This window comes from Eptesicus fuscus, chromosome 9 (assembly GCF_027574615.1).
Source record: "Eptesicus fuscus isolate TK198812 chromosome 9, DD_ASM_mEF_20220401, whole genome shotgun sequence".
Taxonomy (NCBI): domain Eukaryota; kingdom Metazoa; phylum Chordata; class Mammalia; order Chiroptera; family Vespertilionidae; genus Eptesicus; species Eptesicus fuscus.
Window position 1 is genome coordinate 71,480,620 of NC_072481.1, and position 72,089 is coordinate 71,552,708.

General features: G+C 47.4%; 1 long non-coding RNA gene and 1 pseudogene across 1 annotated transcript; both read right to left on the bottom strand.

Moving 5' to 3' along the window:
• Positions 1-18,384: 18,384 nt before the first annotated feature.
• On the bottom strand, positions 18,385-40,645 carry LOC103298028 (protein PRRC2A-like; annotated as a pseudogene).
• Positions 40,646-47,038: 6,393 nt separating this feature from the next.
• On the bottom strand, positions 47,039-57,232 carry LOC129150351 (uncharacterized). The gene is made up of 2 exons (XR_008557075.1): positions 57,180-57,232; positions 47,039-47,351 (listed from the first exon to the last, which is right to left on the bottom strand). It is a non-coding gene; the product is annotated as an uncharacterized LOC129150351 (long non-coding RNA).
• Between the last annotated feature and the right edge of the window lie 14,857 nt (positions 57,233-72,089).

Sequence of the window (72,089 nt, forward strand, 5' to 3'; positions counted from 1 at the left end):
TGGTGTCCATACTAGCCAGAAGCCTCTCTTTAATTCTACACACAAAGGAGCAGTGGTTTGATTCTGTGTCATACAAAAGGGAAGCTGGGTGATGACACCCATGTAATTATACTTTGCCCATATACTTCCTTGTCCCACCCATGGTCCTCCTGGATGACCAAGGTGTTTGGTGTTATTGGTGACTACATTAGGCAGGGGATCAGCCCACATAATGTAGTGAACCCCTTTCACGTCCCACGTGGTTCAGGGTTCAGGTTCAGGGTTCGGGCTCTGGAGGAGGCCACACACAAATGAAAGAGATTAGAAAATATTAATTTGGAAATATTGGGGGCCAGGCGGAAGCCCAACTCAAGGGGAAGGACTCCACCCTGCTCTGGCTTTGCTATCCCTTTTATTAAGACTATGGAATACACCCATAGCCTTTAGGCAGGCAATTCCAATAATAGCCAATCAGCAAGAATTTACATAAAACTAAAAGGTGGATGTTGCTTTAGCTACCATTGTCTCAACTAAACAGTGGGTGGTTGGCTCTGATCTTTCAGAGCTTCAAGGTTGACCATCCTTCCGGGTTCCTTGTCCACACCTCTCTGCTAGTGAAGGCCATGGGCGGCTTCCAACACATAAGGGGTCTTACCCATGGTGGGTCAGGAACATAAGTCCAACATGCTTCCTCATTTGCCCCTGGTAGTATTACTGCACAGCTGATGACTGCTAGCAGGGAAAGAAAGACATTCTCAGGCATTCTTGGGGTTCTGGTCTCCTCACAAATTTGCTCAGCTTTCTCGACCATCTTCTTCACCATCCCCCAGGGCTGTTTGATGTCCGCCTCATCTGCCTCGTCCTTTTCCTACTCTTTATCTTCAGTGGGATGCTTGGGGCTGCTGCTATCTGTGGCTGGGGTAGTCAATTGTCTGCAGCTGCAAGGCATGGCTCCAAGGTCCTCATTAACCTGGTGCAAGGTCCTCATTAACCTGGCCAGTTCCTCCCTCGGATCTATGTTCAAGTTTAATATTTCTTGTTGGAATCTATACGGGCTTGGAGAAGTTTTCTGGAAATACACAAGTGTACCCTTGACCAAATGTTAATAGGGGATTGGGGTCCTTCCATAAACCAGACTTGGGATCTTTCCATTTAACCAGACCATTTTCCTTTGGCTTATTCTGACACCAGTGTATTTCCACGGGTGTCTTGCCATCGGCATTACAAGTGAAAAAATTTAAAGTAATTAAGGCTTGGTGTAGTCTACTTACAGGTGATTTCTCCATAATCCCCCCTTTTTTGTTTTGAATAATATTAAGAAGCTTTTGGAAATCTTGCAGTGTGCTGAATTTTCAACTTTTGTGGCTCTTCCACAAAATTCTTTTGTATTTCTACTTTTTAAAGCCTAATATATTGACTTTTAATTACAGTTTCTAAATATCTGAAGGGCATTTCCCTTTATTTCCTCCCAGAGTGATCTTTGAGCTACATTTAGGGAGCTACTTTTAAAAACATTTTTCTTTTAAACCAAGCAGCAAACTTGGTTGCTGGCCAATGCTGCAATGCATACATTCCAAGTAAAAGTAACTCTCTTTTTACTTATGGTGTCTTATTAATGGTGAGATTTAATGCTTGAACAATAATTTTTAGTTTACTTTGTAAATAGTAGCGGAAGAGATTTTAAAATTTCTCCTTTTTATTAATCTTAAAATTTACTTTTAAACAGCATTCTTCTTTGCATACATAACTTTATAAGGGTGGTGATCTAGCATTTGTTTAAACTTCCCTGAAATTTTATTACCCTTTTACAATTTTTGCAAATAGTTAACTTTAGAATTTATTTCTCTCTTTCAACACTTTTTTTCTTTCATTATACTGTATACATAACATTCACAAATTTTATACTTTTAAATTAGCCTTCAAACCTTCTTTTTATGTCCTTCAAAAAGGTATTTTTACTTTAATAGTTTTTCTTTCTGTTATTAATTTGTATATTCCTTCAGCTATTTGTATAGAGAATATTCCTCCTTTCCCTTTAAAATGTATATCCTGAAAAAAGTACAGGAAAATGGCGACGGAATAGAGTCGGGTTTGGAGTCTGTTCCTGGGGCGGAGAGTCGGAGCAGCAGAGGCTCGCAGAGGGAGTGTATGTGGGCAAGCCAAGGGACAGCTAAACTCCAGGAGAAGGCGGGGGAGTGCTGGGCAGTGTTCCTCTGACCGCGCAGCACCCACAGGGGCTGGGTCCCCTCCTGGAGCTGCGGGCTCGCCGGGCACCTCGCCATCTTGCAAGGAAAGGAGGATTTAAGTGGAAACCTGACTTTCCGCGACAACTGCTAACACTGAACTGCTGGGAGCACCAGACCACCGGTCCCCTATCAGCGCAAACATTTGGATTCAAAGAAACTCTTCACTGCACCACGGAAAGGTCAGATTTTGTCTGAAATAAGCTGCGGTTTCTAATCCCCGCGGTGGGTGAGGGAGGCGCTGGGTGAGGGAAGCGCGGCAGCCGCAGGACCGGCAGGAGCCGGGAGGTCTGTGCCTAAGAAAAATCAGCGGCAGTTGGAACTGCCGTGATCCGTGAATGAGGAGGGGGGTCTTCTGAGCTGCTAACAGAAGTGACCTCTTGAAAGCAACTCATTTTAATCTGACGAGGAGGGTCAGACTAAGAATTTTCAAAGAAGTGCAGGCTCCTTAGTCTGGGGCACAGACCCACGGTCCGCACACCTGGGCTCTTTCCGACTCTGATTGCTAAGCCCAATACAGAGGTAAACCCAGGTGGAAACCCTGAAAGACTGCAGGGGGAAGGTGTTTTTTCGGAACCTGGGGCCAGAGCTGCGTGTGACCATCAGAGAGGCAGCTCTGAGGCGCACATCTCCACAAACCGGTAGTGAGTGCCATAGAAGGGGAAAAAAAAAAAAGAAAAAAGAGCTAGAGAGGCCCGGAAGTCAATTCAGAAACACTGCCACCCAGGGGCTGAAACGCTAATTGTCTCTGGTGTAATCAAAAATAAATACGAGAAATTAAGATAGGGCTGGCTTAAAAAGCAGGACTGGCTTCCAACACTGAGGAGCCCTGGAATGAAGCTGAACTGAAATACCGCCCAGACTGGGAAAAAGGCGTACCAAACAGAATAATAGAGGAAGTGAATGACAGCCGCTACTGCACATTTTAGTCTTCCTATTTTTTAATTTTCAATTCTTTTTTCAATTTTTTAAATTTTTATTCTCATATTTTTTATTTTCATTTTTTGCATCTTTTACTTAAGAAACTAATATTTTTTTTCTTTTTCCTCACTTGATTTTCACCTTTTTAATTATTACATTTTTATTTTCAATCAGCACTATTATTACTATTATTTTACTTTTTTTTTTTAATGTCATTTGATTTTCTCTTTCTTTTATTTTTGGATTAGTGTCCTACATTCGATTTGCATCTTTCCCTTACAATCGCTTTACCCTATCTCAAAGCTAACATTATGCCATCACTCTCCTAACCTTTCCCCTTTTGCTCCCAGTTTATCTTAACCCTTTCTGGCTTTAGATTTTCCCTACTTTTTCAGTTTACTCCCTGCTAAAACTTCACCCTACTTATATATCTAATTCCCAACCCCCTGCTCCAAATCCATACAAACCTCTCTCTACGCTACCTTTAAAAAATTATTTTTCTCTCGGGCCTTTTGTTGTTGTTTGCTTGAATGTTGATTAGATTGAATTTTTATGCTTTTTTATGAGATTGTTTAGATTATTCTTTTTGTTGGTTTGGTTGGTTCTTTTGTTTGCTTTGTTTTTGTTTGTTTTTTACTTTTGTTTTCCCTTGCCTCACTTGATATTAGCTGCTGTTGCAGTTTGTATTAATCTCCAGGCTCGTGTTGCTGGAATTTGCTGGGAATAGTGGTTGTTCTAGTGGAGTTTACTCCCCATATATATAGTTTGTTCTCCTTTTCTCTCTTAGTATCATTCTTGTCTCTCTTACTTTTTTTTTTCTTTTCTTTTTCTTTTCTGTTATTTCTTTTCTTTCTTTCTGCTCTTTTCCCAAGTTCAGATTCACACACTTTGTTGTTGTTTTTTTCTTCGTTGTTGTTCTTTCTTTTTACTCTCCCTCTTCCACTCCTATTCCCTAATTTGTCTTTCTCTGGTGGTTACCTCTATTGGAGGTTATTAATATCATGAATACAATTCTGTTCAGTGCCTTGTCTGTTGTGCCTGGTTGTGTTGTATTTTATACCTTTAAATCAACGCCAGAGAGAGAAATCTATATAACCAGACATCCGGAGAAGAGAGACCATGGGGAGACAAAGAAACAGCCCCCACAGGAAAGAGAAGCAGGTATCACCAGAAAAGGAAGTAAACGATTTAGAGGCAAACAACCTATCAGAGAAAGAATTCAGAGAAATGGTCATAAAGTGGCTGAAAAGGATGGAAGACAAATTCGACAATATGAGTAAGAACCAAGAAGAAATGAAGAAGAACCAAGAAGAAATGAAAAGTGACATCGCTGCTGTAAAGAACTCAATAGAAAGCATCAAGAGTAGACTAGATGAAGCAGAGGACCGCATAAGTGAGCTAGAAGACAAGATGGAAAAAAATACCCAATTACAACAGCTTCTAGAAACAAAAATTAGAAAGATTGAGGAGAGCGTAAGGGAACTTCAGGACAATACAAAACAAAACAACATCAGGATAATAGGGGTGCCAGAAGGAAAGGAAACTGAGCAAGGAATAGAAAACCTGTTTGAAGAAATAATAACAGAAAACTTCCCTGATATAGGGAAGAAAAAACCCACACAAATCCAAGAAGCTCACAGAGTTCCAAGCAAAATGAACCCCAAAAGACCGACGCCAAGGCACATTATAGTTAAGTTGGCAAACACCAACGACAAAGTAAGAATCTTACAAGCGGCCAGAGAGAGACAGACAGTTACATACAAAGGAACCCCCATCAGACTAGCAACTGATTTCTCAACAGAAACTCATCAGGCCAGAAGGGAATGGAATGAAATATACCAAGTCATGCAAAGGAAGGGTCTAAATCCAAGAATACTGTACCCAGCAAGGCTATCAATCAAAATTGAAGGTGAAATCAGGAGCTTCAGAGACAAAAAAGGACTAAGGGAGTTTATCACCACCAAACCAGCAATGAAAGAAATGCTAAAGGGTCTGCTGTAAAAAAAAGAAAGAAATAGGAAGCAAAGAAGGTACACAGGGGTATAGAATAAAAATGGCGTCAAATAAGTACCTATCAATAATAACTTTAAATGTAAATGGATTGAATGCCCCAATCAAAAGACACAGGGTAACAGACTGGATAAGAAAACAAAACCCAGATATCTGCTGTCTACAGGAAACCCACCTCAAAAAAAAGGATGCATACAGACTGAGAGTAAAGGGATGGAAAAAGGTTTTCCAGGCAAATGGAAATGAAAAAAAAGCTGGGGTTGCAATACTTATATCTGACAAATTAGATCTCAAAGTGAAGGACATAACAAGAGATAATGAAGGCCACTTCATAATACTAAAGGGAGAAATCCAACAAGAAGAAATAACTCTGGTAAACATATATGCACCCAATACAGGAGCACCAAGATACATTAAAAAACTCCTGGAAGATATCAAAGGAGAGATGGACAGTAATACAATCATAGTAGGAGACTTCAATACCCCACTATCACCATTGGACAAATCCTCTAAACAAAAAATCAGCAAAGAAACATCAATCCTAAATGACTCACTAGAACAGATGGAATTAATCGACATCTTCAGAACATTTCACCCCAAAGCCACAGAATATACATTCTTCTCAAGTGCACATGGGTCATTTTCAAAGATAGACCATATGTTAGGACATAGGCAAAGTCTCTCCAAATTCAAGAAGATAGAAATCATATCAAGTATCTTCTCAGATCACAGTGGCATAAAACTGGAAATCAACTACAATAAAAACAACCCAAAGAAATCAAACACTTGGAGACTAAACAGCATGTTATTAAACCATGACTGGGTTACCAAAGACATCAAGGAAGAAATAAAAAACATCATGGCAACAAACGACAATGAAAACACAACAATCCAAAATCTATGGGACACAATGAAAGCAGTCCTGAGAGGGAAGTTCATAGCTCTACAAGCCTACTTCAAAAAACAAGAAACAATGGTAATAAATTACCTAACCCAACAACTCAAAGAGTTAGAGAGAGAGCAACAAGATAAGCCCAGTGTAAGCAGAAGGAAAGAAATAATAAAGATCAGAGCGGAGATAAACGACATAGAGACCAAAGAAACAATACAAAAGATCAACAAAACCAAGAGCTGGTTCTTTGAAAGGATAAACAAGATTGATGGACCTCTAGCCAGGCTCACCAAGAAGCAAAGAGAGAGGACCCAAATAAACAAAATCAGAAATGAAAGAGGTGAAATAACAACAGACCCCGACGAAATACAAAGGATTGTTACAAAATACTACGAACAACTCTATTCCAACAAACTGGACAACCTAGAGGAAATCGACATATTCCTAGAAAAATACAACCTTCCAAAACTCAATCAGGAAGATTCTAAACAGCTCAACATGCCAGTAACTATGGAAGAAATTGAAGCAGTCATCAAAAAGCTTCCGGCAAACAAAAGCCCGGGGCCAGATGGCTTCACAGGAGAGTTTTATCAAACTTTCAAGGAAGAACTAAAACCTATCCTCCTCAGACTATTCCAAAAAATTCAAGAGGAAGGAACACTTCCAGGCTCCTTCTATGAAGCCAGCATCACCCTAATACCAAAACCAGATAAAGACAACTCAATGAAAGAGAATTACAGGCCAATATCCCTCATGAACATTGATGCCAAAATCCTCAACAAAATTCTAGCAAATCGGCTCCAGCAGTACATCAGAAAGATCATACACCATGACCAAGTAGGATTTATTCCAGGAATGCAAGGATGGTACAATATCCGCAAATCAATAAACGTGATACATCACATAAACAAATTGAGAGATAAAAATCACATAGTCATATCAATAGATGCAGAAAAAGCATTTGACAAAATCCAACACCCTTTCTTGATAAAAACTCTCAACAAGGTGGGAATAGAAGGCTCATACCTCAACATAATAAAAGCTATTTATGATAAACCCACAGCAAACATCATACTCAATGGGCAAAAACTAAAACCATTTCCCCTAAGAACAGGAACAAGACAGGGATGCCCACTCTCACCACTTCTATTTGACATAGTACTGGAAGTATTAGCTATCGCAATTAGGCAAGAAGAAGAAATAAGAGGCATCCAAATTGGAAAAGAAGAAGTGAAGCTGTCCTTATTTGCAGATGACATGATATTGTACATAAAAAACCCAAAAGATTCCATCAAAAAACTAATAGACTTAATAAATGAATTCGGCAATGTAGCGGGATACAAAATTAACGCCAAGAAATCTATGGCTTTTCTATACACCAATAATGAACTTACAGAAAGAGAGACTAAAAAAGCAATCCCATTTACCATCGCACCAAAAAAATTAAGATACCTAGGAATAAACTTAACTAAGGAGGTAAAAGACCTATACGCAGAAAACTACAGGACACTGAAAAAAGAGATAGAGGAAGACGTAAACAGATGGAAGAACATACCATGTTCCTGGATTGGTAGAATCAACATCATTAAAATGTCCATACTACCCAAAGCAATCTACAGATTCAATGCACTCCCCATCAAAATACCAACAGCATATTTCACAGACCTAGAAAGAACTCTCCAAAAATTCATCTGGAATAAAAAAAGACCCCGACTAGCCTCAGCAATCCTCAGAAAGAAGAATAAAGTAGGTGGGATCTCAATACCAGATTTCAAGCTGTATTACAAAGCCACTGTTCTCAAAACAGCCTGGTACTGGCACAAGAACAGACATATTGATCAATGGAACAGAATAGAGAACCCAGATATCGACCCAAACCACTATGCTCAATTAATATTTGACAAAGGAGGCATGAACATACAATGGAGTCAAGACAGTCTCTTCAATAAATGGTGTTGGGAAAACTGGACAGATACATGCAAAAAAATGAAACTAGATCACCAACTTACACCATACACAAAAATAAACTCAAAATGGATACAGGACTTAAACATAAGACGGGAAACCATAAAAATACTAGAGGAATCCACAGGCAATAAAATATCAGACATATGCCACAAGAACTTCTTCACTGACACTGCCCCTAGGGCAATGGAAGCTAAAGAGAAAATTAACAAATGGGACTACATCAAAATAAAAAGCTTTTTTACAGCAAAAGAAACCATCAACAAAACAACAAGAAAGCCCACTGCATGGGAAAACATATTTGCAAATGCTATCACTGATAAAGGTTTAATCTCCAACATCTACAGGCAGCTTATGCAACTCAATAAGAGGAAGATAAATGATCCAATAAAAAAATGGGCAACAGACCTAAACAGAATATTTTCAAAAGAAGACAGAAGGAAGGCCAAGAGACACATGAAAACATGTTCAAAGTCACTTATTATCCGAGAGATGCAAATCAAAACAACAATGAGGTACCATCTCACACCTGTCAGAATGGCTATCATCAACAAATCAACAAACAACAAGTGTTGGCGAGGATGTGGAGAAAAAGGAACCCTCGTGCACTGCTGGTGGGAATGCAGACTGGTGCAGCCACTGTGGAGAACAGTATGGAGTTTCCTCAAAAAACTGAAAATGGAACTCCCATTTGACCCAGTAATCCCACTCCTGGGAATATATCCGAAGAAACTAGAAACACCAATCAGAAAGGATATATGCACCACTATGTTCATAGCAGCACAATTTACAATAGCTAAGATTTGGAAACAGCCTAGGTGCCCATCAGCGGATGACTGGATCGGAAAACTGTGGTACATCTACACAATGGAATACTATGCTGCCATAAAAAAGAAGGAACTCTCATCATTTGCAGCAACCTGGATGGAATTGGAGAACATTATGCTAAGTGAAATAAGCCAGTCAATGAAAGAAAAATACCACATGATCTCACTCATTTTGGGATAGTAAAGAACATTATAAAGTGGTGAACAAAAAGATAGATACAGAGACAGTAAAGCATCAAACAGACTTTCAAAGTACAGGGGGAAAGTTTGGGAAAGGTGGGGGAGTTATGAAATCAAACGAAGGACTTGTATGCATGCATATAAGCATAAACAATGGACGCAAAACTCTGGGGGGGGGAGGGCATGTGTGGGTGTGGGGTGGGGGGGGGTAATAGTAAGATATGTACACATATAATACCTCAATAAAAATATTAAAAAAAAAAATAAAATAAAATCAGGGCTATAAATTCATCTGACGAATTGAGAGCTATGTACTGTTATGGACTGCATGCTTGTATCCTCCCAAAATTCATGTGTTGAAACCTAATCTCCAATAAAAAAAAAAAAAAAAATAAAAAAATAAAAAAATAAAGTACAACCTTTTTACAACAACAAAAAAAAATAAAATAAAATGTATATCCTGCCTTCTATTTTAAAATTATATATTTCAACCTTAATTTTCCAGTGATAATTAAAAGTAAACAGCCAGCATTTTTTAGATTGACATTTATCAACATACCTTTTGTAATATTCTAAAAGACATCGATTAAATTTGAGCTGGTTTTTATATTAAAAATTTGGTTCAGACTATAGAATTAATCCTCTTTTTTAATTAGACTATATTAAATGTTATATCTTAGATTGAAATTTTACCACACAGACTACAATATATTTTGAACTACTAATTTCTCTAGAGAAAATATAAGAATTATTTTTCTCAAAAATGAATTTCTAAACTTAATGCATTCTATATAATTTCTTCTAACTTAATTTGAACTTTAAACTTTTAGAAGCCTCAAATTTTAGGTGGCAAGTTAAATACTTAGCATTTCTCAAATTAGTAATATTTTTACATTTTAAGGATAATATTTCAAATAAAATACAAGGCATATTTAATTAATAGATTCAAGTCTATCCTCTAGATTTTTTATATGAGGCAAACTCAGATTAATATTTCAGTATTTTTGTCATTTTAAAATACCTAGATATTTATCCTAACCTAGCCATTTGAATTTTAAAACCACCACATTCTTTCTAAGAGATAATCATCTAAGGTTGCTGTTACCACCAGCTTCTCTGCTTTTACAGGGAAAAGAGCGACTGGCCCTTTATCATTAATATATTATTACTGAAAAGCTTCACCACAATTTTTTTATTTTAGTTATTTATTTATGTTTTAACAACTTCGAGATTTTAAAACCAATTACTATCTAAGGCATTTTCTTTTGGCAAATTTTGTAACAGAGTTAACTTATTGACTTTAGTGGCTTTAATGTTAAAGTATTTTATTTTTATTTTATGAAAGTAGGAGTGCCTCCAAGATTTGGGAGGCAACCTTGGAATGCAGTACATTATTATTCAAAAATTACCATTATTATGAAACATTAATCCTATTGCCTAACTACAGTCTGTATATTTTCTTGTGTCATTTTTGCCATCTTTTAAAGAAAAAACAGTCGAGTTTATTCTATAGCATCTGTGAAGAGATTGGGGCTCCCAAGAGCCACCCAAAATCGGGTGGGGTGCCTTTCTCTTAAGCTAGCCTTTCTCTTCACGGGTACAGAAATTCCAGATGTATCCCCAGATTCTGAGAAATGTCTTATTTGTCTAAATTTCAAATGATGGACTGGGAAATAAAGACATGGTGAAAATGCGACTTTTAATAATGCTCTTGGGAGTGGGTGTCCATTTTACAGGATTGCCAAAAGACTTAGTAATTTTTTTAATTACTTCCCTTTGTCTAGGGCCATGGTCGGCAAACTACGGCTCGCGAGCCACATGTGGCTCTTTGGTCCCTTGAGTGTGGCTCTTCCACAAAATACCATGGCCTGGGCGAGTCTATTTTGAAGAAGTGGCATTAGAAGAAGTTTAAATTAAAAAAAATTTGGCTCTCAAAAGAAATTTCAATCATTGTACTGTTGATATTTCACTCTGTTGACTAATGAGTTTGCCGACCACTGGTCTAGGGGATTTTCTTAAAACCTGTATTATTGGCCATGTGTACCTCTCATATTCTCTCTCTCCCCATCCCAACATTTTGTTTGGGAAATCCAGTGATGGCCTGGCCATCTACTGTTTCTTTTCTATTAAATTAAATTAAAGGCATGCTTAATAGACTAACAATAAACAACAAAGATAGATAAAACAATAATTAATAGATAAGCACCCAATAATTTCCTTTTTAATATCTAGGATATAAAAGAGGTTGAATCTGTGTTGATTGAATCGGGAGGTGGAATGCTCGCACCTTTCCATGAGCACCACCTTGTGTCCTTTTTGGTTGCCTACATTCTTTTTCTTTCTTTCCTTTTTTTAAAAAAATGTTCTGTTTTTCCAGGAAGTCTAATTTACTTATAAGCTTTTTGCACATAATTTAGCTGATTCTGCACATCACTGCTTGTTATTTGATTTGGGAAATGTGGGTCAGCCACCTGCATAATAGGAAAAGCAAGTCTCTCCTCCACCATCATGTCCTTTAATCCTTTTCAGATAGCTCTTTGCATAGGTGATTCTATTAATGGTGAATTAAATGTTTCAGGATTAGGACATGGAGGTGGAGGGGGCCATGAAGGCCATTTCTCCAATTTTTCTTTTTGCTCCTCTTTAGGAGTGGAGAGTGCAAGGGGAGGAGGTTTATCCTATTTTGTCTCTCTAAAAGGCTCTAGCAAATGCAATACAGTGTTCCACAAGGAGAAACAATTTGGAGGCAAATTTTTCCCCTGCAGCTGAGCTTTTTTCAAGTTCTGACCCATTCTTTCACAACATTCAACATCTAATGTATCTTCTTCAGGAAACCAAGGATTATGTTCTATAATAACATGCAAAAACTGTAAGAGAATATCTTCTGACACTTTAATTCCTTTATTCTTGAGCATGCAAGTCAAAAGTCTACAATAAAGTTTTTCCCTTTTTAACCGAATTCTGCCCCATTAGCCTGGCTAAAAAAGACATTCCCACCTACTTAGAGATCGCAACTTCTGCAGCTGGCCATGGGCTTTCCACGCAGTGAATTTCCCTACCTATCTGGTGAATTCTTTTTTCCCACCTTGCTGGTGAAGCTTCGTTTTTCTGCTCTAGGTAAATCTTCTTCTCCAGATGTCCCTTGTTAAGGTGCCAGATGTGAGAAGCAACGTCCCATGTGGTTTAGGATTTGGGATATGGAGAAGGGCCAAGGGCAAATGATAAGAGTAGACAAGCAATAATAATTTGGAAATTGGGGGCCAGGCAGAGAGTCCAACTCTAGGGGAAGGACTTCGCTGGTGCCCAGGCCCTGACAACCTTTTATTCAATTTTGGATACACATATTGCCCTTAGACAGGCAATTCTGGTAACAGACAAACTATCTTAAAGGTCAGTAAATATTAGTAAAGATTTACTTTGAGACTATTCGGTCAGGAAATTGCTTGAGCCACCATTGTCTCAACTAAACAATCAGTGCATAGCTTTGGCCCTTGCCAGAGCTTAAGATTCACCAGCATTCTGAGCTCCAGTTTACACTTTTCTGATAGTGAAGACAATGGGTAGCTTCCGAGAGTCTGAGTCAGGTGAGGTGCTGACAGCCAGAAGCACCTGGAGGGTGTGTGTGTGTGTGTGTGTGTGTGTGTGTGTGTGTGTGTGTGTATTGGTGGGGAGCGGGGAGCTCTTCAGCCAGGAGGGAGGACAGAGACTGAAATTATATTTGTGGGGAAAGGGGTCTGTGGCTGTTAGAGTGAGAACAGAACCTGTTGGGGAAGGAGGGGTGGGTGTGTGGGTGGAGTCGACCTTCCAGATGGGCCCAGGACAGAGCATGGATGGGTGTGTGGGGGAGCCCTTTAGCCAGGATGGGGAAGGCAGAGCCTGAAGTGGGGGTTCCGTGGCCAGCTGCAAAGGAACCTCAGCAGTGAGGCTGGAAGTGCCTGCAGGCCACCCGCCCCCATGGAGGCTGAGCTTCTCTACAGCCTGAGGAGACCTCCTCTGGGAGGGGTCCTGGAGGGCGAGAGACCGTGTACCCCAATCCCAGCACTCAGGCTGGCCCAGAACCTTCTGATGAACCACCTCTGGCTGAAGGCTGACACAGCTCCTCCCCACTGCAGAGCAGGCCAGGTGGGAAGAAGCAGCAGGTGTCCCCAAGGAAAGGAAAGGAAAGGAAAGGAAAGGAAAGGAAAGGAAAGGAAAGGAAAGGAAAGGAAAGGAAAGAGGAGAACTAGGACAAGGCTTTCAGGATGGCAGTTTCCACACAGGCACCTTGGAGGCCCACTTCATCCAGGGGAAGGAGGGCCTGGAGCTGGAGTGGAGCTTGAGGGGTGTGTGCACCGCCAGTCCCAGGGAAGGCGGCCCAGCTGTGCACGGGCCTGCTGCCCAGCATGGACCTGCTTCCCTGCCTCAGCGCTCTCCACAGATGCTTGCTGCACCCCCACCACTGTCCTCAAACTCCCAGGCCGTGGCCCCACTCCCTGCTCCCCTCTGGCAAACCTACTGTGGGGTTCAAGCACCCTGCCACTCTGATTTCCCTCCTGACCCAAGCATCTCCTTAGAGAGGCCTGTTTTCCTGGCTGCCCCACCTGGAAAGGCACCTGTGTGTGCCAGTTCATCTTCTCTCAACTGCCCTCCTTGTCCATCTTCATGTGGTGGAAGTGATAAGAGTGGACTAGCCCAGGTATCGGTCCAGAAGGCCATCTGTAGCTACAGACACCGTCCCATGGAATTTCCAAGGCCCTGAGCATAGAGCCATGGTCTTGGGGTTTGTGCCTAGATGCCTTGTAAGGCATGAGGGATCAGACCAGCCTCCATGAACCCTGCCTGCTCCCTTAGCAGGAAATAGCTGGGGGCTAGGTCAGATGACCAAAGGCCAGCACTGGGCAGGGGGCAGGGCCAGGGGCAGTTGGGAAACTAAACTTGTTAGGAAGTGTTAGTCTTGCTTTTACACCTGTCTTTAACCTCCTTTCAAGTATGTTTAAAGGATTAGGGATGTACAGTCAAGTAAACACAGGAATTTGACTGTATATCCCTAATATGATATACTCTACACAACCAATTTTAGGAATAACATGGGTGGTGCTACTATTCTGAGACTCTTACATACTTGTTATGGGATAATTCAAATAAGTTTGTAATATTGTTTTATTATCCTGTGTTATCTTAGTGGTGGGTAAAATATACAAATGTAAAAGAGGTTCAATTAAAAACCCTGTAATCATACATTTAACTGAAAAACCTGAAAAATCTGAAAAATATGTTCAAAAAAAGAAAATCTCAGAGTTCCACTTCCCTGAAATAATTACTTTCAACATTTTCATGAACATCCTTCCAAAGTTTCTATATACATACATACATACATACATACATATATACATATGCACACACATTACAAAAGTGAAGATGAAAATACTATTTGGAAATATTTCTTCACCCAACAATGTTGTCGTATTAGAGACATTTTAATCAAGTATTAAACATCATCTCTTTAATGGTCATATAGCTCTTTAGTGGATGGCTGTACCACAACTGATCTAACCAATCTCCTTCTGCTGTGCATGTAGATGGTCTTTTTATTTTTTATTTCAACCTTAAAAATAAAACCATGAACATCCCTGTGCTTGTAACTTGACCTACTTTCTCTGAGCTTTAAGCTTATCCTATAATCTGCTCTGAGATCCCAGAGTGTAAATCTGTAAATTACATTTCCCAGACTCCCTCAAGAGGTGGCTTCCTGTTAGGCTCTTCCAATTACAGACACTAGCACTTCTTTAGGATTCTGTGCAATAGCTGCACTGCTCCCACCCCACCGCCATCCCCACCCCCCAACAGCCAGGCCACTCCTGCTAAGGTTGGTGGATGTTGACAGGGCTCTCCCACCGACTGGGCAGTCCTAACCACCTGCACTCTTCCCAGGTGTTCCTTCCAACATCTGCATTAACGTATTTATGTTGAAAGTACCTAGTATGGTTTCTGTTTTTCTGACTGGATCCTGAACCATATAATGATCATGCAGACATCTTTTCTAATTATCTCTGAATTCCTAACAGTGTTCTATCCAGGGGGCTCCATCAAAGAAGAAAATATGTATGTAAATATATTAGAGGTAGGTAGAGCCAGCCTATCAGGGAAGGTAGTTAAAAAGATGGAATGGCAGAAAATTAAAGTGAATCCTGTGTTGTTGCACTAGAATTGGTGGTATCAGCGTGAACTCAGGATTGTCAGTACATACATTGACATATATAGAAATAAATACAATCTATCTATCTATCTATCTATCTATCTATCTATCTATCTATCTGACTATCTATCTATCTCCCAGGGCTCCTTGGGAAATGGCTGATTTCAGCTTGGGAAATGACAAGATGAACCTGAAACATCTTGTTGTGCCAGAAAACAAGGAAGTGCTCGAACAATGATGTGAAATGTGTTAAAAGGACACAGGAGCCAGCTTGTTGGATTTCCATTGGCTAAATCAGGGACAAATGGAGCATCAAAATAATAGAGTAAATAATTAAATCCATTGCATAAAGTAGGAAACCATGAATTCATGAAGATGTAAATAAATGATCATATTAAGTATTTGAAGAAGAATGGCATAATTTATATAGTCTCAAAAACACAACTCTACAAATTATTCATTCATTACAAAGGGAAAAGTAACTTTACAGAGGAGAAGTCTGACAGACACCTGTATAATCATGTAACCACAGTTAGCATTATGAGGATGGTCAAGTACAGATCCTGTGCCATCCAATGGTGCAGAGCCAGTTGTCTCCTGCTCGCCCCTCTTTTCGTCCCTCCTGTAGTTTTCCAAGGGCCTCACGGGCCGAGTGTAGACGTGAGCCTGTGTGATCAAGGTCCACCTTTACCCATGGGAGCGGCCCACAGAGGCCCGGAAAGCAGGCTGTACGGTTTGGGTAGGGAGCTCCAGAGTTCTGGTTCTGGTGGGCATTTCCCTTTGGTCTTGGGAGTGAAGCAGTTGGGGAGGACCAGCCTGGGGCCGGCAGGGAAGGCTGGGTGGCCAGCCAAGGAAATTAATCTTTCTGAGACTCGGGTTCCTTTTTATTAAAACAAATGTATACGGGCTCAGTTTTTAAAAATTGGGATGTTTTCTCGCCCTACAAGCCTGTGGTTCTGTGAACCTGGACATTCTAGTAGCTAAGCTTTCCCGAACTTGAAAACCACGTGAAACAAAAGGTGGTAGCAAGTCTGCTCTGTGAACACAGGTAGACAAGCTGTTCATCTCCGGGACCTCCTGAGGCCTTGAGTCCCCGCACTGAGGAGAGCAGCGAGTACCCGGGGCCGGTGGGCTGAGGCCTGCAGGTGCCTGAAGCAGCTATCCCTGAGGGTGACGCTGCCGGGTTTTGAGGGGACAACCTTCTTTGCTCCGTTAGCCCCCAAGGCCTGCTGGTGCAGAACTTCCTCCTCATTGGGGGCCCCGGGGCAAGTACCCAGGAGCCGCTGAGACCCTTTCTTCCAAGCCCAGAGCTTTGCTGCCCTGTTGTCCGGCCCACCTTCCCCTCCCCTCTTCCCTAGGCCGCCGCAGCAGCACCACCGAAGCGCTGCGGGAGCGCTCACGCACAGTGACAGGTTCTCTTTGGGCCCCAGCTCTTCCAGAGTCTAGAGCTCCCCAGAGCACAAGGAGCAGCTGAGCAAACCTGGCAGCCAGCCATGCTCTGGAGCAGCCCCTGCGTGTTGAGTGTTTTCTGTGTGACAGGAGCTGGGGAAAATGACAAAAAAAGAAAAAGACACAGACTTTGCTATTTGGGAGCTCAGGTGGAGTGGAGACAGACAGCTAAACTGAACTTTCCTCGCGAAGGGTGAGGTATTGCCTATACCTGAGCCTTTCCAGTCCATGAAGCCGCTCTAAAAGCCTCACAGCCCACCACACCAGGAAGGATAGCTCGCCCCACTCCCTGCTCTGTCCGTGTCCCTGTGATGTTGCAGTTGCTCATTTAAATCCCAAACCAGCCCGGATGCCATAGTGTGATGCTGAGTGTTCACAGCACTCTCCTGGGCTTTCCTAAACTCTGACCCCAGGTAAATGGTTTTATGGTTGTGACCATTGGTAGATTTAAAAAAAAAAGTCAAAACCCGGTTAAGCTCTGAGGCTACCAGTGTTGTAAAGTCTATAATTATTTGGAAAGTGGCCAGCTGGGAGCCGGGAAGGGTTAAAGTTGTGTCTGCCTCTGGAGAACCAGAGGACTCTGCATCCTCAGGAAACTGTCAACCGCTTGTGTTCACTGTCCTCCACGTCCCAGCATCCTTCTCCTCCTCTTCTGTCTCCTGCCCTTGGCCCTGCCTGGATTCTGGAGTGTGGCCATGGACAATGTGCTTAGAGAGGCACTGCCCCATACCTGTTAGAACTAGAAGCCCCTCTGAGGGCGTGCAGAGGAGCCTGCCTTGACAAGAAGTCCGTTTGTTCTTCTTGCCCACAACTCATTTGAAATGGTTTGGCTGAAAACTATTATTCCTGAATCTTGGTCGGTTTTTACAGGAACAATGAGGTGTCCTGTGACCACTGCCTCCTATCGTCACTGCAGAAGAGCACACGTGAGCTCTGGAAATGGCCGGGCACTGTGCGAATGAGGCCTTGCCATCTTAACCAGCTACAAAGACATGTGGGATCTCACATCCAACCCAAGATCCACTCTCACCTGCCCTTGCCTCGTCTTCTCCTGTCTGAATTGCACCCATGAGGTAGGCACTCAAATGAGCTGAGCAAACAGATGTGAAACCGAGATTCAAATAATACCCAGGTAACAATGGCTAATGCTCACATGCATCGCCACTGGGTGTTTCCTTCAAACCCTACAGAGCAGACTTGGCATGAACATCAAGATGAGTCCATTCACTTCCCCCCAGTTTGAGAATCCTGCCATGACGGGCACTCCTGCGGCAATGACCCTCACAGAAGCTCACGCAACAACAGGAAGCTGCTCAGCCCAAATTATGCCTAAAACCATGCCAGATGGTGCACACCAGGGGTCAGTAAACGTAGAGAGTGTGTGATAAATGCGTTTGCATTTTATTTTCTCCTTAAAAATAAAACAGACACACATACCAATACAGAAAAGCAGATCCACTTGACGTGAGAGTGATGTCCAGATCAAAGCTCCCAGTAGGATGCAGTGGGCTTCTACCTCTGTGGTGTGGATGAGGAGGGTCACTTTCACCATGAGGTGTCCCATTCGGCTTCCTTCTGAGAAAGCCCCTTTGGGGATCTGTGTGTGCCCATGTGTTCGTTCCTGCTGCCGAGGCCTTACTGAGGCTGGCTGGTCGGCTCGGGCGGCCACGTGGCAGAGGCTCCTGCACTTCCCGCTGCCCAGAGCTCCTTTCCTGCTGCAGAGAACGGCAGTGTGGGAGGAGGTCAGACCTGCGGACAGAGACCAGATAGACTTTTGTCATCTCGCCTTTCTGAAGAGATGGTACAACAGCGTTTAGATTTTAAAAGTTAACTAGCCATCAATTAATCCTTGGAGGAAGCTCAGCCAAGGGCACTGTGATTCTGTCCGATGCCCAAGGTTAGGGCTGTGCTGTTTCCGTGTCTGTGAACAGTGTGGGCCAGCTGACCCCTCAGGTCTGTCTGGCTCTAAGGTGCAGACGTCATGAGGCTCACGCCCTCTGGGTGGTACATGCTCACATCTCAGAGGAAGTTCCACCTCTGGGTGGTTTCCAAAGGCTGCCATGGTGTCTTAGGTTTGCTTTTTAGTCCAAGAAAGTGACCAGGCTCTTCCTGTCTTAAAAGCCAAGAAGGCAGGTTGGACATGAATTGCTATGGGTCACAGACCATCAGCTCCTCTCACTTGGCCCAGAGATGGCTTGGTAGTGAGTAGCACCATTACAGAGGGACTGGGCATGGACCAGGCATGCCTGCCCGAGGCCAAGGGGCAGCCTTGGGTTCCCAGGGTCACAGCAGAGAAGGGGGAGGGGATGAGTTGGAGAAACTGAGTCCAAAACTTGAAAGGAAGTGGGAGGCAGAGAAGGGTGGAGGGTGACAGTTGCACAGGGACCTAGAAAAGCTGCTGGGTTGATGCAGCCCAGAGCCCGGTGCCTCACCCACGGGACAGACTCCACGTCCCTCCCTTCTCTTCCCCATGACCTGTCACCCGAGGCCCTGCCTGGGCTCGCCCTGCACAGCCCTGCCCCACACAGCCTTTGGGGAGCTCCATTCCTGGAGGAGAAAGGGGGAGGCTGCAGACAGGAAGTCTCAGGAGGAGGAGGCAGAGCAGGGCCCACCAAGTTAAATGGAGGGAAGAGAGGGAGAGACCCCCAGGACTGGGAACAGAGATGGGCGGGTAAGGAGGTCCATGTGGAAGTGTCACCATTGGTTGAAGTAGAAATCCTGACCCCATTTTACAGATCCCAGCAGAGTGTGTGTGTGTGGGAGGGGGAGGGGGGGGGGGGGAGGGGGACGGGGCGAAGACAAAAGAGGGTGTGAGGGGACTCGATAGATGGAGAGCAGTGACATTTGATTCATGGCTTTTTTATTTTTATTTTTGTTAATATATTTTTATTGATTTCAGAGAGGAAGAGAGAGATGGAAACATCAATGATGAGAATCGATCTGCTTCTTCCCGCATGCCCCCTACTGGGGATTGAGCCTGCAACCCAGGAATGTGCCCTTGACCGGAATTGAACTCAGGACCCTTCATTCTGCAGGCCGTGGCTCTATCCACTGAACCAAACCATCTAGGGTGACCTATGGCCTATTTAAAACTGCTGCAGTAGGCTGAGCAGGGGTCTTACCACGATGGTGTTACCTGATAATGAGGCTGTCTCTCCTTATGTTGGGGTAATCGGAACTGCAGTGAAGTAAAGACACACCCATGGAGCCTGCAAAGGGTTTCCATGCACACGATGCAATTTACTTTGTGTGGCAGCTGAAGAGGGTGAGCAGAGCCTTGGAAGGACATGAGGTCTCTAAGACCAGGGGCTGGAGGGAACGTGCATGCCGAGCATTCCGCACCCTCAGTTACAATCTCTATATATAAAGTGTCCAATTGAGGGGTTGACTGACCAGTCGCTATGATGGGCACTGACCAGCAGGGGGCAGAAGCTCCAACTGGTAGGTTAGCTTGCTGCTGGAGTCCAGCCAATCAGGACTGGGCAAGATGGGGATGGGCACGCCCTGGAGCCCTCCTACAGTCCTTCCCTGCCACCGGCCTCAATTGGCCCTGACCTGGACTGGGTGAGATGGCCCTGATTGGCCCTGATCCACGGCCAGGCAGAGGGACCCTACCCATGCACGAATTTCATGCACCGGGCCTCTAGTGTTATATATATTTTATCACAGTAAAAAGTGATTACATTTAGAAACCCTGACACATGGCATAAAAATGTATCAAAAATCACCAAATTGTACAGCTTAAATGGGTGCATTTTTTTTGTACATAAGTTAAGCCACAATAAAGTTGATTTGAAAAGAAAAAAAAGCCACCACCACAAACCAGGAAGGTTGAAATAAAGTCATAGTGTAGGGGGAAGGATGAAGCAAACTCAATGAAATTTGCTGATGACTAAAATAGTGTTAGACAACAATTTCTGACAGACTGAGTTTTAGCCTAATGGACAGATGCCCAGAGGTTAAACCTCAGGCATGTCCTGCCTCCCTGTGGTGGGGATTCCAGCCCTGGTTGGGCTGTCCAGTCGGGACTTTGCATGGCCCTGCTCTGCACCCGGCTCCCTTCGGGGACTTGCCTGGTCCAGCGTGGTCTGTGTGACCGAGTACTCCTCGATGAGCAGGCTGTCCTTGTGGGAGATGAGCAGCCGGAAGATCCTGGCCAGGGAGGAGGAGGGGACCTGGAACTGGAGCAGGTTGTGGTGCCTCTCCCTCTGCACGCTGCCCGGGAAGTTCCCCTGGAAGAACTGCTCCACGGGGTTCAGGTCGGGAAGCAAGTCGTCCTTTGGAGATTTGATCTTCATTGTGACGATGTAGCCATCTCCGAACCTATGGACGCCCACCACAGCGTGGTACAGGCCCGTTAGTAGTTGGGTCTAAGGCAGTCTCAGAATCAGGAATAGACTCATCAAAAGTATTGGGGATTAAGGTCACCCTATAAACCTTTTGTGCATGTTTAGAACTAGGAGGAAAAGACCCATGATAGTTCCTGGGGGAAAAGTGTGATATTAGTTTTAAAGGTCTAAATGTCTGTGTGTGATGCAGTGGGTCACCAGACCTATGTCACAGCTTCCTGGGTCCAACTCCTGTAGTGAACTTTCCTCTCGGGACTGCTTTCACTGTGTCCCATAGATTTTGGGTTGTTGTGTGTTCATTTTCTTTTGTTTCCAGGATGTTTTTTATTTCTTCTTTGATCTCATTGTTAGCCCATTCATTGTTTAATAGCATGCTGTTTAGCCTTCATATATTTGAATGTTTTTGAGTGTTTTTACTGTAGTTGATTTCTAATTTCATGCCATTGTGACCTGAGAAGATGCTTGATATTATTTCAATCTTCTTGAACTTTTAGAGACTGTGTGGTAGGCTAAATCACTTAGGGCGGGTTTTTTTCTTTACCTGCCCTCTGGCTGTGGGGAGTGGCTAGCTTCTCTCAGGAAAAATGGCCTTTGGTTTGGGGGTCTAGGACCAAATGCTCCTGGCTGCTGTTCTTTCAGGTTGCCCCACAATGCTTCCCAGGCCAGCCTCTCTTTAGGCACCTAGAGTCCACGTCTCCCTCCCTGCACCAACCCTCAGGTGAGTAGTTGCAAATGAAAACTCTGGGTTTAGAGAAAAGAAAGAAAACAAACAAACAAAACTGTGGCTTTCTCTCCAACTGGCTCTGCTCTATGGGCTTCAGGCTCTACTGTGGCCAGCAGCCATGCATCCTTTCACAGGTGGATTTTATGGGGGCTGTTGGTTTTGGCACAGGTGCTTGGGGCTGTGGAGCCTAGCCTGGGTTCTGGGCTTCTGTCTTCTGAGGGGACACACTCTCTCATAGCCAGGATTTCCCTCCTCCCTCCCAGCCCGCTGGCCTACTGCCCCTGGTAGCTGGGTCAGCTTCTCTCTCGATCTTGCCTTTCCTATCAGCCTCCAGGTGTTTTCTGTCCTCTTTTGATATAAGTCTCTTCTTTAGCTGGACCTCAGCTGGTAATTCCAGGTGAAATTTCTCCAATTTAGTGGTATTTCCAGTCTGGCCCTTGCATGAGGTACATGACTGGCTGCCTATTCAGCCACCATTTCCCCCTCTCCGATTTAGTCTATTCTTAAATCCCTAGGATTTTCAGAATAGTAAATGAACAATGGCTTCAACTTCAAGTCACTGGCTGCATTAGCCCCTAACAAGAGAGTCAGCCTGTCCTTTGTTGCTTTGAAGCCAGGCATTGACTTCTCTCCAGCTATATTGCATCTTCTTCCAATATAGAGCCCCTTTGCCTGCATTGAAAATCTGCTGTTTAGTGTAGTCACCTTCATTCATTATCATAGCTAGATCTTCTGGATAACTTACTACAGCTTCAGGCTCAGCTCTTGCTGCTTCCCCTTGCCCGGTTATGGTATGGAGGTGGCTTCTGTTCTTAAACCTCATGAACCAGCCTCTGCTGGCTTCTGCTTATCTTCTGAAGCTTCCTCACCTCTTTCAGCCTTCCCAGAACTGAGGTTAGGGCTTTGCTCTGGATTCAGCTCTGGCTTAAGAGAATGCTGTGGCTGCTCTGATGCTGTATCCAGCCCACTAAAGCGTTCTCCGTATCAGCAATAAGGCTGTTTTGCTTTCTTATCATTTGTGTGTTCCCTGGGGGAGCACTTTTCATTTCCCTCCAGAACTTTTCCTTTGCATTCACAACTTGGCTGCCTGTGTGGTGCAAAAGGCCTAGCTTTCAGGCTATCTTAGCTTTTGACATGCCTTCCTCATTCAGCTTAATCATTTCTAGCTTTCTATGTAATGTGAGAGGCCTGTGACTCTTTCACTTAAACACTTAAAAAAAACCACTGTCAGGTCATCAATAGGCCTAATTTCAACATTGTTGTGTCTTGGGGAATAGGGAGGCTTGAGGAGAGGGAGAAAGGGGAATGGACAATCAGTGGAACAGTAAGAACACACACAACATTTATCAATTAAATATGTCATCTTACACCAGTGGTGCCCTGAACAACTAAATAGTAACATCAAAGATCATTGATAACAGATCACCATAACAAATAGTACAATAATCATAAACACATTTGAAATATTATGTGAATTACCAAAATGTGACACAGAGACAAAAAGCAAGCAAACCCTGTTGGAAAAACAGTTGCTGATAGACTTGTGGGATGTAGGTTTGCAAGAAACCTTCAAATTTTTTTAAAAGCACATTATCTATGAAGCACGATAAGGTCACGTGCAATAAAACGAGGTGTGCCTATATTTAATGTCAGTCCAGTTAAAATTCCCGGTTTCTGGAAACTGCACAAAGTGATTTTATTTTTAATTTTTAATTTTATTTTATTATTAATATTTTTTTAACAAATGGCCCCAGTAATGGGGACCAGGGGAGCAGGGAGGAGGGGAAGCGAGGCTCCAGCCCCACAACCCCTTCCACCCATCCCTTTCCCCTTATATGTTTATAATTTACATAAAAGGCCTGGGGGGGAGGGGCAAGGGGAACTCCTTCAGTGGGTGGAGGCCACCTAGGCTCCTTGTCCCCTGGGGGCCCAGGCTCTTCTGTCCGTAGGGAAGACCCTTGTCAGGAAGGTGGCCCTGTCTGCTCCCAAGGTTTCGGCATCCAGTGTAGGGCGTCAGGTGGGGAGGCCTGCTGGTGAAGGTCGATGTGCTGGGTACGGAAGACATCGCTATAGTGGAGGGTGGGGCTTTGAGATGGGAACTGAGGCCAGAGAAAGACCTTCCAGCTGGGGGAGAACAGATGATGTGGCTCCCCTAAGGTTGCTGTTCAGTTTTTGATAATCCTGTTCAGTTTTCGAATGACTTTAGTTCTACTGGGTGAAGCTCTGTTTGCCCCAAGCTAGGGGGGAAGGGCCTGGCAGGTGAAGGCAGCACCCGAGAAGCAGGTGGGGGCCGCACAGCCAAACTGGGGTGCTGCAGAGCAGGGCCCACAGGTAACAGAGAAAGGGGAGGTGGTGGCAGGGAGCCAAAGTTCACCACAGGCAGCCGGGAGTCCACCATGGGTAGAAGCATCTGCTGGGCAGCCCTTGAGGGGAGGAAGCCGCTCTGGCCACCAGGCTGTAGAGCAGCAGAATAAAAATCTGCGTGGGATGGCAGATCCTGGAGCACCTGAAGCAAGGGTCAGGCAGAGGGCTAGGGCCGAAGGCTGGAGAATAGAAGAAGGAAGGTGGAGGGTAGAGAACTCCAGCCGGCAAGTTCTCCAATTCCGCTGAGAAATCCAGAAACTGGCCCTTGACAGCTACCCCTGAGAGCAGGGGGAGTGGAGGGGGGGGGGGGGCGCCGGGCCCAGGGGGAGGTGCAGGGGCTGTGACCTGTAAGGGTGCACTGGTGTCCCAGAGCAGAAGCCTCCTTTGTTGGGATGTAACTGAGTCTATGGCTCCCCCTGAGACCTGAGAGCTGAGAGGCCCAAGGCTGCCATACAAGATCTCAGGGTACAAGCGCTGGCCTGAGGAGCTGGGCTCTGGGCCACGGTGCCCAGGACCCCGGTTCTTGGGTTGGGTTATGGCTCAGTGGAGGCAGAAGCACTAAGGAGCAGCTTCCAGTCTCGGGATATGGGAATGGCCGCAGTGACTGATGCCTTTAGCTCTTTCTCTGCTTTTAAACTGTCTCCTACCCTAGGCGCAAGTCTGAGTCCTTGTCACCGGTGCCAAACTGGCCCGGGGGACTGGGCCGATGCGATGGCCGCAGGGAGGCAGTCGTTCTGTGCCAATGGGACCAGCAGGCAGAGGCTGCTTCCGGGGCAGCTCCTTTCTGTCCCCATGGGAGAGGACCTCTCTTCAGAGCCAGGTGGACCCTCACCAGGAACAGCATTCAGGCGTGAGGGGCCTCCAGGCCGCTTCGGGGGGATCCCTCTGGCCCCCTTGAGTCCTCCATCAGGGGAACGTCACTGGCAGCAGGGACCTGATGATACCTCAGAATCCCCACTCAGGTCCACCCCCCTGTCAGACTGACTCCTGTCCGTGGCAGTCACGTCCTCAAAAGGACTCAGGGGCTCCATCCAGGGCTCCATGGGGCCAGGCTGGTAACTCTTTCGACTAGTGGCAGTGTGTAAACGATTCCAGATGTGAGCGGTCAGGGCCTCCGTCCCTGTCCCTGCATCTCCAGACTCTCCCTGGGGGCCTGAGCCCTCGGGTTTGGGGCCAACGAATCCAGAGCTATGAGAAGGTGGCAAAGATCCCCCCTGCAGCAGCTCTTGTTTTCTGGGAGGCTGCTCCTGCCATTTGGGGGAGGAGGGGAGGATTAACCCCGGCAGCTTCCTGGGGAGTCCTGTCCACCCCCCTCACCATCGGCCCTGGCTCCTCAAAGTGGAGTTCCGAAATGAATCCAATGCCGTGTTGTTGGCCCTCTGAGGGTCATAGTGGGTTGGGGGCTGAGGGGAGGGGCCTTGAGGGGCTTGGGGAGGCTCAGGCTTGGGCCTTGGGTGCCCCCCTGGGGCAGCTGCACTCCCCTGGGCCAGAGCCTCTCGGGTGCCAGCAGAGTGGCTGTGGGTCACTCAGTCCAGGCGGAAGACAGCAGAACTGCTAGGCGCCCTGAGGAGGTAGAGGAAGCCCCACGGGCCGCTCTTCCGGAAGGCAAGGCAGCTTCTGTTCCCTCCAGGACCTCCTCCAGCTCCTCTGCCCCGCCTTGCTGCTGGGGCCTGGCTGCTGACTTGAGAAGCTCTGCTTGCTCAGATCCTTGGCTCCCTGACTCCGGTCTCCACGACATGGTTGAAATGCCTGGCCTGGCTCTGCTGTCCCTGCCCCCAGAAGTTCCCAGAATTTTAGGGGTCAGCAGTGCTGGTGGGGGAGCCTCCTTGTCCCCTCGGCGCTCACTGGCAAAGTCAGTGCTCTCGGATGCAGTCTCTCACTCCTCAGTGGCCTGGTCCGAGTTCTGGTTTGACCGATCAGGAGACTTGGCAGCTGCCCGGCACCACTGCTGTTGTGAGGGCCTCCTTGGGTCCAGGGTGGAGGCTGGAAGGGCTGGGGCAGCGCGCTTGCCCTCGGCCCCTCTGGCCGCACTCTCCCACTCCTGGCTCAGCCTCCAAAACCGGGGTTTATGTCCTGCTGCTGAGCTCTCCTGTGTGGCCTCCTTCGGGCCCTCCCCATCTCCCACAGCCAGGCCCAGGTAGCTGCCTGCACCGCTGCCTCCTCGGGCCATGGGGGACCAGGGCCCTGGGATCAGCTCCTCTTTCAAAGGCTCCTTACTTGGCAGAGGACCAGCTGGAGGCTTCTGGGGGGCCAGAGACTTGGCTGGCGGTTCCAGTCTGGTCGAATGGGTGGAGGGGGCCGCCCTCCCCCTCGGCTGAGACAGCACCCCTCTGTAAGTGAAGACTCGCCCATCTCAAGCAGCAGAAAAACTGGCTGGGGCTGGTGAAGGGGGAACAAGAGGGACCTGAGTGAGGACACCTTCCTTGGGTGGGGGGGGCCTCCTTGTCCGAGGGGGCCTGATTACTCTCATGGGCCTCGCTGCCTGTTTCTGAGCCCCATTGCTGGTGTTGCTTGGGGATCTCACCACACTGGGAAGCCTCACTTGGGTCTCTGGCAGTGCGGCCTCGGGGCGCAGGGGGTGACTGGGTCCTCCTGCCCCACCTGCATGCCCATCATCTCCAAGAAACTCTCTGGAACTGGGACTCTCAGCTTCAGCCCCCCCCCCCCCCCCCCAGGTCCTTGCGCCCGTAAGTCCCCCGGAAACCTCTCCCTCTGGCTAAATACTCACCTCACCCCGACTGGCCAGAGGCAGAAACCACTCTCTCACTGGAGGTTCCCACTGGTAGGTGAGTCTCCTTAGGGCCCATCTTCCCCTTTGCTGTCTTGCGTGGGTCTGGCTTGGGGACTTTGAAGGTTTCATCCCCCTGTTCCAGGGGCTTGGGAGGCAGCTCTTGGTCTTTTGTAGGTGGCGGGGAGGACTCTCTGCGAGCCAGAGGGGAGGGGGGACTTGGCCTCCAACTCCTTGTTGGGCTTGCGTTTGGCTCTGGACCTGTTAGCTGTGGAGTTTCCTCTTTGGGGGGTCTCTTTCTTGGGTGGGAAAGCTTGTATCTTGGCTGCCTCATCATTGCCTGGGCGCCGGGGAGTGGGCGGGCCCTGGGACAGTGGGCTCCTCCAGAGGGAAGTGAAGGATGGTTCCCAGGGGCTCCATTCTCAGGAAAGCCGGGATAACTGGCCAGATTAGGGTGGAGGGAGGCAGCTCATCTCCTTGTCCGGTGAGTGGTGGGGTAAAAGTGGGGAGGGTGAGCGGGTGTGGTAGCGAAGACATCTCCTACCCTCTCCAGGCCAACTTAGCGTCCACTGGTGGGGCGCCCCGATCCCGTCAGAGGGGCCTGCATGGCGCTCAAATGGCTCTGAGCTTGAGCCTCCACTGTCTGAGCGCTCCCGGGGAGCTAGGCCAGAGGGGTGCACACCAGGAGGGTAGAAGTCCAGAGGGGGTCGGCCCTGGGGGAGCCGGGGTTCACATAAGGAGGAATCATTATCCAGCAGGGGTCAAAGTTCATCGGGGGCATGGGTGTGGGCCGACCCGAGCACCTGGGTACAGGGGGGCTTGGGAGGTGGTGGCTGTGGAGCCGGCACAGCCCCGATGGCACAGGCTGTGGTGGTGATGGGGGTACTGGGCGATGGCACAGGCTGTGGTGGTGATGGGGGTACTGGGCGATGGCACAGGCGGTGGTGGTGATGGGGGTACTGGGCCGGGTGGGTCCTGTTGCTGCTGCTGCTGTTGCTGCTGCCACTGGAAACGAGGAGGTAACGACTTCTGATATTTGGGGTAGCCCAAGCCCTGCCTGGGGCTGCTGGGTTCCGCCTTTGGGGCTGGGGTGTGGCAGGAAAAGGAACCTCTTCTGGTGGTTCAGGGCCCTCTTCTGAGGGCAGCTGGGGTTCCCCTGGGCTGGCTTTGAAGCTGCCTCTGCTGGTGCTACTGGTGCTGCCGCCACCACTCGCCAGGACGGGAGATGGAGCCACACCGGAGTGGGGCTGCCGGCGGGGAGGAGCCTGAGCTGGCTCTTCCCGTTCTTTCCCTGGGGTTGGGGTGCTGGTGAAGGCGCTCAAAGTATGGGGAGTGCTTTGGGGACAGCAGTTGGTGGTGCAGGGGCAGGAGGGGCAGGAGGGGCAGGAGGGGCAGGGGGTGGGGGGGGGGGGGTGGCAGGCTGTGCTGTGAGCCACTTGCCAGGTGCCGCAAACTTCTCATCAAGCCACCTGAGCTGCTCCGCACAGGCTGCCCAAGGCTCCTCCCGCACGCGGCGCTCCTCTCCTCCGCAGCGGCTCCACGCGCTGCCGCCACGCCTCATCCTTGTCTTCAGGTGCTGGGGGCCTGCAGGGTGGGACCCCACCATCCGGGCAGTGGCGGTGAGGGGTGGGGTGGGCTTTGGTGCAGGAGGCCCCGACTGTCTCTGGAGGCCGAGAGGTCTCTGCCCGGGCCGTCTTGGGAGGGGGTGGTGACGGCCAGCCTCGTGCCCTGTTCGCCATCTGCTTCGGGGGCCGCTCCTCTCCAGCAGCTGCCTCAGCTCCCTCCTCCTCACCGAACTGGAGCTGTTCAGTGGAGTCAGCCTCCTGGTTGGCGGCTGCCCGACCCTCACCTTCCTCCTGGTCCAGCGGTCAGGCCCCTTGAGATGATCTTCTTTAAGGATGGACGGCCAACCCATGGGCTCTGTAAGGCACATGGGGCCCTGGGGCCCTCAGAGGTAAGGACCCCTCAGGGTGAGGTATGGGAAAAGCCCCGGGGGTCCATAGGGCGGAGGGGTGGCAGATATGGGGGATACAAGGAGGGCGTCATTCCCGGGTAGGGAGGGAACTGGGGTGGGCCGGAAGGCGGCAGTCTCCCCGGGACCATGACCCTGGTCAAGTATGGAGTCCAGGCCCTCCAGCTCATCAGGGCCACGCCCACGCCTGTCCCTCCAAGTTGTAGAATTTGGGGGGCGGAGGGGTGGTCTGGGCCAGAGGACTGTTCCGACCATTCAGCAGACTCCCTCTCCTTGGCAGCCTGGTGCTGGTCGCCAGCCGCCTGCAGCATCGGGAATTCCTCTGAGAGAATCGTGACAGGAAGCTGATGTCCTCCACCAACTCCATGTGCCCAGGACTGTACCCCGCATGCTGCTGGGGTCCACCCGGCTGGTCGGAGGCAGGCGTCTGTGGAGCCGGCAGTGGCTGCCACCCCCGCGGCCGAGCGGCTGAGGCATCGGAGCCCTTGGGGTCCGACGATCCTGTCTGCTCGCCCAGCCTGTCCGTCTCTCTGCACTGGTGAGACCTGGGGGTCACGGCCTTCATTCCCGGCTTTCGGGCTTGGAAGGCTGGCTGCGGGGGGCGTATGCCAAGTCTGCAGGCCAGGGCGCGGGAAACAGCGCGTGTCTGGATCTCTAAGGACTTGCCCTTGTACGCATCCAACCGGTGGGGCGAGGAATACTTCCTTCCATCTTTCCCCTTGGCAGTCGACCCCCGAGCGATCTGACATTGTATTTCGCCGGAAGCTTATTGAGCACGATGGGTCCTCCAGGCAGCTCCCCCAAAACGCGAGGGGGCCTGGCCGGGTGCCGGGATCCAGGGCCGGTCTAGGTGGGGCGAATGGCGTCTCCCATCTCCCGTCTCACTGCAGGGCTCGGACTAAGGGCCCATCCAGGCAACTGCACAAAATGATTTTAAAGTTGATGTGGAAAAATAAACATGTGAAGGAATTGTCAAAGTAATAAAAAATCTCAAGAGGGGATTCGCCTACCAGATATTACAAGGTAGCTGAGTAAACGCTGCCATGGAAACAGCATGTGCTGCTGTGGGAAAATGGAGCCTTACAGCATCTGGAGGCACATCTGAGCCCGGTGCCCCCGGGAACTGGGGGGTCAGGAAAGGGGCCATTCACTTTGACAAGGAAAGGCCACAAGGTGACCCAGAGTTATGTTGTGACAAAGCAACCTTAGGTCCTATGTCAGTGAATGAAACATAAATTCAAGATGGCTTGGAAATCAAAATACAAAGCAAATGAAAATTATAAAATTAGCCTAGAATATGGAGGATGTTTGTTTAACCTTACAGTAAGGAAGACTCTTTAAAGCAAGACAGTGTAAAAAGAGAAAACAGCTAATTTTCAGGAAAAATCACTCCAGTAAGATGACAACCTACCTCCGTGCAGATGAACCCGGGTTGTGCTCTATTTACTGTGGAGATAAATGAAAATACATAAAATAAAATAAAAATGTTGCTGACACTCAGCTTATCTTATATAAATTCAAGTCAATTTTTACTCGATTTTGAGTGCTGGCCCCTCAGAGACTCCTGGGCCCAAGGAAAGGGGACAGCACCTGTGCGCTTCCTCCCAGCTCTGGTGACCGGAGCACCTGTGTTTTTCACTTTCCTTTTGTAAAAACCGGGAATGGGATCGCTGCTTCATGTGGTAAATACTTATTTCAGTTTTTAGGAGGATGGCAAACTGCTTTCCAGAGTGGTGTAACTTTCCTTTCCCACTAGCAATGTGGAGATCAGCGTCACCAATACTTGGAACTGCTGGCCTTTTGATTTTAGCCTCAGAGTCTGTAGTGGTACCTTCTGCTATTCATCTGTGCCCCTAGTGCCAAATGAGGCCAACCATCATTTTTTAAAATCCTCACCTAAGGATATATTCTTATTGATTGATTTTAGAGAGAGGAAGGGAGAAAGAGACAGACAGAGAGAGAGAGAGAGATAAAGAGAGAGAGAGAGAAATGTTAGAAAAATTGATCCGTTACCTCCCTTACATGCCCAACTGGAGATGAAACCCACAACCTTTTGACGCATGGGCTGATGCTCCAACCAAATGAGACACCCGGTCAGGGCAATGTCGGGCATGCTCACATGAGTCCACCTTGGTAAACCGTTGTTTTGCTCCTTAAAAAACGTGGTCATTATTCTCATCATTGAGTTTTGAAAGTTTCTTATGTATTCTGGATACAAGTATATGATTTGTAATTATTTTATTTGTACCTGTTGCTGCTATTGTCATTTTCTGAATGGTGACTTTTGAGATAAAGTGTTTTAGTGTCTGATGAGCAGCAGCTCAAGACATGGACCTACCAGAGTCAAGCCCAAGCAGAGTGAGTATAGAAATGATGTAACACAAACATGCACACCACACACACTCACACTCACATGCACCTCATCACACACACACCACACACACTCACACTCACACGCACCTCAGCACACACACACCACACACTCACACTCACACGTACCTCAGCACACACATACCACACACTCACACTCACACGCACCTCAGCACACACATACCACACACTCACACTCACACGTACCTCAGCACACACATACCACACACTCACACTCACACGCACCTCAGCACACACATATCACACACTCACACTCACACGCACCTCAGCACACACATACCACACACTCACACTCACACGCACCTCAACACACACACACCACACACATTCACACTCACACGCACCTCAGCACACACACCACACACTCACACTCACACTCACACGCACCTCAGCACACACATACCACACACTCACACTCACATGCACCTCATCACACACATACCACACACTCACACGCACCATATCACACACAGTCACACTCACATGTACCTCATCACACACATATCACACACACTTACACACACATAGGACCATGCCCACACAGAAGCAAAGAACTGTGACTAGGTGGTGCTAGCCACAAGGTGACCTTGGGCCTCATCCCAGCCCTGAATAAACAGGAATGATGAAACAAGGGCACATCCATACCTCTGGCCATATTTGTATACGAAAAGACGGAATTTTGTTTCTTGATGAGGCAACTGAGCTCTGTCTGTGGCTTCGATTCCAATAATTGTAAGTGCTCATCCCCTTTGACCCTAAAAAGGAGAAAAGAGGAAAAGGTCAGTTAGGAACCATCACCCACTGTAGGCACCTACCCAGCTCCCCTGAGCTGCACCCTGGGGCGTCAGGTCCTCATCCAGCTTATTGGGGAGCTGCTGGACAGACGGCGACTGCACAGCCCGCCTGGCCTTGGGGCAGCAGCCAGCAGCTCCTCACACTCTCCTGAGCCTGCTGTCCCCACCCCTGGTCCCTGGAGGGGCCGCCCTGCCGGCCTCTCAGCCCAGAGAGTAAATATGGACCTATGAGTGGTGCCCGCCCAGCGCACTAGTAATTGAGCTGAGACACTGGCTCCAGCATGGGACAGGAGCAGCCCCCTTGGGTTGCTCGCCCAGGTGCGGGGAGCTCCATGGAGCAGAGCCTCCTGCCCTGGCCTGAGCAGTCTCGACAAGTGCTGTTGCTCTCGTTGTGTCTGGACCTGACTTATCTGTCCTGATTCACTCCACCTGGCTCCTCCTGCATTCTTCCAGCTTCCCGCCCAACCTGGGAAACAGCTGGAGGACATAAACTTGCACGTGGGTATATTTTAGTGCAGAGGTTGGCAAACCGTTGCTCGTGAGCCACATGTGGCTCTTTGGCCCCTTGAGTGTGGCTCTTCTACAAAATACCATGGCCTGGGCGAGTCTGTTTTGAAGAAGGTCCATATTTACTCTATGGGCTGTGAGGCATTAGAAGAAGTTTAAGTTTAAAAAATGTGGCTCTCTCTCTCTTGCCCTGGCCGGTTTGGCTCAGTGGATAGAGCGTCGACCTTCGGACTCCAGGGTCCCAGGTTCGATTCCGGTCAAGGGCACGTACCTTGGTTGCGGGCACATCCCCAGTAGGGGGTGTGCAGGAGGCAGCTGATTGATGTTTCCCTCTCATCGATGTTTCTAGCTCCCTCTCCCTTCCTCTCTGTAAAAAATAAAATAAAAATGTGGCTCTCAAAAGAAATTTCAATCATTGTACTGTTGATATTTGGCTCTGTTGACTAATGAGTTTGCCGACCACTGTTCTAGTGGGTTTGCACAAATACCATCAAAATCAGCTTGTGCGCATGTCCTCTGTCTCCCAGAGCTCACACTTACTCTGAGTACATTTATGTAACACATTGAACTCTGACATAACGATAAAGTAGGGGAGGCACAGCACACAACTTTAAACCTCAAGGTTAGGAACTTTGAGGCCTGAGTGCAAAGTTCATGCTTTAAAAGGATGTCCACCAGTTTTCCCTCCAACATCAGCTCGGGGCAATTTCTAGAATCCTGCTCTTCCTTAATTTCACCCAGGATGCTCTCTGTTCCATGTCCCATGACTGTGGCTTTTCTTCTCTGTCTGCAGTGGGCACTCTCCACGTCCTGCGTCTTCCCAGCAGATCTCACCCTCACAGTGTCTCTCCCTGAGGACTCATCAGGATGCCCCTGTCCCAGGCTTCAAATGGCAGCGTCCAGCTGCAAGCGGCTTCCCATGTGGCCCCTGCAGTGCCCCCTGCAGCGTGTTGGTGAATTGTGGACTCTGTCCTCTGGAGTGCGGAGTGCTTCTAGTGACTCGCAGAAAGGGCAATGGGACCACCTCCACGCCTGGGTTAGAGAGGCTAGCTTCTGCCTTGCTGTCCCCTCTCATCCTCTCATTTGCTCAGCAGCCGAGTTATGATTTGCTGTGTCATGCTGGAAGATGCATGTGACAAAGAAGGGAAGGGGTCACCTGCCCAAGACTCCTGAGGACTGACCCTCCAACAGCCTGGTGATGAGCCCGGAGTGGGCCTCCCTGGTGAGATGAGACCACAGGCCCAGCCGGGACCTTGACTGAAGCCTCACGAAAGACCTGGGGCCAGAGGACCAGCTGAGCTGTGCTGGACTCCTGACCCACATGTACTGTGAGGTACTGCACATGTGCTTTTAAGTGCTGCATTTTAGGCTAATTTTCCTACACTGAATATGCCAACTTCACCTGGCATTTACTCTTTGGTGTCCAAATGCCCCAAAGTAGACATATTCAATCTTGAACTCACTATGCTTCTCCCCTCTCAGGGGTGTCTTTCTGTCTGCCCCTCCTCGCCTCCCCACTTGCCTGAGTTAGAAACCTGTAGGTCCCAGTCCTCAAATCTCCACTTAGTCATTATGCCCTGTGGATTTTGAGTTCTCTAGTCCTCCCATTTGTGCCTGTAAACGCATCCTGCATGTCCTGAATGTCTTACTGGCTCCCAGCCTGGCTTGCCTGTCCAGCTGGCCGCCTCCATGCTACTGTGCACCCTGCTGGAGAGGCGCTCTTTCCCCAGATGTCCCTGACCCCATCACCCACTGCTCCATCACCCCCACCAGAAGCTTTGGGAAGAGCCTGGGCCGGCCAGGGCTTTGGGCACAGTTCCTATGCACTTCCATGGCGCAGCTGGCCTATCCCCGCACTAGGCCAGCTTCTCTCTGAGGCTACAGGTAGGAACCTTCCTGACTTCCCAAGAAAGGCTTCCCAGGGCAGGGGAAGCCCCGCCCTCCCCTATTCAAGGACATTGATGCAGCTGCCAGGTGCCCTGTGCTGCCACCTTGTGGACAGGAGGAAACCACCAGTCCTGCAGCTTGTCTGGCTAGTGGACACCCTGTCACTGAGTGGAATGTTTTCCTTGTTAGGATTTTGATGAGTGCTTTTCTCATTTCCCCTGTTCCATTTCCATGGTTCTAAGACCTGGTCCTGACTTAGACCCTATGTATCTCTCTGAACATGTTAATCTACTACTTTTTAATCTTTCGTGTTTTCTGCAGTTCTTAGAACAGAACTGGCCCTGCTGTCTCTCAGAGTGAGGGTTTGCCCTTTGGGCACGGAGCTTGTTTCTGGCCAGGTCACATGTGAACAGGAGGGGAAAAGACTAGCCAACCTGGACCGGGGCTCGGGGGGCTCGTACTTAGGTAAAGATGGAAGATGAACAGTTGCCCGATCAACAGGAGGCTGATGAGGTCCAACACCAGCACCAACACCGCTATTATCACAAACACTGGGGTCTTTGCCTCTACGTGGAAATAGGGCAGGAACAGAAGCCATGTGTTCTGACTCTTGATGTCTGTGGAGAGAAGACACAGGCATTCAGCGTCCACTGACATGGTAGCACCTCTCCTCAGGTGAGCACCACGGACAGAGCTTGGCAGGGGGAGGGAATACCAGCCTAAAGCAGGTGACCACCTTCCTGTCCAGGTGACTATCTCCCAGCCCAGGAGAAGTCTTCCTCCTCAACCAAGTGAGCACCTGCCCACCCAGGTGAGCCCTTGCTCCTTACTCAGGTGTGTGCCTGCCTTTTCCTAAGTGCCCTTGTAGCCCCCGCTGTCTGCAGTGGCTGATATGATTCCTCCGTATGGATCTAGAAGGTGAGGCTGAGGGAGAGTGACTATGTCTAGGTCACAGAGCCTGACCCCTGTGCCTGAACCCCACACCCGCCCTGTCCTGCAGGCCTGCAGACCCCTGTGCCTGACCCCCACACCCACCATTCTGCACCAGCCACTCTCACACAGCCCTGGAAGGCTGCAGCCACCCTGGGGGCTGGGTGGCGGGGGGGAGGCGGGGGCCCATTTATAGGGCATCTCTGCAGAGCTGCTCACAGCCACACAGCTTCCAAACATGAAGTGCAAGAAAAGTCTTGAAGGCTAGTGTGGGCGGAGTAGCAAAGATGGAACTCATTCCAGACTGGAGGGTGGGCTAAGACAGAGGAGAAACATGAGGGGAAGCTATCAGAAAGCAGCAGCACGTACCTTTGTACTGGGGATCCGTGCGGAGCACAAGTGGGTCGACCTGATACTGGATAACAATATATAACAAGACGGAAACAACACACAGCAGCCAGGCCGATGCGGATGCTAAGGAGCTGAAGAACCACCTGTGGGAAAAGCAGACACGGCTCAGAGCTGGGACAGTTGCCCTGAATCACAGTGACCAGCACCAGCCCATCCCCACATGTGGGGGGCTCAGGTGCCCAAGCAGCCTAGGACACGTGCCTGACCTTGGCACGAGCAACCCTGACCTTGAATGCTGCTCTGATTGCCTGGTAGAGCTCAGCCCTTCATTCTCATGCTGACTTGAGCATTTACAGTGCTAGGTGACGTCAGTGATTCGTGACCACTGATCACACCTACAGTTTTATGTTGCCTTACAACATACAGATGGTGATCTCATATAATCTCCACCAGAGGTTGCAAAAAGGGGGACCACCCTCAGCTTACAAAGGTAAATTGACTCACAGAGATGGGGTGCTACCTGCCCAAGCAGCCTGGCCCACCTAGAACTTCGGTGCAAGTTTCCATGGTGTCCCCATCCTCCAGCCCATGGGCCAGCCTGCTTTTCCCTGCTCCTCCTTATTCAGGCCAGGGCTCCCTCCCAGCCAGGACCCCTTGCATCCATCCTCTGTGATTGGGGCCTGACAGCTCAATGGACAGAAAGCAAAGGGACCCAGACCAGCAGGTCAAAAACTCTCCAGCCTAGTCCGAGCCCTGAGGAAGGGGCTGCTCCTCTCCAACCCTATAAGGGTCTCCAGCGATACACGTTGTGAGGACAGACTTCACACGGCATGTCCGGGGTCAGCTCCATCCAAATATGTTTCAGAACCAGACAGGGAGACAGGAGGGACCCTGAGCTCCATTGTACGGAATAATGGCCCATAGACCCCTCTGCCCATGATCCCCCATTATAACCACCAGGCTCCCAACCTGCAAACCCTACTTCAGGGCCCCTTTTACCCTCCCCTACCTCTCAGCTCCCTCACCCGTAATTCCTGCTCCCAATACAGTTGTTGAGCCATTTGCAGTGATGGTCAAAGCCAGCGATGCATTTGTTGCAGGCCCGGCAATGTTTGGCTTTCTCGCTCCTGAAAGGAAACGTTTGGGAGAAGCAGCTTGTCAGCACCCTGTGCAGGTGAAGAGAGGGGTGAGAGTCCCCTCAGCCAATAGGGGGAACAGGCAGCAGCAGCCCCAGTCAGAGCCAACTGTGTCCAAGTGGTGGGGCGGCTGCCCTCAGCCACGCCTGCCACATGGTGCCAGGGTTTGAGGCCTGGGGCCCGGCTAGGACCTGCTCTGTGCCCTGTGCCCCACCACCAGGCTGGCCACTTAAGTTCCCAGGGCCACGGGAGACCCAGGTACCTGACCCGCCCCGAGAACGACTGGGGCAGGGGGCCCATCTGAGAAACTCCAAGAAAGACAGTGCTGTCTGGCTCCTAGATCAGCAAGGGGCCGGGAGGCGGTGTATGTCTGAGGTCACAGCACCAGCTGCTGCATGTAAACAGCCCCTGCTTCTATGGGGAAGCAGCATGGCACTGCCCTATGAGGGGCTATCGCCTTAAACTTGGCAGTCCACCCAGTGGGTGCAGGGCCATGGTGCCGCCTGGCTTGGTGCCCCAGCACTCACACGGTGACCCCACATAGGCAGCAATACAGATCTTCTATGACATGGTGTTGTTTGGATCTGTCGAACACGGGCAGTGGTTCACCGTAAATCTTATTCCTCACGCTATCCTCTCCTGGGTCGATGGAGACACACACTAGGTACACTATAACATGGAACAATAGCATTCCGCCGCTCACCTGTGGGAAGTGTGTCAAGGAAGAACTCAGGCCTGGCCCTGCACAGCACAGCACAAGATGTCCAGGCCCTGGCGCCTGACCAGGAGCTGTGGGCACAGCTACCGGCAGGCACCGAGGCAGCCTGTCTTGCCCCTCATTCTCCCTCCAGGAAGGACAAAGCCGACCTGCTGGAAGGAGGCTTTCACATTGGGCCACGGTCCCGCAAGGGGCTAACAGTTGCATTTCTAAGGGCGTGTGTCCCACGAGCTTCACCAAGGGAAAGGCCTGTGTGCCCATGTGGGCACCAAGCGGCGCTCTGAAGGCCGTGGGCGAGGGGCAGCCAGCCTTATTGAGAATGGACAGGAAGTTGACCAGGTGGCTGTGTGGCATCTTCTCCGGGAGCAGGAGAGGCTGGGACTGAGCTGTGTGGCCCAAGGCCTTTGCTCCTATGACTATGCTCCGCTCACACACCAGACCACTGCCAGGGAGTGTGAGGGCAGCATTCCCCCCACTGGGACCCTCAGCCTGAAAGTGGAGGTGCCGGGGGCACCGGTTCTGGGCCTGCCCAGTCAGCTCTACAGGGATGCCAGCGGCCAACTTCCCAAGCCTTTCTCAAACTGCTATGGACAGGCAGCCTCCCGGAACCTGTCCCTTGGGAACAAAGAGGTGAGTCCTCCAGGGGAAAGGGACTTTGATTTGTAACCCCTCCCCACTCTAGACCACAGGCAGGTGATGCCAGTAAAAGGATACTCCATACACGATGTACTTCCACATGCCAGGCAGCATGGGAATAAAAATGCCAAACATGGCTAAGGCCAAGGTCACAAACATGGCCCAGGATACTGCCTGGTATCGGTGGAGGGGCTTCGACCAGCCGTTCACTCTGGACAGGCGAGGCGGCAATGTCTGCTGTGCTCTGCTTGCGGGTTCTGGGAGGACCCTTCTCTGGCTCCTGCCACAGCCGTCCATCTGCAAGAGGAAAAGCGGAGCCTGGCAGGCCCTGGGCCTCCTTCCCACAGCCACCCCTCCCCCCACCCTGCCTCTCCTGGGACCACTGGTGGTAGCAGAGGTGGCAGGGCTGGGGCTGGGCTGGAGCAGGCAGAGGACCCTGCACAGGGGAATCCAAGGCACTCCTGCGGAGCCTTCCAGGCAGCCACGACACAGCTGTGGCAAACCGCTCTGAGAGGGAATGTGGCCCACAGGGCTCAGGAAACGAAGGGGCACCCCCCCCCCCCCAGCACCCAGGTGTGGGCCCTGCCCAGCCCTCGTGCCCAGGGAACAGCCTACAGTGATGCAGACAGCTTAGGTCAGGGTCAGGAGCATGGCCCAGGCCATCAGATAGGAGGGGCTTTATAAACAAGTCTGGGTCTTGGTCATAAACGTGCATGGACTCTTCAGGAGACCCATCAGTGTGAGATGAAAACCCGGGTCACCACCAGGCCCTCCTCCCCGGGGGCAGTGAGGTAAGGCGGGAATAGATAACTGCTGGTGTGATGAGGTGATCTTTTATTTTATAGAAGTCCTCCCTCAGAATTCTTCCTGCAATTTCCCCTTAAAAACAGAACCAGAGGCCACAATTCCTGAGAGTCCTGTGTTATTTCTTGTGCAGGGATAGGGAAGGCCTGTGACCTCTGGGCATCCAGTATCTCCCAGGTAGAGAGGGTGGGAGGGAACTGGGGCCCCTTGTGCCCAGTCAGGTGGGCAGGAGCCCCAGGAAAGGAAAGGACTGGGAGTCAGAGGGACCGAGGAGCATTTGAGATGTGGGGAGGGGGTGTGTGGTATTTCACAGCTGCTACTGTGGACTTTCAGAAACCTCTGCCACATTATGCCTCGTGCACAGAACTTCATTGACCCTTCAGAATAAAGCATATAGAAAATATAGTTGATATTAAGAAATATTCTCAGGCTCCTCTTATTAGTTGGGAATTCCCTTGGGAATTTTCCCCAGAGCACATTTTGGCTGCTGTCCACTGCTTTTGGTCATCCACTGTGGTTCTCTGGTGTGACAGCAGGTGGACAAGGGGCCGTAGTTGCCCTGAGCTTATTTGGGTTTCATGACAATCTCAGGGACACATGAAGAGAATATCACTTATATAAACAGGGCAAGATACGGGGATGGCTCTTGGGCAAAACACAGAAGGTAATATCAGTATAAAAACAAGATTTGAAAATAAAACGATCATGCTCCTAAAAGAAATAACAGAAAAAAAGCATAGCTAACAATCAAAGTCCAGAGAGGAATATTTAAAAAAAGACAGAAAGAAAGAAAGAAAGAAAGAAAGAAAGAAAGAAAGAAAGAAAGAAAGAAAGGTTATCTATAACAGATGGATACCTCAAACTTGTAACTGGATGCAATTTTGTACAACATAATACAGAGCAAGTCTACAAGTTCTGAGAATCTCTGGAACTTAAAATATATTCAGTCAAAGTATCACAAAAGTGTGAGAGCAAACTGGAAGCTCCTAAAATGTGTGAGAGTGAAAGTACACGGAGAAGGTTCTCACCATGAAATCGGAAAATTACCCACAGTGGTGAGCAAATGAATCTGCAATTACTTCTGAATCAAATCTACAAGGAAATCAAGTTGGAACAAAGCCTGATGGCACAGCTATCAGTCTTTGCAGCTGTCACAGGCACCCTTGGTCAGAGGGCAGACGAGAGCAAGATGGCATCTGCCAAAACTATGTGCGCCAGGCAAACACTTACCCCCAGCTTCTTAGGAGACATAAATGAAAGCAGTGACTGAAGTCCAGAGTGGTCTGAAGTGTTGCGTGGGGCTCCCTCAGTCCGTCTACCAGGCTCCCCAAGGTTTTGGGTGGAGCTCTGGCTGGCACTGATGGTGGTTTCCCACGATGTGGTAGAGGATCCCTGCAGGCTCTGTTTGGAGATGTCCCAGGCAATGCTTGGGGCTCTCCCAGTCCCTCTACCAAGCTCTCGAAGGTACTGGGTGGAGGTCTGGCTGGCACTGATGGTGGCTTCCCACGATGTGGTGTAGGACCCCGGCAGGCTCTGCTTGGGGGGCTTCCAGGCAATGCCTGGGGCTGTCTCAAGTGCGCCACCAGACTGCCCATGGTGTTGGGTGAGGCTCTGGCAGGTGCTGCTCTGAGCTCCTGAGGGTACTATCTGGGGCTTCTGCAGGCACAGCTGGGTGTTCTTACAGGTGCTGTGCAGGACTGTTCCTGTTGCCATGCCTGGCCTCCTAGCCTGTTTGGTTGGGCTCTTCTGGGCACCACGTGGTTCACTCACAGGCTGCATGGAGCTCTCCCAGGTGCTTCGCTGGGCTTCCACAGCTCTGCACAGCGCTATGGGATGTAAATGGATTCTGTAGGTATAAAGGGTATGGATTGCCATTCCCTACCCTATGGTGCTGCACACCCTCATGTCACTGATTCTCTCTCAGCAGGGCCTGCTCTCATCCTATATAATAAAGAGGTAATATGCAAATTGACATCACACCCACATGCAAGATGGCCACCCCCATGTGGTCACAAAATGGCCACCACAAGATGTCCAGTAGGGGAGGGCAGTTGTGGTCGATCATGCCAGCAGGGGAGGGCAGTTAGGGGCAACCAGGCAGCAGGGGAGGGCAGTTGGGGGGACCAGGCCTGCAGGGGTGGGCAGTAGGGGGCAACCGGGACTTCAGGGGAGGGCAGTTAGGGGTGACTGGGCCTGGGCCTGCAGGAGAGGGCAGTTGGGGGTGACTGGACCTGCAGGAGAGGGCAGTTGAGGGTGACCAGGCCTTCAGGGGAGGGCAGTTGGGGGAGACCAGGCCTGCAGGGGAGGGAGGGCAGTTGGGGGAGACCAGGCCTGCAGGGGAGGGCAGTTGGGGGTGACCAGCCTGGCAGGGGAGCAGTTAGGGGCCATCAGGCAGGTAGGCAGACGAGCAGGTGGGAGCCAGCAGTCTTGGATTGTGAGAGGGATGTCTGTCTGTCGGTTTAAGCCTGATCCCTGTGGGAACTGTCCTGAACTGGCAGTCGGACTTTCCCCAAAGGTTCCCAGATTGGAGAGGGTGCAGGCTGGGCTGAGGGACACCTCCCCCCAGTGCACGAATTTCATGAACCAGTCTCCAATTTCATGCTTCTAGTCTCCATTAATAAAAGCCAAGTGTAATTTTCACCCAGCTTGAAATATGTGTGCTGCAACCTGCACAGTGAGGTTCAGGATCTGAAGGAGGGGCTGATACACAAATGAAAATGCTATACAAGAAATAAAAATTTGGCAGGCATTGGAGGGCCAGGTGGAAACCTCTTTCTTGTAGAGGCACCTGAGTTCTGGCCTGGTCCACTTTTTATTTACTTGAATACACATTTTCCCTTTAGCAATGCATACAGGCAGATCAAATATAAAGTTTGGTAAACAATGTAAAGATTATCAGGTCTGGAAATCTCAAGCCATTGCAATCACAGCGGGATTCAGCCCTGCTGAGTATCAAAGTCCATTGGCCTTCCAATGTTTCTTTTTATTTTAAATATATATTTTTATTGATTGCAGAGAGGAAGGGAGAGGGAGATAGAAAAATCAATGATGAGAGAGAATCATTGATTGGCTGCCTCCTGCATACCCCAGGAAATGATCCCTATTGGGGATCACCTGTAACCCAGGCATGTGCCCTGACTGGGAATCGAACCTGGAACCCTTCAGTCCGCAGTCTGATGCTGTATCCACTGAGTCAAACCAGATAGGGCCCTTCCAATGTTTCTTAACTGCTGTTTGCTTTAGCCTCCAGCATATGTGCAAAAGGGAAAATGTGTATTTAATTCAAATTCTTATCTCTTGGGAGATCAGATAGTTAAAAAACCTGGGATCAAATACCTGACTTCTTTTTTTAAGTTTAATAAATCTTTATTGTTCAGATTATTACAATTGTTTCTCTTTTTCCTCCCATAGCTCCCCTCCAAGCAGCTCCCACCCCACCTTCTGCCCTTACCTCCTACCCACTGTCCTCATCCATAGGTATAACGCTTTTTGTTCAGTCTCTTCCCGCACCCCCCACTCCCCTTTTCCCCCGAGAATTGTCAGTCCACTCCCTTTCTATGCCCCTGCTTCTATTATATTCACCAGTTAATACTGTTCATCAGATTTTTTATTCACTTGGTTTTTAGATTCACTTGTTGATAGATACATATTTGTTGTTCATAATTTTTATCTATATCTTTTTCTTCTTCTTCCTCTTCTTAAAGAATACCTTTCAGCATTTCATATAATTCTGGTTTGGTGGTGATGAACTCCTTCAGCTTTTCCTTATCTGTAAAGCTCTTTATCTGACCTTCAATTCTGAATGATAGCTTTGCTGGGTAGAGTAATCTTGGTTGTAGGTCCTTGCTATTCATCACTTTGAATATTTCTTGCCATTCCCGTCTGGCCTGCATAGTTTCTGTTGAGAAATCAGCTGACAATCGTATGGGTGCTCCTTTGTAGGTAACTAACTGTTTTTCTCTTGCTGCTTTTAATATTCTCTCTTTGTCTTTTGCTCTTGGCATTTTAATTATGGTGTGTCTTGGTGTGGTCCTCTTTGGATTCCTTTTGTTTGGGGTTCTATGTGCTTCCTGGACTTGTAAGTCTATTTCTTTCACCAGGTGGGGGAAGTTTTCGTTCATTATTTCTTCAAATAGGTTTTCAGTATCTTGCTCTCTCTCTTCTTCTGGGACCCCCATAATTCGGATGTTGGTATGCTTGAAGTTGTCCCAGAGGCTTCTTACACTATCTTCAACTTTTTGGATTCTTTTTTCTTTTTGCTTTTCCGGAGGGGTGTTTTTGCTTCTTTATATTCCAAATCTTTAACTTGATTCTTGCGATCCTCTAGTCCAGTGATGGCGAACCTATGACACGCGTGTCAGCACTGACACGTGTAGCCATTTCTGATGACACACGGCCGCATGCTGAGGATGAAACATCTGCTGCTCCTGAGGATGAAACATTTGCGACTAGAGTCTTGGAGTTAGTTTTTTCCTCAAAGTGACACACTATCCGAGTTATGCTCAGTTTTTTGGTGAAGTTTGACACACCAAGCTCAAAAGGTTGCCCATCACTGCTCTAGTCTGCTTTTAGGTCTCTGTATATTTTTTATTTCAGTCAGTGTATGCTTAATTTCTAGTTGACCCTTTTCATATCCTCGAGGGTCTTGTTAAATTTATTGGCCTTTTCTAGGAAATTCTTGAAAAACCTTATAACCGTGGTTTTGAACTCTAAATCCAGTCTTTTGCTTTCCTCCATTTTCTTCATTTGTGGCCTGCCTCTTTGTCTCCACATTTTAGCTGCTTCCCTGAGTTGATGGAGTGGCTTTGTGTGCTAGGTGTCCTAGCAGGGCCCAGTAGCTCAGCCTCCCCAGTTACCTGAGGTGGACACTCTTGGTGCACCCTATTGTGGGCTGTGTGTGGTCTTGTTGTAGTTAAGCCTTGATTGTTGTTGGTATCACTGGGGGGAGTTGACCTCCAGGCCAATTGGCTGTGAGGATCAGCAGTGTCTCCTTTGGGAGGGTTTCTGTGCTCAGCTTAGATAGGGCGGAATCTCAGGGTGGAGCAGACAGCCTTGGTTTCCCGTCAGCCCCACCCTAAGAGGCCCCTGTGTCTCAGTGTCCCGCAGCAATGGCTGCACGCACCTCTGAGAGAAGGCTGCTCTCGAGTTTTGCCCACTGCCAGACAGTCCAGTTTCTCCCCGAATGAGTCTGGTACCCAAAGTCTCACCCAGAGCTGGATTTCAGTGCAGTTGGGAGGTTTTGTTTCCCTCCCGAACGCGAAAGCTAGCCACGTGCTTGCTGCCCGCCCTCTCCGCATGCCGCGAGTAAGCCAGCCGTGTATTCAGCCGCCCGCCCTTTCTGCACGCGTGGGTCTCCGCACCTCTGTCCTCCACAGCTCCTCTGAGTCTCCGTGTCCTTTTCTCTTTCCTTCTAGTTGTAGAATTTCCACTCAGCCAGCTTTCCGGTGATTCTGGACGATGTCCGCTCTGTCTTCCAGTTGCAGTTTTGAAACTGTTGTGCGAGGCAGCAGTATAGGTGTTTACCTATGCTGCCATCTTGGTTTCTCCTAATACCTAACTTCTTGTGTTATTTTTTTATGGATATAAATGGGTACAATTAAAGTGGGCTCCCCTTGAGTGCTCCCACAGATGCCCTGTGTAGACAAAGTTCCAAGTCTGGGAAAAGCCCCTTGCCCCAACCAAGGGAGTAACTCCACAGGTAATCAGCCTCCCATCCACCCAACCACCCATCCATCCAACTTCTTCTTCTTCTTTTTTTTTGCAAATGTAGTCCCTTATTCAATCTGGGCTGCCACAAAGACAGACAGATATTTTTCTTTGGCGTCCCAGTGCAAACCCATCCAACTTCTGATGTCCATCTGCTTGGGGCCAAACCTTGTGGGAAATACCACTTCCTACTTTAGATTCAGCTGTACCCACCTGCTCCACATGTAGAGAAATGAAACAAGAGTGCTGTCCCATCTGCCAATGGCACAGACCCATTTCTCTATACTTCTTAAGGGGAGGTGTGCTGGTGAGGACCCAGGACTGGGAGAGCAACAAAGAAGACAATGGCCAGAGCAGGCTCATTCTCTCTCATGAAGCACTCTTCCCACCACCGCCATGCAGCCACACTGGTCAGGCCCTAGTGCTGAGAGCCAGGGAAACGCTCTTCCTCCCTGTCCCACCCAACACACAGCTTTGATATTGCCGCTGGATATGAACACACACACTCCACCAGACACACAATATCACACACACACACACACACACACACACACATCACCACCACCACCACCACCACCACGTACCATATACCACACACACCACCCTAGCCCACATACACCACACAAAACAAAACACACACATACACAAATACATATGCACACACACTACACACACACATACACCCCACATACACCACTCAATGGCCTCCTTATGACACTATGACCTCTATGTAAACATGTCTAAACCCCGTCACTGGACATAGGCCCCAGTATTTATGAATCATTAGCTTGCTGTGTCCTGCTGGGACTTGGACTATCTTTCTGAACTTCCAGTGGCCAAACCTGCTAGTCCCCTTGAGAGAACAGAGGAAGAAGTGAAGCACGCACCTCCCTTGCAGCCACAAACACTCTCCTTTCTCAATTCTCAAAGTCGTCCTGACTGAACAAAACAGTATGCACGCTCTTGCTCAGACCAGGCCAAAATGAGGACATGCAACCAGTCCCCAGGACCTCCCTGGTTGTCATGGCAACAACATAGACCAAGGGACCTCATAAAGCCCAACCCCTGACCATGCCCATTGCCAGTTGTGAGGGAGTGGAGGGAGGGTGGGACAGCCTCTGACCATGCCCATTGCAGTTGTGGGGGGTGGAGGGAGGGTGGGACAGCCTCTGACCATGCCCATTGCAGTTGTGGGGGAGTGGAGGGAAGGTGGGAACAGCCTCTGACCATGCCCATTGCCAGTTGTGGGGGGTGGAGGGAGGGTGGAGACAGCCCCTGACCATGCCCATTGCCAGTTGTGGGGGAGTGGAGGGAGGGTGGGACAGCCTCTGACCATGCCCATTGCAGTTGTGGGGGGTGGAGGGAGGGTGGGACAGCCTCTGACCATGCCCATTGCAGTTGTGGGGGAGTGGAGGGAAGGTGGGAACAGCCTCTGACCATGCCCATTGCCAGTTGTGGGGGGTGGAGGGAGGGTGGAGACAGCCCCTGACCATGCCCATTGCCAGTTGTGGGGGGTGGAGGGAGGGTGGAGACAGCCCCTGACCATGCCCACTGCAGTTGTGGGGGGTGGAGGGAGGGTGGGACAGCCTCTGACCATGCCCACTGCAGTTGTGGGGGGTGGAGGGAGGGTGGGACAGCCTCTGACCATGCCCATTGCAGTTGTGGGGGGTGGAAGGGGAACTGGAGCAGACCCTGTGGAGACCCCGAGGATAAGGTGCAGGGGCCTCAGACAAGCTGGGCTGGTGGGCAGCACCACCCATTCATCACCTGCACTTGAGTCCATTTTACATGGTCCTCAGTTCTACCTAGAATGCTTCCTGTCACAGCCCCTCAGTGGCAAGGTGGCCAGCTCATGGCCCTCCCTGACCTCCTGCTCACTGTGGCCCAGGAGTCAATCCCCACTCTCCTCGTCACACTTGACAAGTGCGTTTTGCTCCAGGAGCTGAGACTCACATACTCTGTCCAGGGCGTTGGTGCTTCTGGGTCAGATCTGGGGACCCGGGCACCAACACAGCCGCCTGAGCCTGATGGCCCTGCCCGATGCCCTCTTAGTGGCCACAAAAGTGCCACAGCAGAAGAGAAGAGTCAGGAAACGAGGGACATGTGAACACCGTGTACCGAGTGGGGAGTCATGTGCCAGAGAGGGCTTTTAATGGAGACCAATCGGTCACTGGGAACCAGCTCATCCACGGACCACATCTTCCTTTGGCGAGCTTCATTGCCTCCACACGAATGGCAAGATCCCAGCGATGGGACCACACACATTGCTGAGTGCCTCCTGTTTTCCCCGTTTCTCCTGGTTCCCCATAGTCCCCTGCAGGCCCAGGTTGCCACCTTGATACCAGACATGAAAGGGTCTGGCTGCCCACTGCTACCAGAGTCAAATAAGTAGAGACAAGGTTGAACCTTTACGGTGCGTTTTATTAATCAGATAGCCGGCATCTGGGCAGCAGGTGTAACACCCTGAAAAGACTGCTCTGACATTTCATTTCAAACCAGCTTTTACATAGGCATAGTGAATGGGGAAAAAGCTAAAATCGGTGAGTTTCCAGGGTGTGCCTTTCTTCACTGTCCTTGCAGAGATTAGCCTCAGAAAAGATTAGCCGGGATGGCTGTCTCCCTTCAGAGAGGTCCTGTCCTTGATCTGGACTCTAGGCTGCCACCTCTCCAGGGCCTGTTCTTCCCTGCAACACATCCTCCAGTCCACCAGGGTCTGTAAGAAATATTTCTTCTTTAGAGGGAGTAGCTATTGAACAACTGTGATTCTATTTCTATTATGTACCCCTCCCCTATCAACCTGACTGGTTCCAGTTGCTCTGGCCCACATCCTGAGCCCTTTTCAAAGTAACCAGGAGTCTATGAAGAAGAAACTGTTTTTTTTTTTGTGTGTGTGTGTGTATGTGTGTGTGTGTGTATGTGTGTGTGTATGTGTGTGTGTGTGTATGTTTTGTTCTTCTAAGAAAATGGTTTTTCTTAGAAGCACAAAAATTGTTTCAAGAAAAAATAGAAAATTCAAACATGTATATAACAAGTAAAGACACTGAACTCCAAATTTTAAATTCCCCTTTAAGAAAATATCAGGCTCTGATGGCTTTACTGGTGAATTCTAACTAATTTTTTTGTTTGTTTGTTTTTTGTTAATCCTCACCTGAGGATATTTTTTTCCCATTGATTTTTAGAGAGAGTGGAAGGAAGAAGGAGAGACACAGATAGAAAAACATCCATGTGAGAGAGACACAGCAATTGGTTGCCTCCAAAACAAGCCCCAACCAGGGCCAGGGATGAAGCCTGCAACCAAGGTTCGTGCCCTTGACAAGAATTGAACTGGGATCCTTAAGTCCATGGGCCGATCCTCTATCTATTGAGCCAAAGCAGCTTGGGCTCTACCTAATGCTTTTAGAAAAAAATCATACCAACTATGCACAAACTCTTTCAGAAAACAGAGAAGGAAATAATACTTCCCAATTTATTCCATGAAACCAGTATACAATACCAAAGCCAGACAATGTCATCACAAAAGAATATCATAAGCCAATGTCATTCATAAATGTGGAGGCAAATATCATTAACAAAATATTACAAAATATTAGCAAATAAATTCAGTCACACACACAGGATTATACACCTGACTAACTTAGGGTTATTTCCAGGAATGCAAGAATGAAAACATCTACAAATAAATTGATATAATAAGAATGTTAATAAATTAAAGTACATTAAACATAAGTGCACCATACAGAAAAAGCTCTTGACATAACACATCTGTTGATGATAAAAAATTTTACCACCTAGAAAAAAGAAATACCCTCAATCTGATAGAGAGCACTGAGGAACCTTAGAACTAATCCATACCAAATGCTTTCCCCTTAATATTGGGGCCAAGGCAAAATGTTCATCTCAAATGTGCATTCCGCATGTTACTAAATTTCCAGCCAGTACAGTAAAGCAAGAAATAGAAATTAAAACCATATTAATTTGCAAATTAAACTATTAATTTGCAGGAAACATGATCCTAGCAAATCTTCAATAAAGCTAACAGAAATAATAAGATAGCTTAGCAAGATGGTAAGATATACAACCAATATAAAACACTCAATTATATTTCTATACACTAGTAATAAAGAGCCTGAAAACAGTACTAAGAAATCTATACCATTCACAATTGCATCAAAAATAATAAAACAAGTGCACAATCTGTCTACTTAAAGCTTCAAACTATTGCTTAGAGAAATGAAACATAACAAAATAAATGGAAAGGTTTATAATATTTATGGATTGGAACGACTCAGTATTGTCTAGATAGAAAATTTGGCCCAAATTGATCTACAGATTTGCCATGATCTCTATTGAATCCCCAGCTAGCTTTTTTTTTTTTTTTAAAGAAAAAAGTATGATCATAAAGTGTATATGAAAATTCAGAGGACTTAGAGTGGCCAAAATAATTTAGAGAATAAGAACAAAATTGGAGGACTTAGAGTACCTGACTTGAAGTTGGTGCCACGGTCCCCAGATCTGACCCAGAAAGTCTTTATATCTTCCCTATAAAGCCAGAGTAATAAAGACGAAGGGACTGGTGTAAGGATAGATGTAGAGATCAAATGGAACAGAATAGAAACTCCAAAAAATAAACCTTTATGTTTCTGGTCAATGGATTTTAAATAAATCTGTGAATGTACTTCAAAGGGGAGAAATGAGAGTGCTTTAGTTTATAAATGGTGCTGGAACATTAGATAACCATAGGAGGCTCCACCCAAAGAATTAACTTTCTGCCCAATTTCATAACCTACACAAAAAATAACTCAAAATTGGTCAAGATCTAAATTTCAAAGCTAAACTTCAACAAATCAGGTGAAAACTGTAGAATAATCTCTGTGATGTTGAGTTAGGCAAAGAAAAAAATGGAAATTGTACTTCATCAAAATTAAAATCATTTACTCTTCAAAAGTCACCATTACAAATATAAAAACACTAGTGGCCTGGTGCAAGAAATTCATGCATGAAATTCGTGCACGGGGGTGGAGGGTGTCCCTCAGCCTGGCCTGCACCCTCTATAATCTGGGATCCCTCCAGGGATGTCTGACTGCCGGACATCCCTCTCGCAATCTGGGAACGTTGGCTCCTAACCGCCCACTTGCCTGCCTGCCTGATCACCCCTAACCACTCTGCCTCCCAGCCTGTTCGCCCCCAACTGCCCCCCCTTGCTGGCCTGATTACCCCCAGCTGTCCTCCCCTCCTGGCCTGATCGCCCCTAACTGCCTCTGCCTTGGCCCTGCCACCATGGCTTTGTCTGGAAGGACGTCTGGAAGGTCTCCCAGTCTAATAAGCATATTACCCTTTTATTAGTATAGATAAGTCACAGACTGGATTAACATATTAGAAAAAAAAATTCTTGTAGGCAGAATGTTTATAGAACTTCCAAGATTCATTAACAAGAAAAAACAATCTAATTGTTGAAATAGGAAAAGATTTGAACAAACTGTTCACCAAAATAGCACATAAAGATTTGCTCAGATCATTGGACATTAGGTAAATACGAATTAAAACTGCAGTAGTTTACCAGTGCATGTCCACTGGAAGAGCTACTACCAAAACAATGACCAACACCAAGTGTTTAAAATGTGGAATAATTGGAAGTTTCACATAATCTTAGTAAAAATATAAATTACTCCACATTGGAACAAAGATTGGCAGTTTTTCTAAAATGGAAATATATATTTATCAATGAACCAGCAATCACAAAAGTGAAAACACAGGTACACATAGCATGTGAGTTGGGAGGACAAATCCTGTTGCTAGAGTGAGGTCCACACCAGATTAGATGGATTTAATTGATATATGCGGAACATTTTATTCCCAAAGAGCAGAATATACATTCTTTAAAAATTAAAAAAATATCTTTATTGTTGAGAGTATTACAGATGTCCCTTCCCCTCCCCTCTGCCCCTGTCCACCTGGTTCATGCCCTGCCCCAGGCCTTCACCACCCTATTGTCTGTGTCCATATATGCATATAGGATCTTATAATCTCTCCCCACTTCCTTCTGAGATTCGCCAGTCTGTTCTATGCTTCCATGCCTCTGCTTCTATTTTATTCATCAGTTTCTTTTGTTCATTAGATTCCTTGTTCATTTATTTTGATTTTTAGATTCAATTGTTGATAGACAGGTATTTATTGCCTTTTTATTGCCAATTTCTTCTTCTTCTTCTTCTTCTTCTTCTTCTTCTTCCTCCTCTTCTTCTTCTTCCTCCTCCTCCTCCTCCTCCTCCTCCTCCTCTCCTCTTCTTCTTCTTCTCCTCTTCTTCCTCTTCCTCCTCCTCCTCCTCTTCCTCCTCCTCCTCCTCCTCCTCCTCCTCCTCCTCCTCCTCCTCCTCCTCCTCCTCCTCTTCTTCTTCTTCTTCTTCTTCTTCTTCTTCTTCTTCTTCTTCTTCTTCTTCTTCATCTTCATCTTAAAGAATACCCTTCAACATTTCATGTAATACTGGTTTGGTGGTGATGAGCTCCTTTATCTTTTTCTTGTTTGTGAAGCTCTTTATCTCACCTTTAATTCTAAATGATAGCTTTGCTGGGTAATCTTGGTTGTAGATCCTTGCTATTCATCACTTTGAATATTTCTTACCACTCCCTTCTGGCCTGCAAATTTTCTGTTGAGAAATCAGATGATAGTCATATGGACACTCCCTTGTAGGTAACTAATTAATTTTCTCTTGCTGCTTTTAAAATTCTCTGTCTTTAACTCTTGGCATTTTAATTGTAATGTGTTTTGTATGGGCCTCTTTGGGTCCCTCTTGTTTGGGACTGTCTGTGCTTCCTGGACTTGTAAGTCTTTTTCTTTCACAAGGTAGAAGTTTTCTGTCATTATTTCTGTAAATAGGTTTTCAATATCTTACTCCCTCTCTTCTCCTCTGGCATCCTCATAATGTGAATGTTGGTATGCTTGAAGTTGTCCCAGAGGCTCCTTACACTATCTTCATATTTTTGGATTATTTTTTCTCTTCTGATTGGGTGTTTTCTGTTTCCTCATATTCCAAATTGTTGATTTGATTCTCAAAATACTCTACTGTTGAATTCCTTTAAATTATTCTTTATTTCAGTTAGTGTATGCTTAAAATCTGACTGGTCCTTTTCATGTCTTTGAAATTCTCACTAAGTCCCTTGAAGCTCTCTTTGAGTCACTTGAGGCTCTCATTAAGATCCTTGAACAACCATTGTTTTGAATGCTGTATCTAGTAGTTTGCTTGCTTCCATTTCATTTAATTCTCTTTCAGGAAACTTCTTCCATTCTTTAATTTGTGACATGTTTCTATGTCTCCGCATTTTGGCTGCTTCCCTGTGTTTATTTATATATATATTAGGTAGAGATGCTTTGTCTCCTGGAGTTGGTAGAGAGGCCTTGTGTAGTAGTTGCCATGTAGGACCCAGTGGCTCAGTCTCCCCAGTCACCTGAGCTGGGCACTCTAGGTGTGCCCCTATGTGGGCTGTGTGCATAGTCTTGTTGAAGTTGAGCCTTGATTGCTGTTGGCATCACTGGGGGTTGACTTCCAAGCCAATTGAGGACCATCAGTAACTACAGTGGAAGAGCTGCTATGTAGGAGACACCCCTATGGAGCAGAACTTGCTTCAGTGAGGTGTTGGTGCTCATTGAGTCTGTCCCTTGAATATGTTGCTTGTGGATGTGTAGATTTGTAACCTGGTATGGTCTGAAGTTGTCCACAGGTGCACTGGCTCTAGGGTCTCCCGGGAGGTACAAAGTCAGCCACTGCCTAGGGCCACCCAGCAGGAACTACCAACTAATCTGCAGATGGCTGCTTTTTGTACTAGGCTTGGAAGTGCCCAAGTGAGGCCTAGCTGGACACTAGTGCCAGGTCTTGGGCCTCTTATTGATAGTTATGGGGCATGCTGATGCCAGCGGTTACGTGTCTAAGAGATTTTAGGAAAGTCTGAAACCTTAGCAAGAACAGGCCATTTGTATGCAAAAGCCACTGTAAACAGCTTGAGCAGGGTTGCAAGTTAGATGGAGCAGGGTCTCAGGGAATCATCAGGATGGAGGGAACAGTGTCAGTCAGGCTGATGGAAACTCAGATATGGCTGCCAGTCAGCTCTGCAAAGGGGAAATCCCCACACAGGCACAATGACCACTGGGATTACCTCCATCTGGGAGTAAGCCACCCTCAAGTTTGCTTCCCTGATGCCAAACAATCCAGTTCCTTTCTGTGTGTCCATGGTTCCTCCAATGCTGCTGCCCAGTGCTGGAGTTCAGAGGGAGTGGGACTGTGTAAGTTCGTGTACTAGCCCTTTATGAGAGACTCCCTCAGCCTCCAGCAGCCACCTTGTCACTCAGCCACTATCCCCACTGGTTTTTATAGCCTGAAGTTATGGGAACATCTCTTCCCACCCCTGGAACCCTGGGCTGGGGGTCTGGTATGGGGCTGGGATCCCTTGCTTCTCACAGGAGGCCTCAGCAGCCAAGATATCCCTAATTAAAAACACTACACATTTGGGTGTCAGACCAGCCATTTCTACTCCTCTGCCCATCCTACCAGTCTTAATGTACATTCCTCTTTACTTCTCTAGTTGTAGAACTTTCATTCAGCCAGCTTTCAGGCAGTTCTGAATGATGGTTGTTTTGTATTAAGCTGTTATTTTGATGTAGGTGTGGGAGGTGATGAATACTGGCGTTTACCTACACTGCCATCTTGGTTCTCTCTCAGAAATACATTCTTCTCAAGTGCACACGGAACATTCTCAAAGATAACCACATGTTAGGACAAAAAATAACTCTTAACAAATTCAAGAAGATTGAAATCATATCATCTTCTCGGATCATAATGGCATGAAACTAGAAATCAACTATAATAAAAAAAACCTCAAAACATTCAAACACATGGAGGCTAAATAGCATGTCATTAAATCATGAATAGGTTAACAATGAGATCAAGGAATAAACAAATATTACCTGAAACAATGAAAATAAATACACAACAACTTGGAATCTATGGGACAGAGTGAAAGCAGTCCTGGGAGGGGAGACTCATAGCATTACTGGTCTACCTCAAGAAGCAAGAACAATCTCAAATAAACTATTAAAACCCTATGTCTAAAAGAACTAGAAAAAGAGCAACAAACAAAGCCTAGAGTAAGTAGAAGGAAGGAAATAATAAAGATCAGAAAAGAAATAAATGACATAGAGACTGCAATGAAACCAAGAGCTTGTTCTTTGAAAAGGCAAACAAGATTAATGAACTTTCAACTACCCTCATCAAGAAATAGAGGACCCAGATAAATAAAATCAGAAATGAAAGAGGCGAAGTAACAACTGACATCACAGAAATACAAAGGATTGTAAGAAAATACTATGAACAACTATATGCCAACAAATTGGGTGAAATGAATAAATTCCTAGAAACATACAATATTCCAAAACTGAATCAGAAAGAATCAGAAAACCTGAATAGACCAATTACAACTAACAAAATTGAAGCAGTAACAATAAAAAAAAAAAAGTCCCAGTATACAAAAGTCCTGGACTCAATGGGCAAAAACTAAACAATTTCCAAAACATATAAATCACGTATACACCAGGAAGACAAAAAATCCAATTAAAAAATGGGCAAACGACCTGAATTGACCCTTCTCCAAAGAGGACATACAGATGGCCAATAGACATGAAAAAATGTTCAATGCCACTAATCATCAGAGAAATGCAAATTAAAACCAGAATGAGATAATAACACCTCACAGCAGTCAGAAGGGTTACCATCAATAAATCAACCAACAAGTGCTGGTGAGGATGTGGAGAAATGGAAAACCTTGTGCACTGTTAGTGGGAATGCAGAATAGTGCAGCCACTGTGAAAAACAGTATGGAGTTTCCTCAAAAAAAAAATTAAAAATGAAACTGCCTTCACATCTAGTGATCCCACTTCTGGGAATATATCCTAAGAATTTCCAAGCATGAATCAGAAAGAACATAGGGGTTCATTCCAGCATATATGTGACCGAACGATCAGTCCACTGGTCACTATGACACGCACTGACCACCAGGGGGCAGACGCTCAATACAGGAGCTGCCCACTAGTGGTCAGTGTGCTCCATAGTGGGAGCACCACTCAGCTGACTGATGGCGCAGACGCTGGGATCACGGCTGGTGAGTGCAGCTGTGGAGCAGCAGCGAGCCTACTGAGCTGCCGTGGCAGGCACAGTGGGGCTGGGATGAGTGGAAGTGGCACAGCACCCGGCCTGGGCTTGAGCTTCTCCCCGGCTGCCTGCCGTTTCGCACACTACTACATCCTTGGGGGATGTTGGACTGCCGGTTTCAGCAGATCCCTGCAAGCCACGCTGAGGGACCCCACTGGTGCATGAATCCATGCACCAGGCCTCTAGTTATTTATAATAGCCAAGATCTGGAAATAGCCAAGTGCCCATCAGTAGATGAGTAGATAAAAAGCTGTGGTACATTTACACAATGGAATACTATGCAGCTGTTAAAAAGAAGGAAACCTCACCTTTTGCAACAGCATGGATGGACCTGGAGATTATAATGCCAAGTGAATTAAGCCAGTCAGAGAAATATATATAAAATCTTACTTATATGTGTAATCTAATGAACAAAATAAACTGATGAATAAAATAAAATAGAAACCGAGGCATGGATACATGGAACAGACTGACAGCTGTCAAATGGGAGGGGGGGTGGAGGGGACTGGAAAGAAAAAAGGCCAAGGGATGAGCCAAAGAACATTTATGCACAGACACAGACAACAGTGTGGTGATGGCCAGAGGGAAGGGGGTGTGGAGGTTGGGTGGAAGGAGCTGGGCAAAGTGGGGAGCTGGGTCGGGGGGAATGGGGATCTGTAATAGTGTGAACAATGAAAATAACGTTTAAAAAACTGGGGAAAATCTACATGTGTAACACAAGTGGATTGTTCAAGAAATTCAGGTACATATATTTGATGGTATGCTATGTTGCTATTCAATATAATACTGTAAAAGACTAATTAATGAAAATAGGAAAAATGTACAGAGTTATATATATTATTAGCAAAGGATATATACCATATTAACAGCAAATGTCTCTATAAGATTACAGTTTATTTGCATTTTTAGCTTTGTTGTATTTTTTGAATTCTACATGTTGAAAATAAATAATTGTATAAAGGGGGGGGGAAGTATATGAGGATAAAAACAAATTTTACCCCTTATTATGTGACTGATAAGCTTTTCACAGTTCTCTAATACAAAAATATCTGCTGTATTGTTTTATTTTAAACCACTTTAGAGCTCCTTTTTAATGGCTATTGAAGGCAACAGTAAGGCCTATAATTTAAGAATCAAAAAAGGGAGAGATGGGGTGAGGAGGAGAGAAAAAAGGAAAGGGGAGGGAGACAGAGAGGGGAAGGGAGAAAGAAGGGAGGGAGGGGAAAACAGATGCATTTGACAAGGGACCCTTTTAGCTAACAGTATGATTAATACCTGCAGGATACGTAAGGTGACCAGATTTTAACATTGGTAAAGCGGGACACCATTGACGAGCGGGGGGGAGAGGGGAGTTCTTGATGAAAAATTTGGTCTATATGGAGCAACAAAAATTTTCATAGAACGCAAAAATAGTATTGTAATATATATTTTTAAATTTCAACATAAGTACAATTTACAAATATAATAACTAAAACAAATTATGTGTAGTATTATTTTATTCCTTGGCATATTTCTCATTTGAGTGAAATTTTTTTAGTAGATTGCTGTCGTTGTTTAAAAGGTCATGAATTTGCCGTAACGTAAATTGTAAGTGTCACTTCCAAGGCTGGCGCTAGAATTTTTGCCGCCACTATAAAATATAAATAATACGAGTACTGTCTGCTAAATTCAAGAAAATTTATGAATTTATGAAATAAATAAATAAATAAATAAATAAATAAATAAATTACCTAAATTATCTGAATAGCTGATTTGTAATGACATCACTTGTTTAACTAGCTTACTAGCATCCGGTACCATGTGTATCGTCTGAGAGACAGTTACAAAATGTTTTCGTCGTTGCCAATCCCCAAAAATGCCATTGTTCATTAAGTCCAAACAATGGTGGTCGAATTCTAACAACTGATCAACAATGCGAACTTTGATAAGCAGTTCTCGATAATCAGTTCTCAACAATTATTTGTTATTATTAAAGTAACATTATAAAATTAACAAAAATAATATAAAACTCATATCCTGGCTAAATAGCCACATGGCCGCCGAAAACCGTATATTCCCTTCCCGTTCTCCCGCCGTTCCCTAGCTTGTCCTGCATTCTTTCCAAAAATCGGGACTTTTTGAAAAGGCTGCGGGACGCGGGACAAATTGTTAAAAAGCGGGACGTCTGGTCACCTTAAGGATACGAGCATTCCTCAGAACAGAAATTTGTAAATCCTGAAAAGGTGGGAGACCAGACAGCGCTGGGCTATAGGTTGGGGGTGGGAGTGCCGGGCCCAGCCCCAGGGGCAGGACTTTGGGGCGCCGGTGGCCCCAACCCCAGTGTGCAGCCCTGGCTGTGGCAGCCTCACCTCCATGGCTGCCGGTCAACCATGGCCACGCGGTGCGCAGCCAGGGAGCCCAGCAACGCCCAGGCCCCGGGCTTGGCCACAGCATCCTCAGCTCCTCAGGTTGCACAGGCCTCTGATGTGGCCTAGCTTGCAGGTCAAAGTTCGCACTTTACTGGGAGGCCCCGCCCACGCGTCTCCATGGCTACAGCCCGAGGCGCTTCCCCATTTGCTCCAGAATCTGCAGGTGGTCCGCCCACGCGCAGCCTCCATTGGCTGCAATCACAGTCCCTAACCGACCCCAACCGACCCCAACCGACCTCAACGGTTTCCGAAGGTGCCCAAGGATCCCAACCGTCCGAACATCCCCAACAGTTGCCAGACCCCCTTCCCTCCTGGGCAGGCATCGCTGTGGACAGGACGGGGGAGGAGCGCCCGTCTGAGGACAATGAAGCTGGAACCCTGATCAGGTCCTGGTGAGCCAGTGAGTCCCTCCATTAAGTGAGCCCGTTGCCTTAGGATTTGCCTGTTTTTTTTTCTGTTTGAACCAGTTTTACTCGACCTTCTTCTAGATCATTGTCTTTTAAAAGAATAGAGAACAGAGAGGAAGTCTATGTTTAGAACATTAATAAATAATAGAAACAGAGTGGGTCAGCTTTCTAAAAGGATTTCCTTAAGCATAGGAAAAATACAGGGATAACAGGGATAACTGAAATACACTTAATTTGAATTAATAAAGATTAATCCAAGCTGAATTCTGTTAGTGACGAGATTATATATATATATATATATATATTTATATATATATTATATAAAAAAAAAAACAGCTTTGTATTTGAACATGGGAAAATATGTAAATGTGGCCTTACGGTCTATCCTTAGGGAGAATAACAACTTATTCTGTCTTTTTTTTTTTCCTCTTAGAAAATCCTCCCTTTAGCTTTTCCTTGTCCCTGGCCCAAGAATAAGCCTGCCTCCTTGTGTGTCCTGTGTGTTGTAAGGGTTGTTGTATGCAGGGCGCCATCTGCCGGCCGTAGGAAGAACCGCTGTGGGAAGACCGCCTTTTACAGTTCAGGGGACTCCTCAGAAAATGTTGTTTTCCTTCTAATTCCACCTCAAACCTGGAGTAAAATTCCAGGAGGGAAAACAGCTTTTAATAAACATGGCCAGGTTGGGATTCTAGTAGTGGTTTGACTTGTTTCCGTGACTCTGAGCTTGGTGTCACATACTGAATTAAAAAAAATATATCATCATGGAAAGTGCAGATCCCTGTCTTTATTTCCACCCAGATGAGTCAGTTAGAAATATGATTATTGCTCCAGTTTGTGCCCTTGATCTTTAATCCAGGCAATGCTTTGTTCTTTTCTATTCATTGGAAGGATTTTAAATATTTTTATTGCTGTCTCTTGCTTAATTTCATCTTAAGAACATATATTTACATCTGATAGTATCAGAGTGAGGAATGATTTCTTGATTTTCTTTTCTTCCTAGGGCTATGTGTATGAATTTTAAGAAATGAGTTTTCTTTAATTAATGATCATGTAATTAGAACTTATTCAAAGGTTGTATAAGCTCTTTAGTATTATAATATTTTCTTGTGTTTTACTTACTGTTCATATGGACATAAAGTCATAAGTATTTATAACAGTATGCATACAATAATTTTTAAAATTAACTATATTCTGAATGTATTTGTTTCAAAGTACCTTTTAAAAGTGGGGAAATTCTAAGTTATCATAATTTTACTATAAATTCAAAATGTGCATTTTTAAATTCTTGCTTTAGGATACATTTATTGATATTTTACAGAGAGAGAGGAAGAGAGAGAGAGAGAGAGAGAGAGAGAGAGAGAGAGAGAAAGGAACATGGATGAGAGAAAGGAACATGGATGGGTTGCCTCCTGAAAGTGCCCTGACTGGGGATCCAACCTGAAACCAGGGTTGTGCCCCCACCAAGAGTGGAACCCGCAACCTTTTGGTGCCTGGGGTGATGCTCCAACCAACTGAGCCACCCAGCCAGGGCCAGTGTGTATATTTTAAAAATGGAGAAAGAAATTGCTTGGCATGCTGTTCTGTAGTATATACAGTATATAAAATATATTCTGACACAGATTATTTTTATATAAATTATTTCTTAAGTACAGTTGTAATCTTCTCATTTTCATTATACATGTCCTACCTTAAATGTGAGTAGTTGAATTCCACAAAGAGGAAAGGAATTAGGTTAATGTCTTTGACACTCATTTAACCTAAGGAGCAGCTGTGTATCAGTATCTTTCCCCCATTGGTTTCCAATAACAATTGAAGATCCTGTTTCTTTCTCCTGCCCCTCCTTTCTCTTTTGCATTGCTCCTTCCTTCTCCCTCCCGCTCCTTTCTACCTTTTCCTCTTACCTTGTAATTTGGTGTTCATGCCTGTTCTCTGGAAACTTCTTTCAAGATCACCTTTCCAAGTCCAAGGAGTATTTGCTGAGGTCATTTTGTACGTTTCAGTGATACATGTTTCTGAAGTAATTAGTAATATGTACCATCCCTACAGCTTCAAACATTATTTTTAATGTTTAAAAAGTGATTCAAAGCCTTAGGGGTGATAATAAAAGAGAAGTAGACAATGATTACAAGAGTCAAGGCCCTTGTTCCTGGAAAGACACTTATTTAATACTAGAGGCCCAATGCACGAAGATTCTGGCAAGAATGGGCCTTCCCTCCCAAGGCTGCCAGCACCACCTTCGCTCTAGCCGGTGCCACCTTTCCATAAGACTTTGAATCACTTTATTTAAAAAAAAATATATAAATAATATATATATATATATATATATATATATATGTATATTGATTTTTTACAGAGAGGAAGGGAGAGGGATGGAGAGTTAGAAACATCGATGAGAGAGAAACATCAATCAGCTGCCTCCTGCACACCCTCTACTGGGTATGTGTCTGCAACCAAGGTACATGCCCTTGACCAGAATCAAACCCGGGACCCTTGAGTCCGCAGGCTGATGCTCTATCCACTGAGCCAAACCGGTTAGGGCTGAATTACTTTCTTGTTTTCCAATCGTGGCCTGTGGTCAGCCCTCATTCTTCCTACCTGCAATTTTGTAGCAGTTTGCTAAATGGTTGAACTGTATTTGATTTCTCCTCCTTCTAGTATGTACTGCCTTTATAGCCACCATTTCTTATATAGTTCTGGTCATTCACTCAGCAAGTATCTCCTGAGCACCCACTGTGTGCCAGGGTCTTTAATAGATGCCAGTATAAAATGATGTGCTATCCTTGTCATAAGGAGCTTATAGTCTAGTAGGAGGAAGAGAGAGAAATAAAAAGTTCATTGGATATGATGTGATGAAGGCTAATTACGGTATTTCCAAGTTTGCCTGACTGTGTGGGGAGGAGCCTAGCTCTGCCTGGAGAGGTCAGGGAAAGACTTGAATGACTTTAAGGTACAGAGAGTTTGCTTAGTAGACAAGGAGCAGTAAGCACCCCTTACTCTGAGGAATCAGCCTGTGCGTATTCCCAGAGGCATTTCAAACCTCTGCCCACAGGACTGTTGCTTAAAGTGTAAACTGAGTAACCTACTCCTGTGTTGGCTCCTTTCACTTCCTTCCACCTTTTCCTTCACGCATTCTTCTGGACCAGTAACACCTCAACTTTCTTCTGAGATTTATTCACATTGTCTTTTCTGTCCTTTTTATCCCATTACCCCATCCACTTATACAAGTGGGTTTTTCCCCCATCCTGTTTTCCCAAGGTTGCTGTTTGCTATTTCTGTTTGGATAATTGTAGAATTTATCGTGATTTAGTTACTTAGGGAGCTGGCTCTTTCCTTTGGTGGATTTTGAGATCCATCTTATTCATTTTGCCCTACAGCCACTGCTGGAGACTTCTGTAAATAATAGACACCCGATAAATTTTGACTTCCTGGATGTGTATATCTGCAAAGGCACAATGTCTACATGAACGAGCTGCAGTCTGTGGTTGCAATTGTGTGCTTGTTGTTATGGGTGATGGCCAGCTTTTGCTTCTGTTGAGGCAAGACAGACAGACTTTCTTCCACTCCAGTTTCTGTGCAAAAGTGGAAATCCTGTCACATGGATTTTCCTCCCCGGGAATGATTTGTCCTTGGCGTTTGCTCAATTTTGTCCTCTTTGGTTGAAGGAACACAGTTATGAGGTTGGTGCCTGCTAGACAGTTTATGGTTTTACTTTCCTAAGGTCATGAAATTGTTCTCCTGTATCCTATTCTAAAAGCTTTTATATTTTGCTTCCACATTTTTAGGTCATCCGTCTACCTGGACTTACTTTGTGTATAATGTGACGTGTAAGTACAGTGTTATTTTTCCCCTTGTAGATATGAAAGTGTTTCGGAATTTACAGTTCTTTTAAAATTAAAAAATACATTAATTAAGCAACTTTATTGAGCTATAATTTACATACCATAAAATTAATAATATCACCCATTTCAAATACACAATTCAATGATTTTTAGTGAATTTGCAATGATCATCATAATTTAATTGTGGGACATTTTCATCAACTTTTCTGCCATTTACAGCTAATCTGTCAATGGATTTCTATTAGTTTTTCATCTTGAGATCTCTGCAGCATCCAATACTGTTGGCCACTACCTGTCTTAAAACTTGGTATATACCTTACTTATCTTTTCTTTGATATACATAATTTTATTGCAAAATTTTAAAAAACACACAAAATGCAACCTTCTAAAAATCCCAAGATGTACTGTTGATACTAATTCCTATGAGTTTCCTATGCTACTCCCATACACAAATCAAGCAATTATAAAAAAACCATTAAACATTTAGAAACATTTAATATCAGAAACTTTAAAATCTAACTGTATTTAGTAGCCCCTCAAAAAGGTGCAGCCTGCATTTATTAAAAAGTATTTTCTCTAAAAAGAATCTAATCAGATATACAAAAATCTGTACAGTTTTTATACTGGAGCTAATACTGAGCTGCCCGTTGCTTATTGTTAGCTGACTGTTCAGACCCATTTCACCCAACTTTTTTTGCAGTATCCCCATTGGACAAATGAGGGTGTTCACTTTTGATCTTTGGGCGATATTCAGAGGAAAACAAGAAGAATGCAGATGGAGGCCTTTTAGGAGCTTTGGGATCTTTTTTCTGTCCTTACCAATTTGGGAGAAATATAATTTTTTATTTCCTTAACATACTGAGCTTTGTGATTCTTTGTCATATCTTCAAACTTTGACTTCTTTTGCAGATGTGGTCTTCCATCTCTTTGAACATTTCTTGGAGGATTTGGTGAAATTGAGGGGAAGACTCTGGTTGGGTGTTGTTTCTTCTTATGCTCTTCCTGCCAGGTTTGCATGACTAAGGAACATCCCACTGACCATTTCTTTTACTTTTTATCTTCCTTTTATTTCAGCACATGGGGGAAAACATTTTCCAGAGAGTGCCTGAAAATATCTACTTCTATTTTTTTTCAGCTTTATTGAAGTACAACTAATATAAGAGCTATACATATTTAATATACATAATTTAATGAGTTATGACATATACATATATAAATGATACCATTACCACAATCAAGGTTATAAACACAGCCATTACTACTAGTAGTTTCCTTGTATCACTGTGGTATGTTTTCCAGCAGATCTCTAGAAGTTCATCATCTTGTAATTAACTTCATACCCATTGAATAACAACTCCTCATTTTTCCTCCTCCTACTCCCTGGCAACCACTATTTTATTTTCTGCTTCTATAAGTTTGACTAATTAGATATCTCATATAAATCAAAACATGCAGTACTTGTCATTCTATGACTGATTTCGCACAGCATGTCTTCCAGGTTCATCATGTCATTGTAAATGTTAGGAATTCCTTCCTTTTTCAGGCAGAATGATATTCCATCATGTGTATATGCAACTTTTCATTTATCCATTCATATATTCATGAACAATTGGGATGTTTCCATACCTTGACTATTGCAAATAATGCTGCAATCCACCTGGGTGTGCAGATATCTTTTCAGATCCTGATTTTGATTTTTTTGCATAAAATATCCATTATTGGGATTGTTGGGTTATATCGTAGATTTATTTTTAATTTTTTTTAGGAAACTCCATACTATTTTCCATAGAGGCTGCATCAGTTTACATTCCCACAAGACTGAACAAGGGTTCCAATTTCTCCCCATCCCCACCAACGCTTATTACTATTACTAAAGGTCCAGTGCACAGATTCATACACTGGTGGGGGGGCCTGGCCTGCAGGGATCGGACCACTGTGGGAGCGCTGCTCATCCTGATCAGCTGAGGGGCTGTGGACCCACCCTCTCAATGGCTGCTCAGACCTCAGACCTCAGACACGGGGGAGGGGAGTCTGAGGTCGTTCTAGTTCTCGTCATTCTGCCATTTGGTCGCTGGGCTTTTATATATGTAGATTTAATAATTACCATCCTAATAGGTGTGAAGTGATACCTCATTGTGGTTTTGAATTGTGTTTATCAGTGGTGAAAAATAAAAAGCTTTCCCTCTAAGACCAGGATTCCCACTCTTGACACTTTTATTAAACATAATACTGGAAGTTCTTGCCAGAGAAATAATGCAAGAAAAAGAAATAAAAGATAGAAAGGAAGAAGTAAAATAATCTGTTTGCAGGTGACATTTGTAGAAAGCCCTACAGACCTTGACCAAAAAAACCCACAAACCACCTGTGAATACATTCTATGAAGTTACAGTATATAAAATCTACTTGCCAAAATCAGTTATATTTTTATATACTAACAATGACCTACCTGAAAAGGAAGTTAATAAAACAATGCCTTCACAATAGCATCAAAATTAAAAAAGTAACTTAGGAATAAACTTTATCAAGGAGGTGAAAGACTTGTATGCTGAAAACTACAAACATTGATGAAAGAAATACATAAATGGAAAGATATCTAGTGTTCATGGATTGAAAGATTTACTATTGTTAAAGTATTAAATGATACTCAGAATTTTTAATTTGTTCTCCCTGTCCTTTTCTTACTGATGTGCCCTGCGACTGTTTTCATAAAGTTTCATATGTCATGTTGTGTGGGTCTGTTTCTAGGATGTCTAATGTCCCCATTGATCTGTCTTTTGCTAAACCAATGCCACGCCCTCTAAATTACGTTAGCTTTATAGCGGTTTTACATATCAGGTAGAACACTTTGTTCACTGTGTTTAGCTTTGTCTAGCTATTTTTGGCCTTTGAAATTTACATATAATTTTACAAAAGTGTTCATGTTCCTTTAAAAATCAAAACCTAGTCTTGATTAGAATTGTATTAACTCCATAATCAGTATGGGAAGATTTGCTATTTGTACATTATTTGAGACTTCTAAATATTTATTAGTATGATATCTCTTCATTTATGAGGGTTATATTTCTTATTTATGTTAATAAAGCTTTATGATTTTCTCTGTAAAAGTATATCTTTGGTTAGATTAATTTGTAGGTAGTCTGTGCTTTTCAATATAAAATGCATTTTTCAACTTTTTGGTTGTTATTCAGATGAACATAATTGATTGTTTTCCCTTTTAAAATCCTTTTGTTGAAATAATTATAGACACAAAGTTACAAAATAGTACATAAGAGTCCAGTGAACCCTTCAGCCATTTTCAACCAATGGTGACATCTTATGTAACTGTAGTACAATGTCAGATCAGGAAATTGACATTGCAATTATATTGTCAATTAGATTACAGGCCTTATTCAGTTTTCTCATTTTTGAATGACATATTCTCTCTCTCTCTCTCTCCCCCGCTCCGTCTCTCTCTAGGGCTTGAGCCCAGGGCCCTTATGTGGCACTCAAAGGCGATGGCCACGAACGGTATGTTGCAGGGCTTGAGCAGCATCCGGACAGAGTCTAAGCAGAAAGCTGTGTTGATACCACGGAGACTGCAGTCACGCATCACCCAGGCCCTGTCCACAGAGAGCGCTGCTCTCCTGGCCCATCCTGCTCCCATCCATGACCAAATGTGGAGAATGGAGTGCGGACCCCCCTCTCTGATGCCTAATGCCTCAGACCCAAACCTGCCTCCTTGGTGCTTGGAAGCTGCTGGGCTGAAGTGTGGACCCTGGGCCCTTGGCCCTGCGAGGAGTGCCACGGCCACTCCAGCTCCAGCACCTCAGCGTCAGCACCCACTTGCCCATCCAGCCTAGGGAAATCTGGGCGACCGTCCTGAAATGAAGACTTTGATCCAGAAGATGACTGAAGGGTGAGACGCAGACACAGGAGAAACCCGAGGGGAAGCCACCAGAAAGCAGCAGCAGGGACTTTCAAAGTGGGTATCTGTGCAGACACACACGGGCTGACCCGGTGCTGGATGGAATTACCTGATGGGATTGACACCAGTCACAGCAGCCAGGCTGATGCAGAGGCCACAGAGCTGGAGAACCACCCATGGGAGAAGCAGACCTGGCTCAGAGCTGGGACAGCTGCCCTGAGAGCACAGTGACCAGCACCAGCCCGGCCCCACGGGTAGGGGCCTCAGGCGGCCCAGCAGCCCAGGTCAACGCTGAACCCTGAATTCTGCTCTGGACGCCGGGTAGAGCCCAGCCCTTCGTTCTCATGCTGCCTTGAGCATTTCAGAGCTCTAGGAGACATCAGTTATCGGGGACCACTGATCACATCTAGCGCTTTATGTTGCCTCACAACATACAGACGGTGATCTCATTTAATCCCCACAAGAGGCTGCAAGGAGGGGAAACCCCCAGCTCAAAAAAGTAAACGGACTCTCAGGGATGGGGTGCTACCTGCCCAAGCTGCCGGGTCCCACCTAGAACTTGGTGCAAGTTTCCATGGTGTCCCCAGCCTGCATTCCATGGGCCAGCCTGCTTTTCCCCTGGGCTCCCTCCCAGCCAGGACTCTCTTGGTCCCCCTGCCCCCTTCAGCTCTGTAATTGTGGAAAACGAGCCTTCTGGGCTCAGCCTGGAGTCAGGAAATGACCGCTGCCCTTGAACAGAATCCCTGAGAGAACAGGTGGTGGGGTCCTCAGGGGCATGCTATCATCAAGGGCCCTGGGCCGGCCTCGGAGGCCAGGGTGTGCCATGCAGGACACCCCGACAATGTGCGGCCCTTTGAGGCTCGTCTCAGTACCCACAGGCAGGCCTAGAAAAGCTTGGCCTCTCTGTGCTAAGAGAAGGAACTCCCTTCTGAGGCCCATGTGCACATGTGGGCCTGTGACCTGCTGGGGCAGGGGCTCATGTGGGAAAACCTGAGAGTCCGTGCTCTCCTGCTTCTCTGTCAGCAGTGCCAGTGAGGGCGCTGGGAGTGTGTGAGGCCACAGCCCTGGACTCTGCCTGGAAACAGCCCTTGCTTGTAGGGGAAGCAGCACCGCAGTGTCCCTTCCACGTGGCTGTAGGTTAAATTTGGAACCCCCCAGTGGGTGCAGGGCCCTGGGTGTCCCCCGGCCTTGTGCCCCAGCACTCACAGGTGACCCCACACAGAGAGCAATAGAGGTTTCCATCACATGAGGGTGTTTTGACCTGTGGGCAGTGGTTCAGTGTAGATATTCTTCTACCTCCCGTGCTCTTCCCCGGATGGATGGAAACACGTATGCCAGTTGCAGCATGGGGCCTGGCAGGTGCCGCTCAGGCCTTACCAAGGTGGTGGTCAGGGCTCTCCCAGGGACTGCTCAGGGCCCTCCCAGGGACTGCTCAGGGCCCTCCCGGGGACTGCTCAGGGCCCTCCCCGGGACTGCTCAGGGCCCTCCCCGGGACTGCTCAGGGCTCTCCCAGGGACTGCTCAGGGCCCTCCCCGGGACTGCTCAGGGCTCTCCCCGGGACTGCTCAGGGCCCTCCCAGGGACTGCTCAGGGCCCTCCCAGGGACTGCTCAGGGCCCTCCCCGGGACTGCTCAGGGCCCTCCCAGGGACTGCTCAGGGCCCTCCCAGGGACTGCTCAGGGCTCTCCCAGGGACTGCTCAGGGCCCTCCCAGGGACTGCTCAGGGCCCTCCCAGGGACTGCTCAGGGCCCTCCCAGGGACTGCTCAGGGCCCTCCCCGGGACTGCTCAGGGCTCTCCCAGGGACTGCTCAGGGCTCTCCCAGGCGCCGCACTGGGCTCAGCAAGGTGTTGTGTGGGGCTCAGGCAGGCTCTCCACAGGGCTCCCAAGGTGTTGTGTGGGGCTTTTCCCACAGCTGCTGGGGCTCTATCAGGCGTGTGTGAAGCTTTCCCAGGCTCTGGCTGGGCTCCTCGAGTTGGTGCAGGGGGTCTGCAGGCGTCTCCCAGGCTTAATGCGAGGCTCTTCCAAGTGCTGCACTGGGCTCTCAGCTGCGGCAGGGGGCGCTGGCAGGCGCTGTGCCAGGCTCCCAAGGTGTTGCTCAGGGCTCTTCCGGGCACCGCTGGAGACTCTGAGGCAAGGCTTTGGGCGGCCCTAAATTCTCATGGGGTTCTGGCAGGCAGAGGGAGGGCTGTCATGGTAATGCGCTGGGCTCTTCCAGGCACTGTTAGGGGTTCTTCCAGGCGCTGCACCCAGCACTGGGTGTGTGTGTGGGTCAGGCAGGTGTTGCATGGGGCTTTCCAAGATGATGCTCAGAGCTCTTCCAGGCACAGTTAGGGGCTCGCCCAGGCGCTGCACCCAGCACGGGGGCGGGTGTGTGTGTGTGTGGGTGGTGGTGTGGGGGGGTCAGGCAGGTCTTGCATGGGGCTTCCTTAGATGTTGCTCAGGGCTCTCCCAAGGGCTGCGCTGGGCCCTGTGAGCTGCATGGGGCGCTGCGGGCCTGCGCGTGCTCCCTAGGTGTGAGGGCCTCTGGGGCACCTCTCAGGGCTCTCCCACGTGGCGCTGGGCTTGCCTGGCACTGCATCTGCTTCCCCAGGTGTTGGGACTGGCCCTCCCAGGGTGTTCGGGGCTCTCCTAGGCTTTGTGCGGGGCTCCCCCAAGGGCTGCCCCGGGCGCCCTAACACATTGTGATGGGCTGTGGTAGGCGCTGCATTGGCTTCCCAGGACTTTGCACGGGGTCTGGCAGCGCAGGCGCAGGGCTCTTCCAGGCACAGCTCAGGCTGTTCCTAAGCGTGTGGGCGGGGCTAAGGCGCTGCCTTGGGTCCCGAGGTGCTTCTTTGCCATCTCCCCTCTGGGCTGACACTGGTGGGGTGGGGTGGGGTGCCTCGCTGTGGGAAACTGGACGGGCAAATGAGTTCAGAGGCAGCCTGCGCCCTGACATCCTGTGTCCACCACTTAGGACGGGGGGATGGGCAGCACAGTGGGCGCTGAGGTACCCAGGGGTGGCGGATGGCCAGGGCAGGTGTGTGCCGGGGTGTCGATGAGCCTGAACTCCTTGCTGCAACATGAAGCAGATTGCATCCTCAGAGTGACCACTGGACAAAGCACAGAGCCAGAGCATGGCTGTACTATGAGTCCAAAGAGAATGAAGATAATGGGTTATAACCCAGCACATAAGCAAAACCCACAGCAGGGGCTCAACCGTGTCCCCCCAAATATGTGGCAGTCCAACGCTCAGCACCTGTGAGAGTAATCTTACTTGGAAATCGGGTCTTTGTGGATGACGTTCAGATGAGGTCCCCGGGCCGGGTCCTTACCCATATGGCGGCGGCCTTCTGAGAAGAAGGAAGAGCAGAGGACCGGCCTCTGCACACAGGAGACACCCGAGGCCGCCAGCGCGGGGGGAGAGGCTGGGCCAGGTGCCCCCCGGAGCCTTCAGAGGAGCGGGGCCCTGCCCACACCTTGATCTCAGACTTCTGGCTCCAGAACTGAGGAGAATAAATTTGTTTATTTAAGCCGCCCAGTCTGTGGTACTGGTTATAGCAGCGACCAGGGCAAACCCATACAGGGCCATTGTGCTGCCAAGCAGGAGGGGGTGCGGGGGGTACCAGCATGCACAGGCCTGGCCTGTGAAAGAGCTGATGTTGCAAGAGCATCAGACAGACACACATCCTCAGGCTGCTCTCATGCTCGCCACTGAGGTAGAAAGGCAGCTGTCTTCCTGGGCCCAACCTAGAGCACAGTCACCCCTGGAGCAGCTCGGACCTGAAACCCCCTGGTGAGCCACGTGAGGCTGACCTGGAAAGCTCTGCCATGGGACAGGGTCCCCACAAGCTCCTGACAGAGGCTTGCAGTGAGGAACCTTGAGTTGTGCATAGTAAAGGCTTTAGCAGTTTTTGGAAAAAAAAGGGGGGGGGGGCGGGATCCTCATTCAACTCTTTGTTGGACAACATGGAATGACCCCCGCGCACACTTGTGAAAGCGGCAGTGGTCCAGGTCTCACCTCCTTCCTGTCCCCGTGGCTCTCTGCCCCCTCCCTGGGGCCCCCTCGCCTCCCACTGGAAGCCAGGTGCACTCTCCCTGCAACTACCCCACCTGAGGGGCAGACGCTTCTGTGTAAGCATCTGCGCTTTTAGCCAGGACAGGAAGAAAGCGAGCCTCACGGGACAGAGAAGAGATGGTGTGTATGTGTGTGTCAGGGGCCAGGTGGGGGGTGCAGGAGGGAGATGGGATTCTGGCACCTGGAGAATGGGAGGTGCATGAGTGAGGAGTTGGGATCAGGGACCAACCCCTGGGGTTCACTCAGTTTAGAGGACAGAGCTCAGAGGGAGAGTGTCCCTGGCAGTACCTGGACCCGCTCTGGTGGAGGACTCCTTCTGACGCCCCTCCCCACTCTAGACCACAGGCAGGTGATGCCAGTAAAAGGATACTCCGTACACAACGTACTTCCACATGCCAGGCAGCATGGGAATAAAAATGCCAAACATGGCTAAGGCCAAGGTCACAAACATGGCCCAGGACACTGCCTGGTATCGGTGGAGGGGCTTCGACCAGCCGTTCACTCTGGACAGGCGAGGCGGCAATGTCTGCTGTGCTCTGCTTGCGGGTTCTGGGAGGACCCTTCTCTGGCTCCTGCCACAGCCGTCCATCTGCAAGAGGAAAAGCGGAGCCTGGATCGCCATGGGCCTCCTTCCCACAGCCACCCCTCCCCCCACCCTGCCTCTCCTGGGACCACTGGTGGTAGCAGAGGTGGCAGGGCTGGGGCTGGGCTGGAGCAGGCAGAGGACCCTGCACAGGGGAATCCAAGGCACTCCTGCGGAGCCTTCCAGGCAGCCACGACACAGCTGTGGCAAACCGCTCTGAGAGGGAATGTGGCCCACAGGGCTCAGGAAACGAAGGGGCATCTACCCCCCAGCACCCAGGTGTGGGCCCTGACTGGCCCTCGTGCCCAGGGAACAGCCGACAGTGATGCAGACAGCTTAGGTCAGGGTCAGGAGCATGGCCCAGGCCATCAGATAGGAGGGGCTTTATAAACAAGTCCGGGTCTTGGTCATAAACGTGCATGGACTCTTCAGGAGACCCATCAGTGTGAGATGAAAACCCGGGTCAACACCAGGCCCTCCTCCCCGGGGGCAGTGAGGTAAGGTGGGAATAGATAACTGCTGGTGTGATGAGGTGATCTTTTATACAAATCTGGGTCAGGTGAGGTGCTGACAGGCACACCTGGAGGGTGTGTGTGTGTCTGTGTGTGTGTGTGTGTGTGTGTGTGTGTGTGTGTGTGTTGGTGGGGAGCGGGGAGCTCTTCAGCCAGGAGGGAGGACAGAGACTGAAATTATATTTGTGGGGAAAGGGGTCTGTGGCTGTTAGAGTGAGAACAGAACCTGTTGGGGAAGGAGGGGTGGGTGTGTAGGTGGAGTCGTCCTTCCAGATGGGCCCAGGACAGAGCATGGATGGGTGTGTGGGGGAGCCCTTTAGCCAGGATGGGGAAGGCAGAGCCTGAAGTGGGGGTTCCGTGGCCAGCTGCAAAGGAACCTCAGCAGTGAGGCTGGAAGTGCCTGCAGGCCACCCGCCCCCATGGAGGCTGAGCTTCTCTACAGCCTGAGGAGACCTCCTCCAGGATGGGTCCTGGAGGGCGAGAGACCGTGTACCCCAATCCCAGCACTCAGGCTGGTCCAGAACCTTCTGATGAACCACCTCTGGCTGAAGGCTGACACAGCTCCTCCCCACTGCAGAGCAGGCCAGGTGGGAAGAAGCAGCAGGTGTCCCCAAGGAAAGGAAAGGAAAGAGGAGAACTAGGACAAGGCTTTCAGGATGGCAGTTTCCACACAGGCACCTTGGAGGCCCACTTCATCCAGGGGAAGGAGGGCCTGGAGCTGGAGTGGAGCTTGAGGGGTGTGTGCACCGCCAGTCCCAGGGAAGGCGGCCCAGCTGTGCACGGGCCTGATGCCCGGCATGGACCTGCTTCCCTGCCTCAGCGCTCTCCACAGATGCTTGCTGCACCCCCACCACTGTCCTCAAACTCCCAGGCCGTGGCCCCACTCCCTGCTCCCCTCTGGCAAACCTACTGTGGGGTTCAAGCACCCTGCCACTCTGATTTCCCTCCTGACCCAAGCATCTCCTTAGAGAGGCCTGTTTTCCTGGCTGCCCCACCTGGAAAGGCACCTGTGTGTGCCAGTTCATCCTCTCTCAGCTGCCCTCTTTGTCCCTCTTCATGTGGTGGAAGTGATAAGAGTGGACTAATGTTAGATATTATTAACATTAAGTAACTACTGCTATGTTTGTAATAAAGGTATTGTGATTAATTTTTAAGAGTTCTTATCTTTAGAGATACTTAGATGTATAGGTGAAATGACATAGTGAGTCCAGAGTTGGCTTTCAAATATATAGGGAACAGACAGAGTGAATAGAATTCTAAATTCAACTAAAATGGCCATAAGTTATCCATATATAATAAGGTGATTTGTGGATATATAGAAACTCATTAGAATATTTTTATATATGTTTGAAACTTTCAATAATAAAATGTGTGAAAAACACTTGGAGTCTCAACAAAATGCTGTCCTTTTAGTCTATGATTTGTTGCTTTCTTGTGAAATCAAAATTATTATTTTCTGGTTACTTCTGTAACTAAACTCTTCAAATAAGTCCTATCTTCTCATGAAGCAGATTTTACAATACACACACCCATAATTTCTTAATTGTCAAGA